Source organism: Lathyrus oleraceus, chromosome 5 (assembly GCF_024323335.1).
Source record: "Lathyrus oleraceus cultivar Zhongwan6 chromosome 5, CAAS_Psat_ZW6_1.0, whole genome shotgun sequence".
In the NCBI taxonomy this organism is placed as follows: Eukaryota; Viridiplantae; Streptophyta; class Magnoliopsida; order Fabales; family Fabaceae; genus Lathyrus; species Lathyrus oleraceus.
In genome coordinates this window covers 448,123,297-448,195,385 of record NC_066583.1, presented here as the reverse complement: position 1 = coordinate 448,195,385, position 72,089 = coordinate 448,123,297, and positions in this window count along the sequence as shown.

Here is a 72,089-nt window from a genome sequence, read left to right as displayed (position 1 = left end):
CAGCATCAGTCAACTTGGGACTTTGAGGGTGCTATTTTCTTTTATTTCTTTCTTTCTTTTTCTTTCTTTTGATTTCTTTGTTTTTTTTTTTGATTGATTTTTTTTGATGCCCCAGTTGGCTGTTCTGCTGATTCTCGAGATGCAGCTGAGTGATCTTCTTTTCTTGCTCAAGAAGTCGGGAAATCTCGTCAGGAATCTCTTCAACATCATCTTCTTCTACTTCGAATACAGGGAATTCAAAATTGGGAGATGACGTCCGATCATTATGTTCAATGGGTTTGAGAAACAACCTGCATAATGATTTCGATATGAAAAACTTTTTGGAAAACAAACAAGACATTCGTTATGCAGATGAAAAGATTGCTTTTATTCCTGTTTTTAGGGTTTTTTGTGACCACCAATTTCATGCAAAAAGCGAAAAGGGAAAACAATTGGAAAAACAAATGTTTAACATGCATTTATTTGAATGAAAATATCATTGCACAAAATGTTGCCAACAATGTCACCACTTCTCCTTTTGGCATGGGAGAAGGGTTTTTAAACAAAGTGATTATTACTCTGACTTATGAACAACTGTAGGAACGCCCACAGTGACCCAATTGTGATAGATCCCACCAGGGATAACAACTGTCAGAATCTCTTGCATTAGTAGCTTCTGCTTTTGATCAACCCTCTTTGTTGAAGACCTCAGGAGAAAAGCCAACGCCAGCCCGCGACTTGTTATCTTCAAGCTTGATTAACACGGGGACCCAAGTCTTCAAAGTTCAGAATACCTGACTGCACGAGGTCTTGAACCTTCATTTTCAACTGAAAGCAACTATCCACATCATGACCAGGAGCACCCGAATGATACACACAATGCTACTCAGGCCTATACCACCACCGAGGGTTGACGGGTATAGCCGGCGGGTCTCTGGGAGTAATCAAGTTCCGCTCTATCAACGAGGGATACAACTCTGAGTATGACATAGGGATCGGGTCAAAAATGATCCTCTTCCTCTCATTACCCGTATTGGCTTGATTATCGTTGGGAGGCTGGTAAGCCTGCTGTTGTGGACGATGTTGCTGATGTTGATACTGCTGAGTTGGTCTTCTCTGTTGCTGTGGGGTTGCTGGAATAGTCACAGCGGCAACTTGACGATATTGTCCTCTGTTCGCACTCCCTCGCCGGTGCACAGCATTTGTTTCACTCTCTCCCCTTTTGGGTGCCCCAGAGAATGGCTTCTTAGAATTCAACGAACTTGAAGAGCCACGATGGCGAACCGGAGTACGGGTTGCTATGACATTAATAGTCTCTGTAGCAAGAGGCTGTCCATTGATTATGATACCCCTCAAATCATCATCCACGTCGTAGTTGTTGACGGGAATAGTGGCAGCAGCAATTTGATCATTAACGGGGACCCCCTCTAGTGAAGCACGACTGGGTGGCAGAATCATGGCTTCCTGTCTCTGGGCTAAAACTCGCAGCTCCTCTTGCCCCTGAACGACCCCTTGCATCATGGTCATGAACTGGGCCATGTTTGCCCTCATCTCAGCCAACTCAGTCTGAACCTGATCCATACTCCTCTGATGATTGAGTCTGGTTGAGTACCGATGCGGTCTTTGATCAGCTATCCTGCCTCAACACAGGAACCCACAATAAGAAGACGGCACAAGAACACCTGTTATGCAAATGATATGAGTATGATGTTAAATGATATGCATGATGCACATGATATGCTCATTTCTCAGGCATTCAAAGAGCCTGACCCATCCTCAAAAGATGGCAACCTGCAGCAACAAGAGAACAATACAGATACAGGGAAAATGAGAACAACAGGGAAATACTGACAACCTCATCTATACATAAGGGTAAAAAGGTCAATACAACCGAGTCAACAAAATATTCGAATAAACAGAGTACAGAGAAATGAATCCCTATCCAACAAGCCTGGAGGTGATTCTCAACAAAAAGATCCAAAGACGGAGTACAAGCAAATGAATCCCATCCAACAAGCCTGGAGGTGATTCTCAACAAATACAAACAAAGATACAATCTAAGACAGACGGTCTTCCGGAATGAGGGTCTTCAGGTAATGGCACTGGTCTATCAACAGTGTGCATTCTGAACATTCTGGTAGAGGGGTGATCTTCTCTTTCAACTGTCTTCTGAGCTCCAAGACTTCTCCTCCAAGGTAGTCCTCTGACTTCTGTCTCAACTCCATCTCTTTCTTCAACTGGACGTCTTTGTCTTTGAGCTGTTTCTCCAAGTCTCTGATCTTCTTCTGATGGTTGACTTCTGCTCTCTGTAGTCTCAAACATTCCCTATGCTCTGTATCTAACATGGACTCCATCTCCTCATATGATCTCTTCCTACTCCTTGCTCTGCTAGCATCCTCTCCATGCACTTCCCTGAGTTGATGGGCCAAGTGCAGCTTATCAACCTTAGCTTTGTACAGCTCCATCTGAGTGTCTTGCTCCTTCTCCCTTAAACGGCGACTCTCCATCAGAGCTTGCTTATAGTGCTCAGCAGGCATACTATCGGCAAGAACCAAGGATGGTTGCTCCTGCAACGGCTCCATCCTATCATAGGGTAGCAGCAAAGTTTCCACTCTCTTCTTTACCCAATCGGTGTAATCGGGCATTGCAATGGCAAACTTCTTCCCTAAGACGGATCCATCCTTCGCTTCAACAAATTTCCAGGCTCTCCCAATCTGCTCCAATCTAACAGGGTCAGTACGCTTCTCAAAATACATACTCTCAACTATCTCAGCTTCAAGTGGCCTTCTACTCATGACAAACCCTAGCTGGCGAAGAGAAAGAACTGGGTTGTAATTGATGCAACCCTTGGTCCCCACGAGTGGCACATTCCGGAATTCACCACAACTCATGATAACATCCTTCACATCCATCCGGTATGACTGCCATCTGATGTCGTAGGAGGTGAGCGACATGACCCTCTGAGTCCACTTAAGAGTGCTCTTGGTATCCACAAATGGTCCACTGACAGGCAGCAGCGACATAAACCATCTGAACAGGAGAGGTAAGCAGCACCTGATGGCTCCACCCTTACCATGCCTACTGTGGATGGCATAGTAAGTATCAGCTAGAAGGGTTGGGACTGGATTCCCTCTGATAAAAATGCTGATGGCAGCATGATCAACAAAATTTGGCATACTGGGAAATAGAATGATTCCATATATCAAGGCGGCAAGCTGTGCGTGAAAAACTTCCCAATTTCCCTTTTCTGCTTCATCTCTGGCTACTCTCAACAGAAACTTCAATGGCAGACCCACTACTTCCCCACAGGGCTTCCAATTCTTACCAACTTCCTTGACACTCATTCGTAGAGCTCTGGCAATCAATCTGAAGTCAACCTCCTTTGGGACGTCCAAGAAGGGAGTCTGATGCTGAACCGGGACGTTCATCAGAATAGAGTACTCCTCGAGAGTAGGTGCTAGCTGATAATCTTGAAATGTGAAGCATCTGAGCTCTGGATCATAGAACTGTAGTAGTGTCTGCAGAGGCACCGGATCCACTACTGTCTTCAGCACTGTCAAGATATCTCCATACTGTCCAACGAAACTCTTCAGACGATCATCTGTCACAAAGCTACCCAACTCAATAAGTGAAGTCAACGGCTCACGATGGAAACTGTAGGAACAGGTCTTCCGCTTCGGCTCTGAGACTGTTGTCATCTCTATCAGTAGACAAGCTCTGGAATGTACCTGAGAAATGATATGCATGCAGAGATTAGTTTTTTTTTTTTTTTTTTTTTTTTGATTGATTTTTTTTTGATTTTTTTTACTGCGTTTCTTTTGAAAAAAATAAATATGCTATGATGCAAATGATGCAGACTGGACTGGCTGGTTGTGCAAATCTCTGATCACTAGGTCGAAGCTTCAGTCAAAAATCAGAACCCAAATCCAACTTAAGGTCAACTGAACACACTGTCTGAACAAAGTCACCAACAGAACCAAGTCACCAACAGTACCTGTAATGATCAACCCTTCCCCACTCACGGGTGTAGTCTAGGCCAGGATAAGCTGAGAGAAACGCAGCATAAATAACCTTTCGCAGAATACCATCATATACACACCCGAAGTATGTAACGACGATACCCCACCAGGGTCTGAACTGCTCGTGATATCAATGTTCCGCTAAGTGGCGCAATACCACCTGCTTCCCATGAATCACTCTATTCCTAATCATCCTAGATTTCACTCATGGTCTGGGTATTGGACCTTTTACCTCAACTGACTCCCACCCCACAAAGAAAAATAGACAACCAGCCAGGCAGATGAATAATGAATGAATGCAAACATTAATGCACACAATCAATGCAATCAATAAATGAAATGAACAAATAATGAATGCAATAAATAAACACAGCACAAAGCAACCAAAACCCTAATCCTAGAGAGCGCTAGGAGAGACTCGCTCAGGGAAGATGGACCAGCACAGGTCAACTTCTGAATATCCCCAGCAGAGTCGCCAGCTGTCGCATTACGCGAAAAACCGGCGGGAAAACAAGAACAACAGAGCTGCCACCGTGCGTTATTTATCCCAAAAGAGGGAAAGGAAACGCTCAGAGTAAACCTGGAAAGAACATGGTCTCGCGACCAAAGAGAATGGGTTCGGGAGTCGGTTATGCGAAGGGAAGGTATTAGCACCCCTACGCATCCGTAGTACTCTACGGGATCCACGCACAAAAGGAAGGAATATTGGTTGCTAAACACTGCTCAAACACACACACACTGGCTGAAAGAGACACAAGAAAACAAACAAGACTGAAACTGACTCGGCAGGACATCATATCCTGGGCCTACTTAGTCTATCAGGCATAGACATCAGAGTCGAAGTAGTTCGGACTGGGGAGACGACACATGCTCGCTAGGATATCGCATCCTATGCATACGTATCTTCTCGGACGAGAGAAGAATCAGAGCATTCGTAGCTCGGCTGACACGCACACAAACAAACAAGACACAGGCAAACGTGGAGCCCGACTGCCAATCACTGGACTTATGTCAGCATCCGAACCTAAACACACCCACACTGGAACCCAAATGCCACTCGATGGACTTACATCGGCTTCCAAGCACACAACAACACAACAGGTTAATAGGGAGTCAGGGACTCGAGCCTATAACTGTCAAATACTCACTCAAAAAAGAAAAGGGCGCCCGGAGAGATCAGCTCAATCTCCTGCCTACATACTTCATCTGGTATGAAGATCAGGGCGATGTAGTTCCCCTACGCAGGGACAAAGGATCTAGCCTAACCAGATAACAGAGGGAGACACAACACTAGGGAGACTACGACTCGAGCCTAGATGTTGTCATGCAAAATCATCCCTAAGTTAAGGTTTCTAGCTAACTGGCACAGGGAGCCAGCCTATCCTAATCACGACTTGCACAGGAAGCAAGGGTCTCGATTGCAACTAGGGCAAGAGAAAGGGGAAGTCTCAATCGCAACGAGGGCGAGAGAAGAGAATTAGTGTTAGTTGTTAGTCAAACTCGACAAGACATCGCATCTCGTGCCTACGTATCTCATCTGGACATGAGAATCAGAGTGGCCGTAGTTCGGCTAAACTATTCTGTTGGTTTGTGTTTTTTAAGTGGACAACGTCACTGCACAATCTACCTGATGCCCGACCTTTGGAGACTTACTCACCTGTGGTAGAAGGAGTTAACGTGTCCTTAAGAGGGGATGATGTTTGTTTGTGTTTTAGGAAAGCGCAAGCAAGAAAAGAAGTCCTATACGAAGGAACCGTGCTACCTTAATTGACATGCAAACGAGACTACGCGGAGTCTAACAAACCTACAACATAAAATAAACACACCAACAAAGGGGGCTCAAACATGGGTTAGGTTTTAGTCGAGGGGTCATATCAACCTCAACAAACAAACCTCTGGAATGGGGTAAGTGTGCTCTTAACCTTGCCATTGAGAGGCTAAGGTGAAGCAGATGAAAGGAGATGAGGGGTGTGCCTCATTGCTCTTATCCCTGATCAGGGAGAGCATTTAAATATCATAAGGTGTGGGAGTTCAGAAAGTAGGAACTCTCTCCACATTATTGACTCGATAGATCTTGGGTTTGGATCTCAATGCTACAACCATGTAATGGGAGCAAGGAGAAGACTCACTGAATAGTGGGAGATAGACTACTTATCTCTTATATCCACCAATTGCCTTACTTGAAGGACTTTTCCTGCTTGGGACAAAAGGTAAACACATACAAGCATTGCCTCTTAAGGAGGACTTCAGACAGTTGCCTGGCCAAGTAACAGGCCAGGTCTTCCAGACTACATGAAGAAAAAGAAATTATACCTCAAGCAAGTTGCTAATTAAAGCAAAGCAAAGCAATTTCAAAGAACTAAGCAACTAAAGGTACCTGAAATGGTCAAACAGATCAGTATACAGTTCACAAGTTAAAACAAAGGAAATAGGAATTAACAGTCAAATCAGATAATCAACTGTGCAAAGCACAAGACTCAAATCATATGAGTCAAGCCACCTACAAAACCAAGAGGTTAGACAATGATATTCAAACAAGCTTAATCAAAAGAAAATGATCTCATTGGTCATCTAGTGTTCAACCTGAAAACATAAGCTCAACAGTGAGTAACAGGACCACTAGGACAAGCCTAGGGTCAAAAGAGAATGAAAAAGTCAAAACAGCAAAGGGCAAACATTCAAAATCATGTTTAATCAATCAAGAAACAATTCCAATTGGTTCCATGTTCATATCATGCATCATCATCAATTCATAAGCAAAAGAAGTCAAAACATGGTAAATGAAAGCTCATAGAAGTCAACAGAATGACTTGCATCAAAAGTCAACTCAAACATTTCCAAAAATGACCAAATAAATCATGATCACTCCTAACACATAGCATGGTAAGCATGTCAAATTTCATTGCATTTGGACAAGTGGAAGGCAGTCAATGAAAGTCAGAAAGTCAAAGCAATTTCAATCATGCTCAAAGAAGTCAAACAAACATGTATCAACTTCAAAAAATCATAACTCAATGACAACAGATGAGAAATGAATGGGATCAACACCAATGCAAAGCTTAAGATGTCTAGTATGCACATGTAAAATTTCATGATCATCCAATAAAGTATGAGAATTTCCCAAATGGAATGGCAAGATGGGTCACACAAAGTCAACATTTGACTAGACAGGGGAGAAAAATCTCAAACAATTAGGAAATGGCATAATTAATTCCAATAAAATTCACAAGTCAACTAGACATATAAGAGAAGGTTCACGCAAAAATTCACATTAATTGGAAGTCAGGAATCATGTCATCAAAAATCATGAAATTGCATATCATTGGTGTGACACACATTGTCACACCCTACTTCAAAAATTCACAACTCTCAAACCACATAAGATAAAATCATGATCTTTACATCAAAATAAACATGGATGAGTGTAGATTAAGCACAAAAAAATTCAGATCAAATGGACAATGCATCACAATTTCACAATTGAATTGGCAAGATGTACAAAATATGCATACATGAGCAAAACCCTAATGCCATTAAAAATCCAGCCATCCAAAAAATCAGCAAAAAATCATGATAAAAAAGTAGACATTCATATGAACATGATGCAAAAATTTTCATGAATTTTGGATTTGAAATAGATAAGTTATGAATTTTACAAAATGTGGTATCAATTTGGAATAAATGAACAAAATAAACATGGTTTACTAGTCAAAGTGTTGACCGGTGGCACAATGGTAATTCTGGGCATCACTAATCAAAACGGTGCGCTTAAGGCCAGGCAAATGAAATGTTCTCATTGGTTGTCACCAATGGAACAGTAATAGCAAGCAAAACACGTTAACATGAAATTCTGGAAAAAAGCTTTTAGGGTTTCTAACAGCAACAGTGTTCATCATCACTTCCAATCAACTCGAAAAAATTTTGGTCACAGAAATGGATAGAAAGCATATCATTAGAATCAGCAAACAATGCATATCAACATGCTACCATTAAAATTCATGAACTCGAGCTAATCATCATGGAATCATGCAAAACAAAAACAACCAACAAAATTTTAAACTCAGATTTCTCCCAGCACAGTTAACCATTTCAAGTGCTACAAAGTTCAATGGAATCAGCATCAAAAGATCTATCCTAAGCACCTCATGATTTTTGAAATAGAGAGGATCGAAAACTTACTTGGATTTGAAGAAAATAGTTGGAATGTGGTTTTCTGGTTGCAAGAGGTCAAAACAGATGCTCCTTATGCTTTGAAATGATGAATGGAGAAAGACTTGTAGCTTAAAGACCCTGGGAATAGCTCAGATTGAAAATCACCATTGATGAACTTGGAAAAAACAGAGCTCGAAATGAGCTTCCAGCTGGGGTTTGATGCTGCAAAAGGCTTCCAAGTGTTGGCCAGATGATGAAGCAAACGAGAATTGCTCGAGTGCTTTGGAGGTTTCGAGCAATAATGCAAAGATGTAAAAAATGGAAAATGAGAGAGAATGAGAATTTCTGTCTGATTGAGGCTGCAGCTAGGGTTCCAATTCACAGAAAAAGTGATTTTATACTTCTGTTTTAACTCTCTTAATGCAATGCTAATCAAGTTTTGTTCAATTGACACCATTTGCTAATTTGCCAAGTTTGGTCCAAATGGAGGTATGATGGTAGTATGAGCTCGAAATGGGCCTTGCACAGGTCATAAATAACATTCTGAACTAATTCCAATTGGCCATTTGGATGGAAATCACTTAATTCAAAAAGTCAAAATTGCACCTCACTTGAAATTAAACATGCTAGGTTCAAAAGTGCCATTTTGATTGGCAATGTTTTGGTACATGAAATTTACATTTTTGGAAAGAGGAGGTTAAATGTGGTTTGTTGGAAAAAACCTCACCAATTTTGGCCAAATGGTTTGAGAGATATGGCCTTTTGAAGTTCAAGATTTTGTGAAAATGATTTGATCATATCTTGCCAACCATACATGGGAATTGAGAGTTCTTGGACTTTTTGGAAATGGGAAAACAAGATCTTCAACTTTCATGTTGGGCAAAAATTCATTTGAAGCTTGTATCATGATGTAAGTTTGGGATCAAGAAATTTCCATTTTTGGTAGTTAAAATTACAGGTCCAGTTTCTATTTTTGGAAATTTTCTGTTTGGCTTCAAATTCTTCAATGATATTGTTTACCATGATATATGAGGCCTATTGGGACATGAATAAGCTCTCTCAAACCAAATCCATCCACCAAAACCATAAAATCAACCACAGTTGACCAAGTTTGACTTTTCTAGGGTTTCTGACTGATTGTGCCTTGACTGATGACTTCTGGACATCCAACCCTTGACTTAAACACTTCAACTGGACCTCCAAGTCATGTGAACATGTTGGACCAACCCTAAGGCCTTGGCTCCTTGAGAAATACCCTTGCTTGCTTGGTTGACTGATCTCCTGATCAATTTGACCTAATTCTCTTGATTGGCTTGCACTTGAGGCAACTGGGACAATGCAATGCTATGCAGTGGACCATGATATGCTATGACCTAATATGAGAATGTATGTACAATGATAGGTGCAAATTTGAGGTGCTACACTTGGCATCCTTCTTATCCCCCATTCATTGGATTTGCATTGGGAGAGATTGTCGCTACGCGAAAAATACAGAGTCGCCATCGGTTTTTATTTATTCCAAAGGAAAGGGAAAATATCGAGAAAAACCTAAAGTATGGTCATCGCAACCACGAACAGGTTCGGAAGTCGGTTATGCAAGGGGAAGGTATTAGCACCCCTTACATCCATCGTACTCCATGTGAACCATCTAGGATGTTTACGCTTAAGTGTGTGTTATTTATCGAATGCTTGCTTGCTAAAGGTTTACGGAGTGGAGGTAGATTTTAAATTAGTGTGCTCGCCAAGGAATGGATCCTCGTGCCTACATATGCCCACTTGTTGAAGTGAGAAATCAGAGCCTTCGTAGTTCGTGGTTTTGAAATTGTTTGTGTTTGTTTTGTTGATTTTATTACCTTGAAGAAGGGTTTTCGAAGGTGTCGCCCTAAGGCTCAAACAAAAGGTTTGAATGCGTTGAGTTGTTTTTATGTTTTGAAGAAGTGTTATTGATTTCGGATTGCACTAAAGACTATGGATAAAGGTGAATACCTCAAACGGTCAAGCCAAACGTCTTGTGTTCGAAGTATTCAAAATGAGTGTAGGAAAGCTCCAGTCTCATCCCTTCTTTATCGCTTAAGGCTCGTGACGTACGATCCTAATCGCCATTTATTGTGTTTTTTGAGTTTGATTTGGAAAAAGAGACCACTTGACGTTGGATCAAGGGTTTGTTCATTGTTTTTTATTTAAGAAAAGGACCACTTGACGTTGGATCAAGGGTTTGATTATTGGTTGCGAAATGGTGCGCGTTCCTAATGCCTAAGGAGTATCTAATCAAGCAATAAAAGAAAGCAAGTAAATGCGTACATCGGAAAGGGAGGGGGGTACATGTAAAGTACAAGGGAGTGCGAAAATAAAAGGTCTCATTGTCAGGTAGCCCAAGAGAAAGCCATGTGTGTGCAATTGTGTACTAAACTAGAAAGCATGCAAAATTATCCTATTTCTAACACGAGGGGTACAATCGTCATTTCACCATTTTGATTACTATTGAATTAAATTTCTATTTACGAAAATCCTAATTAAAATCAATTAAGTCCTAAACTAACCTTAATATTTCCAATTATCTTCTTTCTAATTTCTAAGATTTTTAATTCTAAAACTATTTCTAATTGTTCTAATATTCTAATTCTAATAATCTAATTAGAAATCTAAAATCTAATTATCTAACACAGTAGCCTAAATTTAATATTGCTAATTAATTTCTAAAATCTATTAAATCCTATTTAAGACTTTATTCTAAAATTCTAAATCTAATCATATTCTAATTCTAATTTGACAACTAATTAAAATGATTTCCAAATTCTAAAATTAATTTCTAATAATATCTCTAATTCTAATTTCTAACAGCTAATTAAAATTCTAAAATTAGTTCCTAATAATATTTCTAATCATTCTAAAATTTCTAATTGTTTCTGATATTTCTACAACTAAGTTGATTAACCTAAATTCCAATCGAAACAACTAGCTCACTCCAAGTCATCGGTCTCACCTCCTAAAATCCTCGTCATCTCCTAAATTCCAATGGATAGGGATTCAAAAAAGATGAATTTTTAACATAAAAAGGATGAATGGGCTTTAGCAAGTTAACAATCCAAAATCATCGACATCGAAATATCGACTTTCAAGATGACACAATGAATTAATCAGAAACTCATCGATCAATTAAAAGTCCACAAACAAACTTAACCTCGAAAATCAATCCAAACTCCAAAAATTAACTTGAAATTAGAATCGATATGAAATTAGAATTAATTTGCAATTATCGCCATGATTACGAGATGATGACTGCCTATGCCATGGATTATTGAATCCAACCAACACGACTCGTGAATCGAATTGAACCATGCTTATTCAAATGAAAGGTATGGATGATATGCAAATGTTTAGGGTTAGTGACCTATAAGATCAATGCGAAGGGTGAGGCGAATTTTAGGGTATGACAGAGATCACCAAGCATATTTGATTGTATCATACTTTTTTTTATTTGTTTACTAACCAAAATACCAAAAATATGTCTATGTATAACTTTGTTTCTTTTGTAGGTAATGTGTACGTCCACCAATGCCTAATCAAGCTCATATCTAGGGTTTGAGACCCTCAATGCAAGGAGATCAATCTAGAGATGGTTCACATTGGCTCTAAACGTCATATATGGATCCCCATGATCTTCATTTATCATTTTGACCAATAATTTATCAAGAGTTTAAAGTTTGTTTGCATTAGAAGCCCTAATTCATCTGGGTATCTTGTGTAACTTCCTCAGCAAGTTTCTTCAAAAATTGATCAAATATTTCAAGGGATACTTCATTATACATCATCTTATACATATATGATACTCAATGAGTCCAACAGAATAAGAGGACTTCAAGTTTGCAAGTTGGTTCATGGTGGTTGACCAGAGAAAGTCAACTGGTCAAAGCCATTCTTTGATCCAATTCACGAAAAGCAAAGGAAGTAGATTACATTTTATCGAGTATTGGGAAAAAGTAAATTACTCAAAAATTGAGAAGAATATTACCAGTTACTGAGTAATAGACTCTCAGGGGACCAAAATATCTATCTCGGTAATAGCTAGAAAGAAGCGGTCAAACAAAGACTCAACCCAATAAGGATATAACTCAAGGGGAGTGGTTCCATCCAGATAATTAACCGGGGAGGAAACTAAAATAATAATTCACGAGGAAATAACTCAGTGGGGAATGAGGAAGGTTAAACTCTTTCTGCTTAAGGAGTCGACACTCTATAATTGAAGGAGGACAGACACACCAAATCTGCATAGATATATGATATCACTGAAGTAGGGGATCAGAATCAAGAATCAAATATGATAAGATGCATAATGAAATATTTGATGTTGGGTTTTATGTATGAATAGGCATGTATATGATTTATGATTATGCTGACAAACAACGCCAAGGATACAAATAATAACGATTTGAGTCACTGCTGCAACACTCGTCTAATCTCAACAAGATGGAAACACCAACTAGAGAAAATGCTAGGGATGAAAATAAATGATCCAGCTCTGAACAAATCAAACTCTGGCTGGGAAAATCATGGAGAACATGATTCCAATCAATCACGACAAACTCTACAGGGAGAGAGCACTGCTGAAGGATGATTAACCAAACACGCCAAGGATAGAAAAAAAGGATCTGCAGAGGATCCAAATTGTTAACACTGCGGGGAATTTTAAGTTAACACCATATTAGAATGGGAGACAACCTTGCAGGGGAACAAAAATCAAATACTGCTCAGAATCCACTAGTGCTTGGTGATCTCTCCCAAAACAAACCCAATGAAATAGGGGTAAGGAGGATGCCAAGGTATGATCCCAATGCTAATGCTTAGGATGAAATTGCATGAGGGATCTTAGGGTCAAAATTGGGGTCTTACAGCTGCCCCTATTTAAGGACATTCTAACTGAGGAGGCGAAGGTTAAAATCTTCATGTCGACTCAGTAGAATGGGCTTAAATATAGAAACATATTTTGGTCCCTAAGAGACCTCATGATGCATATGACATAAATGTAAAAGTTAATGCTCTGTGGGGAAATATGGCCACAAAGGAAAAGAAATCAGAGAGACCGAAAGTCCACAGGAGTATAATGCATTCCATAAGAAAAACTCATTGGGGAGACAAAGACTCTGGGGAAAAAGGAGTTATGCGTAGGCCAAGCTACGACTTAAAACTACTGGGGGACTCGAGGAATTCCATACAAACATGGAAAAGACTCAGTCGGGGAAACGACAACATCTGCAGGGGATACGAGTAAGTCAGGATAAAACTGAAGTACTTGAATCATGCAGGAAAAGTGATTTCACTAAGGAAATGTGCACTCAACTCAAATGGGGAAGAAATAAACTTCAACGCAGGAGGAGAAGAAATCTATTATCTACTACTTGTTACTGGGTAAGGAGGTAACAAAAATCTGACAGAGAGGACATCCGTCATCGGTTAGGATGAACATATCAAGGATGGCTCGCTGGGGAATCAACAGAAGGGAGTCTCTTCATTACCGGTTACTGGGTAAGAATAGCCTTGCTGGGGGAAACTGCAGAAAATAGGATTTACAACTACCAGTTACTAGGTAGAAGATCAAGGGTGAGAGTACCCGTCATCGATTAGGATGAACATATCAAGGATAAAATTAACAGGGAAAAAAATCCGTCATCGGTTAGGATGAATATATCAAGGATAAACTTGCTTGGGAAATGTCAAGGAGGATATCCGTCATCGGTTAAGATGAACATATCAAGGATAAACCAACTGAACAAAAAGTAGGAATTACATCTATCGAATGCTGGATAGAATACCGTCAAAGAGAAAATCCGTCACCGATTAAGATGAACATATCAAGGATAGACTCTGAGAGAGGATAAAATAAGGATTACATCTATCAGTTACTGGATAGAATACCAAGAGAGAGAATCCATCACTGGTTAAAGTGAACATATCAAGGATCAAATCTGCGAAGGGGACAAAAGCAGGATTTACAACTACCGGTTACTAGGTAGAAGACCGCAAAGAGAAGGAAACCCGTCATCGGTTAGGATGAACATATCAAGGATTAACTCTCTGGGGAACAAAATAGGGATTACAACTACCCTTTTACTAGGTAGAATACCAAAGGTGAAAATATCCGTCATCGGTTAGGATGAACATATCGAGGATAGACTCAGGCGGGGGAAAGAAAGATATATGTCACTTGTTAGGGTGAACATATCAAGGATACACTATCTGGGGAATCAGATCCGCTGGGGACTCTACTGAGAAGAAAAATAGGGATACTTTTGCCATGCTTTGGGCAAGAAGTAACAAACTGCAAACTAAGAAGAATATTACCAGTTACTAGGCAATAAACTATTAGGAGACTCGAAGCATCTATCTAGGTAGGAGCTAGAAAGAAACAGTCAATCAAGACTTAACCCAATGAGGATATAACTCAAGGGGAGTGGTTCCATCCAAATAAACAACTGGGGAGGAAACTGAAATAATAATCATCCACGAGGAAACAACTCAGTGGGGAAGAGGAGAAAGGTTAAAGTCTTTATGCCTAAGGGGATGACGCTCTACAATTGAGGGAGGACAGACACCGGAATTTATATGAGGATAAAGTACCTCCATACAGGTGTAAGACCCCAATTTTGACCCTAAGATCCCTCAGGTAACTTCATCATAGGCATTAGCATGGGATCATACCTTGGCATCCTCCTTCCCCCTTTTTCATTGGGTTTGTTTTGGGAGAGATCACCAAATACTTAGTGATTGTATCATACTTGTATTTTATCATTTTACTAACCAAAATACCCAAAATATGTCTTTGTATTTGCCTAACTCTTTTGTAGGAAAGGTATGATCCCATTGATTCATCAAGTTCACATCTAGGGTTTGAAACCCTCGTGAACAAAGAGAACAACCAAGAATTGATCCAGTAATGTTTATGAGCATCATATATGAGTCCCAATGTTCTCTACATGTTATTTTGATCAAGTTTTCTTCAAGAGTTTGAGGGTGATTTGCCTTGGAAACCTTAGTTTGACTGGGTATCTTGAGTAACTTCTCCAACAAGCTATCTCACCAATTGATCAAATTTCTCAAGGGAGACTTTAAAATTCATCATATTATGCATATATAATCTACCATGAACCAAGAAAGTCAAGAGAATTGGAGGATAGCAAGTTGGTTGATGGTGGTTGGCCAGATAAATTCATCTGATCAAAACTAGGTCTCCCTAGACCCTATCTCCTACAATATTCACCATATGAAAATGGTTCCAAGAGAAACGTTACTCTAAATGACATTCCAAACAACTTTCATGTTGAGACCTAGAGCTAGTTTTTCTTGTAAAATCATTTTCTATATTGAAACATTATAGGTCATTTTGTCTAAACCCTAATTTGAAAGTCAACTTCCCAAGGCCATAACTTGCTCAATTTTTATGAGATAAAATATTTCCAAGTTGCACAATCACATTCAATGTGTCTACTTCAACTTTTATGTTTGGAGTGGGAGCTAATAAAACTTTTTTGAGCATGTGATATGAGGTTACGTTATAGGTCACTTTTGACCTATACCATTGATCAAGTGATTTTTCCAAACTTCAAAAATGCATAACTCTTTCATTTATAATCCAAATGACATGAAATGGGTGACCATTTTTAAGGTCTTTGAAAGACCTACAACTTTTATGAAGACACGTTTCTCATTTGAAGCTCATATGAAAAGTTAATCAAGGTGGAACATTGAGACATATGGCTTGACACTTAGAAAAAAATTGATATGTCAAAAATTTCCAAACTTCTACCTCAAATTTCAAATTTCTTCATGATATAAACTCCAAATGGAAAAGTGTTGAACATGAAAGTTATTCCTCTCAATCTCACCTTTCTGAAGAGCCCAAATTCATCCATTTTGGACAAGAAATGCATAGGCTGCGCATGGCATGAACATGGTGTCATCACTTGGAAAGGATCAAACTTCAAATCTTGATTACACTTGTCTTGCAATCCAAGTTAAATTCAGACTATCTCACACTCATTTGTGGACTTAGGGCAATGGTTTTATGGGCCTATGCGCGCCCATGCACCCATGCATCATCAATACCAAATTTGGAAAGTGGAATTCAAGTGTGCAAAAAGAAATGGTTTCAGCTATAAATAGAGCCTCATATGCTTAGCATTACAGGACATTCGCGTCAGCTTTGATCCCCTATCTCTAACCCTCACATTGCAAAGGATAATCCTGTGAAATTCACTTAAATTTGAGTTTGAATTTCCACTGTTTTGAAATTCAAATCTCTAGGGATCCACAACCTTTTGAGCATTTAATCCATCTTCTGCAAGTATATGGAGTGAGATCAAGCACGGGCAAGAGCAAGATCAATTGAATCCAGACCTCCATTGAAGGTATTTTTCAGAAATTTTGATCTCTTTGATTTTATCTAATTCTTGCTCAATTATATTGATTCTTTGGTTGTCTGAAGTCCTACCAATGTAGGCAAGAAGATTGAGTTGCTTAGAGGCCAAATCGAAGCAACTCAGTTCATGTACCTCAAATTTCAACTGCACGTGTCTCTCAAAATACTTGGAGTTAGAGTGAATTGAGCCTAGATTCGAACTCGGTGCCATTTTTACTTTGAAATCACGTCCTTGTTTTCAATTTTGGTGATGGTTATGACTGAACCAGTCCGGCTAGATTCGCTGGAGAAGACAACCGGTCCTTGGCCGCCGGTGGTGTGCTGGATGGTTCTGAGCCATAAGATCCTTTTAAAATGATCTAATCATGAGCGTTCCTTTTGAATACCAACTGTGTGGCGGGGTGACTCAAGTGCACGATGGAACGCGTGTTTTGATCCACTTGATCTGCCACCTCAATTAATGAGGGAGATCAAGTGGTCCACATTTTTTCTGATATTTTAATTTTCATTTTATATGCTTTATTTTCAATAATTCATATTAAATTTAATATTGATCCAAAAAATATGGGACTTTCACCAAAAAATTTCAAATATTTTCCTCTTTCATATTTTGAATTAAATTTTTTTTTGGATCATTATTAATATTTTTCATGAATTAATTGATTTTGAATTTGTTTTTAAAAGTTTAAAAATATTTTTAAATGTCCAAAAATTATGAAATTTTTTCTCCAAGGTCCTTTGACCTTGTTTGACCTATGATAAATCTCATGGCCATTTCTTTGGTGTTTTGATGAGATTTTAGGAATTGGACAAACCATATTTAATTTACATGCACTATTTTAGTGTTTTTAATTTGAATAAATGCCAAATAAATTTGTTGACCAATTGTGATGACTTGTTTATGTTTGACTCTTGTTGTTGGGCCTTGGTCAAGGTTGATTTGACTTTGTCAAATTAATATTATTGGATTTAGGGGATTGATAGAATGTACATTCCATCTTCCAAAATGAATGAATGATATTAATTTGGTAAAAGTCCTCCTTTGACCAATTTGTGTTTTGATCCATTCCCCTCCCATTTCATCTTATTCCCTTTCTTCATTCATTCATTCCATTTGGCCTATGATATCTCAAAATCCTAAGGCTAGTTGATTGAAAAATTGACATGAGTATGGATGAGATTAGGCCACCCCTTTTGCATATTCTTTTTGTGTGTGGTATATTTCATGAGCATAGTCTACTATACTATGTCTCTAACATGCATTAACACCAAAGTTTTATTGCCCGACCTCAAATAGTTGTGACTTCTACTTAAGTCCAATTACGATTGCTTAACCTAGCGCTAAATTTGTGACATAAAATGCATAAGCATTCTATTTAGTGAGATTGTAAGTTTCCCCTCTTTCATGGTATTGTGTGGAAACTTGGCATTTTTTCCTTCCTTTGGAAGATGTCTTGGTTCAAGGATCCATGCTTGTGATAAGTGGGTTGAGTATTCTCTAAAGAATGACTTCAATTAAAAAGCAAAAGCAAAGCAATACTAACTTCTAACCTATTAACTAGTAACTTTTAATTTCAAGCCCTTTACTTTAATGCCATTTAATTTTTGCTTTTATTCATTTGCCATTATTCATATCATCCTATTTGTTTATGTTAATGCAATTTTCACTTTGTCCACTTGGAGCATATTGTGTGATATATTTTGTTTGTATACTTTGTTTGTTTGTGTGGTCTTTGACCATTAATGTACATAATAACAACAAAAACCCTAAAAAAATTTGAGTGGACTGTTGGCTTGATCTTGGATAAATGGACTTAGAATCTAGGCAACATTCATATGCTAAAGGACTTGGCCAATGCCAACATATTGAGAAACCAAGTGCTTGCAATTTGAAACTTCATCTGATACATCTTTGAACACATCTCTAAGTTCATCTGCAACATGATCATTGTGAAGCTATTATTTTGAACCTGTGACTTGTGGAATTCATCTGTTATTGGGCTACTTTGAAGAAGATCATGGAATGGATAAGCTTGGATATGGTCATCTTTATTTGATGCCTTGCTCTTCAAGATAATATAATTATGCATTGTGCTGTTGGATTCTAAAAGTCCAAGGGAATTCTGGGTTTCTATTGACAATCTTGTCTATTGGATTGCTACCCATTTGGTCAGATCTTTTCAACTCTAAACTTTTAGTTTTTGTACATAGGATAGTCTCTTCATCTTCTCCCCATTTCTTTAATTTCAAAATCTCTCTCTCTCCATTTTTCAAAATCTTCTTTGTGTGAGCTGCTTTTGTTTTAAACTTTGACCATTTTGCAAAAAGATAGAAACTTTGGCCTTACGCCATTGCATTTTCAATTTTTTTTTCTTAAATCAAACTTGTAAATAAACTTAACTATACTTGACCTAAAATTTCAAAATCCAAAAAGAACTAACTCATTCAAACCATTTTAGGCCTTTGTGCCTTTCAAACTTAAATTTTGTTAAAAGTAATGCATCCACTTTGAAATTTGTATCACGAACTTCGAGGTTTTGATCCCTCATTTTTATGTAGGTACATAGGCACAAGACTGAAGGTATTGTCAAACACAAAAATATAATCAATGAATTCTTTTCTCATCCCCCCATTCTATTTCTTTGTAAACATCACTTTATACCAAGTATATATGCACACAAAAAGGGCTCACTAGGAGTACCTATGACACTTTGGGTGCTAACACCTTCCCTTTGTGTAACCAACCCCCTTATCTGTAATCTCTGACATTTTATTAGTTTTGATTTGAAAACTTCTTACTTTTTGGGTTTTGTTCGTACTTTTTCCCTTTTCCTTTGGAAACAATAAAAGCTTGGTGGCGACTCTTGTTATTTGATCTCTAACTTGTCAATAGCTTGATGATCATGAATTTACCGCTACAACAGGGAATGAGAATCTCAAACCAACAAGTTAATCAGATATACATATATGAAATTATAAAATCATATGAATGTATATGTATATGATGATTATGTTGACAAAACGATCACAAAGGATACAAAGGTGTCACAAAGAAATTGAATCATCGGTACAATCCTCGGCCAATCCACAAAATATGGAGACAACTGCTAGAGAACAGAGAGATCAACAATCCAATAAGGCTCAACCCTAACTAGGGAAGGAGGAGATCTGCCGAGGAAAGAGAAATATCATCGAACCTGTGGGGAATTTTAGGTCAACACCATAAAATTAGGGGACAACCCTACAGGGAAATAAACTGCTCAAAAACCAAGAGGAAACTCTGACTGGGGAGCAAGTCGAATGGCGATTGGCGGGGAAACCAATGCGATATACTGAGGAGATCCACCACTCCTACTGAAGGAACGCAAACTCCACTGGGGAGGGCAGAAATTCTGTCGGGGGAGACAAGCCGCAGGGTACCTGAATCAACCAAATCAGCTAGGGAAAAGGAACAAAGCTCCACTGAGGAATCAAAAACTCCGTCGAGGAACTGAATCAACACAATCGTCTAGGGATACCCGAAGGGTTAACTGCTTGGGGAACCTATGATGTTTCGCACTCAAGGACTTGTTATCCATCGAAATGCTGTTGATATTTCTTTTCAATTGCTTTGGAAAATTCTTGCTTTTATGTGTTTTAAGAAAAAGAGATTTTGATTAAAAATTTTAAATTTTCAAAAATGATCATAATAAAATTTAAAACTATTAACTGAAGCAAATAAGAGTAAAAACAATTGGATAAAAGCTCAACTTTATTTGATAGAATGGTAGTCTGTAAATGACAAGACTCCGTAGATTTTTACAAGTTGAAAATGGTAATTTACACGGAAAAGGGTTACATTGAATACAAATGATCCTTAATCCTTCTACCAACTCTTGATATCCACTGTGCTCTTGACCGCTGCCTGGGGTGATGAATTGATGTCAACCCTTGTGCTCAATCAAGTTTTCAAAACACTGAAGATCAGCAGAATGCAGTTACTTGCCATAATCCCTAATTTTTGCATAAGTTGCCCCAAGGTGGGGTACTCAACTTATCGGGAAATTCTTTCTGTTTTATGTCTCTAATTTTTGCCTGGATCGCCCTTTCGGGTTTTCAATCCACCGAGACGCTCATTTTTGCCTAAGCCGCCCTTTCGGGTTTTCAACTTAGCGAGCTGTTCTTTTCTTTTTAGGCGAAGTATTTCTTGACTACATCTGCGTTCACAGGACGAGTGAACTCTTCACCATCCATAGTTGTAAGTATAAATGCGCCGCCTGAAAAGGCTCTTTTAACAACATACGAGCCTTCATAATTAGGAGTCCACTTCCCTCTAGAATCTGGTTTAAACTAGGGGTGGCAAAATGGATGGATTGGATCGTTAATGGATGGATCAAAACAATCCATTATCCATTAACAATCCACTAAAAGTTTTTTAAAAATATCCAATCCATCCATTATCATATTTTTAGTGGATGGATATCCATCCATCCATTTCTTTTTCCTTTAAAATTTTTCTTTTTTGAAAAAAATCACTTATTTTTTTGAATTTTTTTTTTTATTTTTTTTAATAAAACAATATCAGCTTTTTTCGAGAAAAATTATTTTTTTTCAAAAAAAAATATTTTTGTATTTTCGAAAAAAATAATTTAAAAATTGTTTTTTTTTCGAAAAAAAATATTTTTTTTATATTCGTAAAAAACTAAAATTTTCGAAAATAAAATCAAAATTTGGTATTTTTCAAAATTATTTTTAAATTTTTGGAAAAAAAACGATTTTTTGTATTTTTAAAAAAAATGTTTTTTTTCGAAAAAAATAAAATTATTTTTATTTTTCAAAAAAAAAGATTTTTTTTTGAAAAAAAAAGATTTTTTTTTAAAAAAAAATTATTTTTTATTTTAAAAAAAAAAAAATTAATATTTGAAAAAAATTATTTTTTTAAAATTAGATAAAAAAATCCATTGGATCATTAAAATGTGTTGGATGGATTGGATCAATCCATGCTTATAAATTGATGGATTGGATCAATCCATTAACTTAATTTTTTATGTAGTGGATGGATTTGATGAATTTTTTGATGGATGAATTGGATGGATTTTTTGATGGATGGATTGGATGGATTTTCTCTAAATGGATCCAATTGCCACCCCTAGTTTAAACGTCAAAATCTTCTTGAGCACAAGGTCACCTTCTCTGAACACACGAGGTCTGACCTTCTTATCAAAAGCTCTCTTTATCTTTTGTTGATATAACTGACCATGACACATGGCAGTTAATCTCTTCTCTTTAATTAAATTTAACTGATCAAACCTGGTCTAACACCATTCAGCCTCAGTCAACTTGGCTTCCATAAACACACGCAATGAAGGAATCTCAACCTCTACGGGGAACACTGCTTCCATACCATACACAAGAGAGAAAGGGGTTGCCCCTGTTGAAGTGCGGATGGATGTACGATACCCGTGCAAAGAAAATGGGAGCATCTCATGCCAATCCTTGTATGTGACAACCATCTTCTGAATAATCTTCTTGATGTTCTTGTTTGCAGCTTCAACAACCCCATTCATCTTGGGTCTGTAGGGAGAAGAATTATGATGTGCAATCTTGAAGTCTTTGCAAAGAGCTTCCACCATATTATTATTCAAGTTCGATCCCATTATCACTAATGATCTTGCTTGGCACACCATAACGATATATGATCTGATTCTTGATAAACCTTACACAACTTGCTTGGTTACATTTGCATATGATGCCGCTTCAACCCATTTTGTGAAGTAGTCAATTGCCACTAAAATGAAACGATGTCCATTCGAAGCATTGGGTTCAATCGTCCCAATCATATCAATTCCCCACATGGAGAAGGGCCATGGGTAAGAGATAACATTCAATAGTGTCGGAGGAACATGAATCTTATCAGCATAAATTTGACACTTGTGGCATTTCTTCACAAATTTGCAACAGTCAGATTCCATTGTCAGCCAATAGTAACCTGTTCGCAACATCTTCTTCGCCATTGCATGTCCATTGGAATGAGTACCAAAGGAACCTCCGTGCACTTCGGTCATCAATAAGTCTGCTTCGTGTCTATCCACGCATCTGAGCAAAACCATGTCGAAGTTTCTCTTGTACAGTGTATCACCATTCAAGTAGAAATTGCCGGCTAATCTTCTCAAAGTCTTTTTATCTTTCAAAGATGCCCCAGGCGGGTAAATCTGACTTTGAAGGAAACATTTGATGTCATAATCCCACAACTTCTCATCTTTGATCTCTTCAACAAAAAAAACATGAGCTGGCCTATCAAGACGCATCACATACAAATTGGGAACTTCATTCCAATACTTTACCACAATCTTTGATGCCAATGTTGCAAGAGAATCTGCCATCCGATTTTCATCTCGAGGGATATGATGAAACTCAACCTTTATAAAGAAAGTTGAAATCCTTCTTGCATAATCTCTATATGGTATTAAACCGGGTTGATTTGTCTCCCATTCTCCTTTGATTTGATTCACAACCAAAGCCGAATCACCGGAGACATCCAAATAATTGATTCTGAGATTCATGGCCTCTTCAAGCCCTATAATGCAAGCTTCATATTCTGCCATGTTGTTTGTACACTTGAAAGTCAATCTAGTTTTAAATGGTAGATGCATGCCTTGAGGAGTAATAATCACTTCCCCAATGCCATTTCCATATTGATTAACAGCTCCATCAAATACCATGCCCCAACTGGAACCAGGTTCTAGCCCTTCTTCAAGCAATGGTTCATCACAATCTTTCATTTTCAAGTACAAGATCTCTTCATCAGGAAAATCATACTACACTAACTGATGATCTTCAATTGGTTGGTTAGCCAAATGGCCAGCCAAGATACTACCTTTGATAGCTTTCTGAGATCGGTATTCGATATCATACTCTGATAACAACATCTGCCAACGGGCAATTATCCCAGTTAAAGCATGCTTCTCAAATATATACTTGATTGGATCCATTTTGGATATCAACCAAGTGGTATGATTCAACATATACTGACGCAGACGCTTAGCAACCCAAGCCAATGCGTAACAAGTCTTCTCAAGCATAAAATACCGAGTCTCACAGTCGGTGAACTTCTTACTGAGGTAGTAGATCGCAAATTCTTTCTTTCCAGTCTCATCTTGCTGACCAAGGACACATCCCATACTATCTTCAAGCACAGTCAAATACATAATCAACGGTCTTCCTTCAATAGGCGGAGACAAAATCGGAGGCTCAAGCAAATATTCTTTGATACTGTCAAAAGCTTTCTGGCAGTCTTCGGTCCAATCATAAGACTGATCTTTTCGAAGAAGCTTGAATATAGGCGCACATGTGGCAGTCATGTGGGAAATAAATCTGGAAATATAATTCAAGCGGTCGAGAAAACCTCTGACTTGCTTCTTAGTTTTGGGTGCCGACATCTCTTGTATTGCTTTGACCTTAGCAGGATAAACTTCAATACCTTTCTCGCTAACAATAAAGCCCAACAACTTACCAGAACGAACACCAAAAGTACACTTATTGGGATTCAAGCGAAGTTTAGACTTCCTCTAACACTGGAATAGCTTCAACAAATGCTTAACATGTTCCTCTTTATCAATTGATTTAGCAATCATGTCATCGACATATACTTCAATCTCTCTATGCATCATATCATGAAAAAGAGTAGTCATTGCTCTTTGGTAAGTTGCACCAACATTCTTTAAACCGAAAGGCATCACTCTATAACAGAATATTCCCCAAGGTGTAATGAATGTGGTTTTCTCCATATCTTCGGGTTCCATCTTGATCTGATTTTATCCGGAAAATCAATCCATAAACGAAAAGACTTTGAATTTAGCATTATTGTCTACCAACATATCAATGTGTGGCAGAGGGAAATCATCTTTTGGACTGACTTTATTCAAATCTCTATAGTCAACACACGTGCGGACTTTTCCATCTTTCTTCGACACTGGCATAATATTGGCCACCCATTATGGATACTCAACAATTAGAAGGAAACCGACATCAATCTGCTTTTGCACTTCCTCTTTGATCTTCACAGCCATGTCAGGATGCGTTCTTCTCAACTTTTGCTTGACTGGCGGGCATTATGGCTTCAACGACAATCTATGCTCCACAATCTTAGAATCCAAACCAGGTATGTCTTGATAGGACAAAGCAAACACATCCGAATACCCTCGAAGAAGATCAACCAACCCCTTCTTGACATCTGGACACAGTCGATACCCAATCTTGACTTCCTTCACATCATCCTCGGAACCCAAATTGACTAACTCGACCTGCTCTTCGAACGCCTGAATAGTCTTTTCATCTTGCTCAAGAAGACGAGATAATTCATCACTCACTTCTACACCACTTTCCTCATCGGCCTCAAACATAGGGAATTCAAAATTTGGAGAAGGAGAAAGATCATTATATTCAATGGGGTTCGGAACCAACCTGCATATTGATGTGATATTTTGATTTTAGAGAAGTGAATTTGTGACCAAATATCATGTAGATGGACAATTATATTGTTTATTTATGTTTTTTGTGATTACCATTTTCAGAATAAAGCAAAAAAGTAAAAACAAGACATCATAGATATGGATGAATAAAATTAATTTTATTAATGATCAATTTGAAAATGTCCAAACAATATTCACTTCTCCCTTAGGCATAGGAGAAGGATTTTAAAACATATAAAAGCAATTACTTAGATCGATGCAAAATAACAGGAACATCAACAACAGTCCAATTGTTACAAGCCTTTCCATGCGTCACAAAATTGGTGCAGTCTTCCTCTTCGTCATCCTCTAGCACAACAGCTAAGTGTTATTCATTGCCATGAATGAACCTTCCGCTACATAAGCTAAGTTGCATATCTTCAGTCCTTGCGGTTGATGAACCTTTCTGGAACCCCAAACCGGTTCTGCCTTTGTTGTCGGAGACCTCTACCATACGCCCCCGCTGATCAACGTTACCTTTTTCAACAATCTTCCTTGCATCTTTCAATGAGGACATAGGTGCCCCAACTCTCTTTTTAGCAACAATAGATAAGGACTGGGACGGAGTCAATATCAAAAGCTCAACACAATTTATTTTGCAATTTAACAATTAAAATCATTTAAATAATGCATTAAATTAAATTATGGTTGGTCAAAATCCTAAAACCTCATCAAAACACCAAATAAATGGCCATGAGATTTATCATAGGTCAAACAAGGTCAAAGGACCTTGGAGAAATTTTTTTCAGAATTTTTGAAGACTTAAAAGTATTTTCAAACAATTAAAAACAAATATAAAATCAATTAAATCATGAAAAATATTAATAATGATCCAAAAAAAATTTAATTCAGAATATGAAAGAGGAAATTATTTGAATTTTTTTGGTGAAACTCATATTTTTTGGATCAATATTAAAATTAATATGAATTAATGAAAATAAAGCAATTAAAATAAAATTCAAATAATCAGAAAAAACGTGGACCACTTGATCTCCCTCATTAATTGAGGTGGCAAATCAAGTGGCCACCAGCACGCGTTCCATGGTGGACTTGAGTCAACGCGGCACATGCATGGTAATTAGAAACAACACACGAGATTAAAACAAATTAAAAGAGATCAATGACTCTGAACCGTGCCAACACATCACCAACGTCCAAAGGTCGGTCATCTTCTCCGGTGACCCTGGCCGGACTGGTTCAGTCATCACCATCAAAAAAATGAAAAAAGAGGACATGATCTGAAAGAAAAAATGGCGTAGAGCACGAATCTGACCTTAATTTTAACTAACTCCTCACATATAGAAAGATATGAGGAGTTGAATTTTAAGGTATGTCAACTGAGTTGCTTCGATTTGACCTCTAAGCAGCTCAATCTTCTTACCTACATTGGTAAGACTTCAGACAACCAAAGAATCAAGAGAGTTGAGCAAGATTGAGAGAGAATCGAAGAGATGAACTTTTCTGGAAAATACCTTCAATGCAGGTCTGGATTCAACTGTTCTTGCCTTGGCTCGTGCTTGATCTCACTAAGAATGCTTGCAGAAGTAGAATAAAATGCACAAAAGGTCTTGGATCCCTGGAGTTTTGAATCTCAAAACAGTGAGATTCAAGCTCAATTTCAAGATGAAATTCTCAGGATGACCCTCTCAAATGGAAGGGTTAGGGGTTTAGGATCAAAGTTGGCGCGAATGTCTGTTGAATTCTGAGCACATGGAGCTCTATTTATAGCTGGATCAAGTGATAATTGCACCTTCCAAATGACTTTCCAAAATTGGCAATGGATGATGCATGGGTGCATGGGCGTGTACAGGCCCATGAGATCATTTCTTTAGGTCCACATATGAGTTTGAGAAAGTCTGAAATCAACTTAGATTGCAAGGCAAGTGTGTATGAGGACTTGAAGTTTGATCTTCGCCAAATGATGATGCAATGTTCAAGCCATACGCAGCCTATTCAATTCTTGTCCAAAATGGATGAACTTAGATTTTTTTGGAAAGGTGAGATCAAGAGGAACAACTTTCATGTTCAACACATTTCCATTTTAAGTTTGTATCGTGATGAATGGTAAGGTGGAAGTTTGGAATTTTCAACATATTGAAATTTTTTCTAAGTGTCAAGCCATATATCTCAATATTCCACCTTGATTAACTTTTTATGTGAGCTTCAAATGAGAAACGTGTCTGCATAAAAGTTATAGCTCTTTCAAATACCTTCAAAATGGTCACCAATTTCATGCCATTTAGATTTGAAACGATAGAGTTATGCATTTTTGAAGTTTGGAAAAATCACTTGTTCAATGGTATAGGTCAAAAGGGACCTATAATGTAGCCTCATATCACATGCTCATAAAAGTCAAATTAGCTATCACTCCAAACATAAAAGTTAAAGTAGACATCTTGAACTTGATTGTGAAACTTGGGAATTACTGAAGACACTTGATGATGGTGTTGACGGGATGGTTGACTTCTTCTGAGATGAGGCCTCCTTTGCCTCCCAACTGAAACTGCATTAGCTTCGCTGTCCTTCTTCTTGCTAAAGTTGTTGTCGTACTTCTTGCTGGATGACACCCCCTCTTTAGACAATCGTCCTTCTCGGACACCTTCTTCGAGCCTCATCCCCATATTTACCATCTCGATAAAATCACTGGAGGCACTGGCAATCATTCGCTCATAATAAAATGAGCTCAGGGTCTTCAGAAAAATCTTGGTCATCTCCTTTTCCTCTAAAGGAGGGTTGATCTGAGCAGCGAGTTCTCTTCACCTCTGCGTATACTTGTCGCATTACGCGAAAAACCGGCGGGAAAACAAAACAACAGAGCCGCCACCGTGCGTTATTTATCCCAAAAGAGGGAAAGGAAACGCTCGAAGTAAACCTGGAAAGGAAATGGTCTTACGACCAGAGAGAGATGGGATCAGGAGTCGGTTATGCGAAGGGAAGGTATTAGCACCCCTACGCATCCGTCGTACTCGACGGGATCCACGCACAAAAGAAAGGATAAGGTTGCTAAAAACTGATCACAAACTGCACATATAAGGCTGGAAAGAGACACAGGAAAAACAAAAGAAACTGGACTCGGCAGGATATCGCATCATGGGCCTACGTAGTCTGTCAGGCACAGACATCAGAGTCGACGTAGTTCAGGACGGGGGAAACATGGTCGCTAGGATGTCGCATCCTATGCATATGTATCTTCTCTGACAGAAGAAGAATCAGAGCACTCGTAGCTCGGCTAACGCACACCAAACAAAACCACACAGGAAACCGACTGCCAATCGCTGGACTTACGTCAGACTCCACACAAACCGGCAAACATGGAAACCGAACGCCAATCGCTGGACTTACATCAGACTCCGAACCAACAAACACACACTGGAAACCAACTGCCAATCGCTGGACTTACGTCAGACTCCAACAAGCAAACAAGACACAGGAAACCAACTGCCAATCGCTGGACTTATGTCAGACTCCAACACACACAAAGGGTTGAAAAAGAAAAAGGGTGCTCGGAGAGATCAGCTCATCTCCTGCCTACGTACCTCATCTGGTATGAGGATCAGGGCGACGTAGTTCCCCTACACAGGGAAAAAAGGACTAGCCTAACCAGATACAAAGGGAGACACAAACTACTAGGGAGACTACGACTCGAGCCTAGAAGTTATCATGCACACGATCCCTATGTTGAGGTTTCTATCTAACTTGCACCGGAAGCAAGCTATCCTAACAGCACAGTTAAACAAAAGCACAAAAGCAAGCACACACACTATATGCAAACAGATGGGCTCATACAAGGTTAGGCTTTAGTCAAGGGGTCATGTCAACCTCAACAAACAAGCCACTGGAATGGGGTATGATTAGCTCTTAACCCTAACATTGAGAGTTAGGGTGAAGCAGATGAAATGGGAAGTGAGGGTAAGACCTCACAGCTCTTATCCCTGGCCTGGGAGAGCTTCAGACAAATGAAAGTGTGGGAGTTCAGAAAGTTGGAACTCTTCTCCACATATGACTGACACAACAGAGATCTTGGGCTATTATCCATAATGCATCAACACAAGGTGTGAGCAAAATGGATGACACATTGAATAGCAGGAGATGGATTGCACATCTCTTTTATCTGCCAATTGCCTCATAAGAGGTCTTTTCCTGCTTGGCACAAAAGTAAACAAACACAAGCATTGCCTCTTAAGGAGGGCTTCAGACAGGTGCCTGCCCACATAACAGGACAGGTCTTCCAGACTACATGAAGTCAGAGAGTTATACCTCAATGGTTAAGCAACCAAGCAAAGCAAAAGCAAGTTCAATAGAACCCAAAGCAACTTAGGTACCTGAAAAAATCTAACCTAATCAGTACACAAGTCAAATAATCAAACAGACAACAGTCAATCACACAATCAGACAGATAAGCAAGCAATGCAACAGTGTGCAAGCCACAAGTTATTAAGTCACTTGGTCTTAAAGCCTACAAAAAAACTCAAGGTTAGCCAACATCTAGAGCAAACATCAATGCTCAAGTGAGGAAGCATCATCAACTATGGACTTGGATGTGTAAACCTGAAATCAAAGCTCAACTATGAGTTACAAACCTCTAGGTCAAGGCCTAGGGTCAAAGATGGAGAAAAAATTCAAAACAGAACATGAAATTCAACATGAATCAACTTCATTCAATCAAGAACACAATACAAAAGGTCTCATGTCAATATCATTAACCAAAAGCATTTCATGAACCAAACATGGCAAGATATGCACATTGTGACCACATTGTGACATCAGAAGCAACAAATGCACATTAAATCAAAAATGATTCAAATAATCTTGGAAAAATTCATGAGTAAACATAACATACAACATGATCATCACACAAAAAATTAGAGGCATTGGACATCATTAGGCATGGTAATCACATAGCATAAGTCAAGGCAATCACAACAAGCACATGTGTGACACAAATTGTCACACCAACTTAGCATAGGCATAAAACAGAGATGGATCATGTTAAAAACCTCAAACCAAAGGCAGAACAACATTCAACATGTCTAGAAATAGTGTGCAAAATTTCACATTCATTGGATAAGAATCAAGCATTTCACAATCAAATGAAGTTCAAAGCAATTCAAAAGCTCAAATGTGACCATCCAGAATGAAAAATCTCAATTAAATCAGAAATGATCTCAAAAATTCCAACAAAAATCATGAGCGATCACAACATCTATAGCACGCATCATACAAAATATCAAGGCAATTGGAGATCATTTGGCATGGCACACTCATCAATCAAGTTGAACATCACAAGGTGTGACACAAATTGTCACACCTAACTTATCATGATCATTAAACAGCAACGGTAACTGATAAAAATACCAAATCAACACCAAAATGTCAAGCAAGATGTCTAGTTATAGCATGTAAAATTTCATGAGCATTGGATCAACAACCAGCATTTCACAAATGATATGGCAAGGCAATGTTAAGAATGGACATGTATTCAATCTCCTTAGGCAAAATAATTTCCAGGCCAGGCACAATTTATGGAAAAATGATCAAAAAATAGTAGACAAAAAGTGCAACACAATGCAATAAATCTCATCATTTTTGGATGATTTTTCAATTATATATGGATTTTTAAAGTTGAAGAAAAAATAAAAAAACATGAAGCATAACATATGAATATGAATGGAGGGAAAAGGAAAATCATGAAAAGCATTTGAATAAAATTGCACTGGCCGGAATCGAACTGAGTAGCATTTTAAATGGTTGGCGCGCGCTGAATGAAACTCAGCGTTTCATTAATGATGTGTAAGTCAAGGCGCATGGTCAAACAAGCGGACCAATCAGAAGCAAGTATAGCAATGTGCATGGACCAATCAGAAGCGAGTTTTACACAAACACATGCAAGGCATAAAAATTCGTAGGAAATCATGATGAACATCACAACAAAATCCGCAGGAAACTGGAAATCAGCATGAACATATGAAGAACACGATGAAGATCCTGAAGATCTTCATCCATCTTTTTTCCAGATTTTTCAAAAGTTCCAGAAATGAACATTGAGCATACCAATCGAATCCTTATGCAATGCACATTCACAATCCATAATCATTTTAACATAAAACCACGAAACAAGCATGGATCGAAGACATTAAGAATCATGCATCAAACTTCAAACTAACCTATCTCACTCAATTTGGCATGGAATTTCATGATTTAAAGCTCAGATTAACCAGCATCACAATATCTACAACAATAGCATAATGAATTTGAGAAATAAGAGGATCAATTTGGAACCTCTTAAAGAGCAACTTTAGAATTCGTGTTGATTCAAGCCTTGCAATGCTCCAAACTTCTTCTATAACACTTGTATGGATGATTGGAGGAAGAATTGAGGTTCAATTGCTCTTGATTTCACCAGAATTTGAATCCACCATTAATGCTTCCAAGCTTCGAGCATGCTTCAAAACTGCACCAAATCTCTTGATTCCACGTGCAAATCCACTCAATGATACTTCAGGAACCAGGATCAAGCAATGGAAATGGTTTGTGTTTGAAGAAATTTCCATAAAAATTGAGAGAAAAAGTTTGAGAAAATTTCTAGATCTGAAAATTGTGATTGTTCTTAGTGAAAAACAGTTAGGGTTTCTGTTATATATGCTGTGCTAATCACCCTTCTAATCATGTTTAGCCAAATGGTAATTGGAATTAGCAAAAAGAGGTGTATGTACCAAAATGTGATTTTCACCTTATGCATGAAAAATGCATGTGAATAGTGCACGAATTTCCACTTAATTTCACTTAAAAGTCTGTTTTGGAGCTATTGGCAATGATAGAATGTTCAAATAATGCACCAATTTTAAACTTTAATTTTTCCCTCCAAAAATCAAGTGAAATGCAAATGATTATGTGATGAAAATTGGTGTAATGCAATGTATGTTTTGGAAACTAGAGGTCAAAAGGAGAATTTAGCAAAAAGAACCACTTGAATTGGAGTTTTGGTTGAGAAGTTATGCCCATTTGAAGTTCAATGCATCCTTGGCCAAGTTTTGATCACATCTCCTTAACCACACATGAGAAATCCATGATCTTGGACTTTTTGGAAATGGGAGAGAAAGATCTTCAACTTACATGTTGGAAAAAATTTCATTTGAAGCCTTCTTGATGATGTAATCTTGAGTTGAAAACCTTTCCATTTTTGGCAAATTCAAATTACAGGTCACCTGCTATTTTTGGAAAGTCTTGATCTGACTTCAAATCCTTCAATGTTGATGTTTGAAATGTCAAATGAGACTTGTATGAACATGAATGAGGCATCTCTAACCATCTCCCACCTCCAAATCCACAGTTGAACTGACAGTTGACTTCTGTTGACTTTTTAGGGTTTCAGATGATTTGTACATTGACTGATGATCTCTGAACCTCCAATTCTTGGCCAAATCACTTCAAAATGATCCTTGGGTCACATGAACTCATTGTACCAACCCTAGGGCTTTGATCTCATAGAAAATGTACTTGTTGCCTTGCACAGTTGAATCTCCTGACCAGTCTTGCCTGAGGACATGATGGACTATGCAATGAACAATGCAGTGTTAATGACCTAAAATGAAAATGTATTTACAAAATGGGAGGTGCAAATTTGAGGTGCTACAGCTGCCCCTATTCAATCAGCTGGGGACCCGAACGGATGAGAGCAACGGATGTCAGACCTTCAGGGTAAACAGGGATTGAATACCAAAGAACCGTAGAAATTTGCACTCTGCGGGGTATGATATAGGATTTTTGCAACAGTAACCAGACAGGACGTTTACCGACGACTCTACTGGGGATTTGATTTTTATCAAAGGAAAAGTACAACCAAACGTCAACGGACGAAAGGGAAAAACTCAACGTTTATCGACACCAACAGAGAGGTGACCCGACATTAACGAATGACTGGGAAGACTCGACCAGATGTCAACGGACGAAAGGGAGAAGCTCGACGTTTTTCGACACCAACGGAGAGGTGACCAGACATCAACGGATGACTGGGAAGACTCGACTAGACGTCAACGGACGAAAGGGAGAAGCTCGACGTTTATCGACACCAACGGAGAGGTGAACACTTCATTAGGGAAGGAAAACAAATACTTGCAATCGGAAACCAGATAGGACGTTTACCGACGACTCTACTGGGTACCTCTGGCTGGGGAATTACCAGACATTTACCGATGACTGGGATGAGACTCGACGTTTACCGACATCGAAAGATGATGTTTACCGACATCAAACAAAAGACGACCAGACATTTACCGATGATTGGGATGAGACTCGACGTTTATCGATACCAACAGAGAGGTGAACTTACTGGGGAAAAGCTAATCACAACCAAACGTCAACGGACGATTGGGAAAAACTCATCGTTTATCGACACCAACGGAGAGGTGACACAGACATCAACGGATGACCTGTGGGGAGGATACAACTAGACATCAACGGACGAATAGGAAAAACTCAACGTTTATCGACACCAACGGAGAAGTGACCACTGGGGAAAGAATATATGTTACGAACATCGGACGATGATGTTTACCGACATCAACAAAGAAAACCAGACATTTACCGATGACTGGGGTGGGACCCGATGTTTACCGACACCGAAAGAATGGTGTTTACCGACACCAAAGAAAGAACACACACGGGTGTTGACATGACACTTACCGGTATCACAAGAGGACGACATCTACATATGTCAGGGTAAGGCTAAACACTTGCTGAGGGTCTCACTGGGGAGAATCAAGCTTTCCGTTCACGGACGGGTAAGGAAATAAACCTCTCTGGGGAATATCAATCCTGAATGCTGTCAGGAGCAACTGTAGCAAACGTGCCGTACAAATGTTGAACAAAGATCCGCCTCTGCCGGGGATATGGTCCAATTAGGTTTGACATATGAATGCATATGTTTGAATTTTTCTATGGCGTAATGCTCCAAATTGAATGGAAATGCTACGCGATTTGAGGATGCAATGGTTACTACATGCAAAATGCAAATGATGAACTCCTGCTGGGGAGCCAACTGATCAAATACTCCAACCCTGCGGGGAGACTCTGTCTGAGGAATCCTCTGCGGGGAGTAGCACTGACTTCTCACTCATGCTGGAGAATAGCACTGCTGCTGGGGAAAGGATCCCAATCCACTCGGGGACTCTGCTAGGGAAACAACCAAAGCGACCTCGCTGGGGAGAGCTGCCTATCCACTCCACAAGTAGGATAAACTCTGCTGAAGATAATTTTCACCGGACCTGACCCACTCGGGGAACCTGCTGGGGAAAACCTTCACAACTCTGGTGGGGAAGGGCATAACTCTGTTGGGGAAATAATATACCAGACCCTGCTGGGGATAGACATCCACAAACCTGCCGGGCAAAACAATCACGACCATGCTGGGGATAGGCATCCACAACCCTGCTGGGAACAAATGTCCACGACCACGCTGGGGATAGCAGTATCTCAAACCAGACTGCTGGGGAATAAAACTCTACTGACACCTTTGCTGGGGATAACAACACCCTTCCAACTCAGTGGGGATTAACAATCTTCAGACTCAGCTGGGAATTCGATAGCTTTCCGCCTAGCTGGGGATAAACCCACTTCCAGGTCTGCTGGGGATAAAAGGCCCTATCCACGGACGTCTCTGCAGGGGATAAGAATAATTCTGATAACTTTCAGACTTGCTTGGGGAAACATCCTCAATCCGCTGGGGAATTCCTGATCTTGACATAAGTTGGGGAGACAAATCCCGAACTTGCTTCATCTGCTGGGGAACATCCCCATCCTCTCACACTGCTGAGGAAACAACCGTGGCTTAACTGCTTCAGCCAGGAATCAAAAGGTAACGACCTGCAAAATAGCACGACAAACATGCCCCAGGGGTTGCATGGATGAGATACGCTCAAGTGTCCTCAACATTCAAAATGATTTTCAAATGTTTTATCTTTCTGCACGTTATTGTCTAGCCTTCATGTTTTTATATGCAATGTTTATCAAAAATTCGGACGTTTTTGCAAACAAAACAGTAAAATAAAAACAAGAGAGCAATTTATCTGAATAACGACTTTTATTGATTGAAAATGGGCCTGAAAAGGCGAATACATCAGGAAGCAATTCCTAGAAAGAGGTAATTGCGCACAAAAGGAAAAATCTATCCTAATGGCAATGTGAACACGGCATCCACTATTTCGCAATTCTGTTATAACTCACAGATCATCAGTTTTCCTCCCAACTTCCTCGCTTTCTGAGAAAAATGATTGGACCGATCACATCTTTCAAGATCGTAGACGCTGAAGCGCGATGAAGTACAGATAACTCAGACTGTAGTCTTTGCTTTAATCCCTCTTTTGCCTGGATCGCCCTTTCGGGTTTTCAATCCACCGGGATACCCATTTTTGCCTAAGCCGCCCTTGTGGGTTTTCGACTTACCGGGTGTACATATTCTTTTCATTCTTTATCCCTAACTTTTGCCCGAACCTTTTCTTCTTTTTTTTTTGGTTCGCCGGGATGCCCCTTTTTTGCCTGGACTCTTTTATTCTTTTTGTCCAGCGGGTCAATTTACGCGTAGTATTTTTTGACTACATCTGAGTTAACAGGGGACGGGAAATCTTCACCATCCATAGTTGTAAGCATCAAGGCTCCACCAGAGAAAACCTTCTTCACAACATATGGACCTTCGTAATTAGGAGTCCACTTGCCCCTGTTATCTGCACCGGGAGGAAGAATCCTCTTCAAAACTAGATCACCAATCTGATAGCTTCGAGGACGCACTTTCTGATCAAAGGCCTTCTTCATCCTTCTCTGATACAACTGCCCATGGCACACAACTGCTAGCCGTCTCTCTTCGATAAGGCTAAACTCATTAAACCTTGTTCGGATCCACTCGGCTTCGTCAAGCTTAAACTCCAGCAAGACTCTCAGAGAAGGGAACTCCACTTCAACTGGTAGAACTGCTTCTATACCATACACAAGGGAGTAAGGGGTTGCCCCGGTCGACGTGCGTACTGAGGTACGGTACCCATGCAAAGCGAAAGGCAGCATCTCATGCCAATCCTTGTACGTCACGACCATCTTCTGCACAATCTTCTTAATATTCTTGTTTGCCGCCTCTACAGCACCATTCATCTTCGGTCTGTAAGGAGAAGAATTGTGATGTTCAATCTTGAAATCTTTACAAAGCTCTTTCATCATCTTGTTATTGATATTTGAACCATTATCAGTGATGATTCGTTCAGGAACTCCATAACGACAGATGATTTCCTTCTTGATGAACCGGGCAACCACTTGTTTGGTAACATTAGCATGGGAAGCTGCTTCTACCCACTTGGTGAAGTAATCAATCGCAACCAAGATGAAGCGATGTCCATTAGAAGCAGTAGGCTCGATCTTCCCAATCATATCAATCCCCCACATGGCGAACGGCCAAGGTGAATTCATGACATTCAGAGGGCTTGGTGGTACATGCACCTTATCAGCATAGATTTGACATTTATGGCACTTCCGAGCGTACTTGAAACAATCGGATTCCATAGTCATCCAGTAATAACCGGCTCTCAACAATTTCTTAGACATTGCATGACCACCAGCATGGGTACCGAAAGATCCTTCATGCACTTCTTGCATCAACATGTCTGCTTCGTGTCTATCCACGCATCTGAGCAAGACCATGTCAAAGTTCCTCTTGTACAGCACATCATCCTGATTCAAATAAAAGCTTCCAGCTAGCCTTCTCAGGGTTTTCTTATCATTCTTCGACGCACCTTCAGGATATTCCTGGCTCTTGAGGAAATTCTTGATGTCAAAGTACCACAACTTCTCATCAACAATAGACTCGGCTGCAAACACATACGCAGGTGTCATACGGTGAACTGACTTGGGGTGTTTTGCTTTTTATCGCAATGTCGCGGATAGCAAGAGTCACCACCGACTTTTCTTTTATCCAATAAGGAAAGGTGGAAAAGAACAGGAAAGATCTCAATAGATTTTGGGTTCGGGAGGTACATTATACAAAGGGAAGGTGTTAGCACCCTTTGTATCCATGGTTATCCATGGGCTCTTAATTGCTGGATCACTTATATTTTTGTCTGAAAAGTGTTCGTGAATTGTTTAAAAAATGTTTCGAAAAGAGAGTTTAACTTTGTAATGATTCTCGTCTGAATGTATACAAAGTATTTATCTCGTTTGATTTTGAAAACGGTTTAGAAAAATGTAACTTGGTAATGATTCTAGTATGAATGTATACCAAGTGGTGATTTTCTAGGATTTGCAAAGTGTGAGGGGTGGGAAATGTTTTAGGTTATGATCCAGCAATTGAGAGTTATACCTTCCTAAGGTCGTTATGAACGTTTCCTATCCTTATGAGGGTAAAACTGTCCTTACTATTGAGAAGTAAGTAATTTTACCCTTTGGATGTTTAAGGGTCATCGTAGGGTCATCGATAGGTCATTGAAGGCAACAGTTGTAAGGATACCTTAGCATTCGAAGGGACGATCATCGTTTAACCGTAGGCTACACCGAAGGGTCATCGAGGGACGAAATCATATATTCGAAGGCAACATCCGAGGGACTATGATTTATTTTATGATGATTTAATCGAAGGGCCATTGCTAAGTGTATCCCCACATTCGCGGGACATGACCGTGGTACCGTAATATCGTAAGGCAAAAGAGAGGTCCAAGATCACATATTTAGAGGCCGTATTTTACAATCGATTAGGTAATTAGGATGAATCTCCACATTAAAATTAATACATTAAAATTAATACATTAAAATTAATACATTAAAATTAATTAGGTAATTTAGGGTGAAACTCCACAAGGGTATCCCACAAATAAAGTGGAAGACCTAGACAGCAATCTTTTCCTGGGAAAGGTGAACCTTTACAAAATTCAGCAAACGGGTTAGAGTACCAAGTCAGGATGCAATCAAGGATTGCACCGCAAAAGAAACTAGAACAGCAGTAGGGTCAGATAAACAATGCATGGCTATGATAAAAACATGACAGGTTAGCAAAGGAAAGAACAGAAAAATCAGCGACTGTCCCGGTCGCCGCTGCCTCGCCTAGCGAAGGCTTAGCGAATACTCGCTGCATGCTCGCTTAGCGATGTGCTAGCGAGCGGCTGCGGATTCTGGTTTTGATAACAGCATAATGTCAGCAAGCTTCACACCTTATAGCATCCATTACAGAGATTATGTGGTTAGACATTCAGATGTTCATGCATACTTAAATTCATAGGTAAAACTTAAGATAGTTTCATAAATTCAATCATGATACCATATGCAAATTAAGAACATAAGGTAGTAATAGCAATGCCAACCTGTTTGTAATCGAATTGTAACCTTGAATTGGCCGATCGGATCGAATTGAGCGGAAGTGACCTTGCTGCCGCCGGCTTTCCTTCAGGGTTTCCTTTAGGGTTACTCGGAATTCTCAGGGTTAGCCTCCAGGATTTGCCGTCTGTGAGCGCTAGGGTTTGCTTGCTAGGGTTCTCCTTTCGTCCTTTTTCGTCCTCTTTTTCATTACTGAAGTGATGGTATTTATAATGCTCTTTTTTGTGACCTAATGGACTCAGAGTGAAGCCCAGAATTTTCTGTTATCTGCCAGCTTCGCTAGGCGAGCGTGTAGCGAACGTTCGCTAGGCGAAGGATTTGCTCGCCTAGCGAGCAGGCCAGTTTGGGCCATTTTCTGGATTGGGCCATTCGTGAGCTGGGCCTTTGTTCTTTTAAGATCAGTGTCATAAAAATGAGTCGGAGTGCCCTGAAAAATGTCTTAAAATATTAATGGGCAAATTTTGGGGTATGACAGCTGCCCCTGTTCAATATTTTTGAACCGAGAGAGTCAGAATGGTATGTACGCCATTCGTGGTCTGGAGGTGGAAGATTATTGAACACTTAGAACGCCCCAAAAATTTGCACTTGTCAATTAGTTAGTCTTGATGGAGATGGGCTTAAAGATGCCATCTAGGAAGGTTGATGATGAGAGCTTCAGAGTGTATCGTACGTTAGAAGATATCTGAAGTCATGGGTGTCACTGGGTCATACGCCAGACCGTATAGTGAGTCATTCATTAGGCCGTCGACTTCACTGGGGAGTTAGAATGGGTCATACGCCGCTGGGGATAACAGATCAGAATGGATCATACGCTAGATCGTATCTGAGTTGTAGAATGGGCCGTCTGTTAGGCTGTATCTGACGAAAAGTAGTCGTACGCTAGACTACACCTCGGGATGTACCGTACGCTAGGTAGTATCTGAGGAATGAAGATCCGAATGGGTCGTACGCTAGACCGTATCGGACTTGTTGGGGGAGTAATATGTTGTGCCGAATCAAAATGAGATAAGAATCCGAATGAGTCATACACTGCTGGGGATAAAGGATCAGAATGGATCGTATGCTAGATCGTATCTGAGTTGCAGAACGAGCCGCCCGTTAGGCTGTATCGTTACTGGGGGTGAAGGATCAGAATGGATCGTATGCTAGATCGTATTTGAGTTGTAGACTGAGCCGTCCGTTAGGCTGTACCTGGTGATGAAGGGGGTAGTCATACGCCAGACTACACTTCAGAATGTACCGTACGCTAGGTAGCATTTGAGGCCTTGAAGGTCCAAATGGGTCGTATGCTGGACCGTATTGGAGTTGTTGAAGGTCGGAATGGATCGTACGTTAGATCGCATCTGAGTTGAAAGAGTCATATGTTGAGCTGAATCAGAATGAACCGTACGCTAGGCTATATCTGATAGTATTTGTATATGTTGTATTTGCAATAAATGTCTGGGATGGGCTTATAGATGCCATCACTAGGAGGACGTCAGGATGAATGTTGACATGGAGTGTATCTGAAAGATGTATTTGAATCTGAACGTAATCGATGAAGATGTCCGTCTGAATGGCTCTCTATTTTGACTGTATCAGGAAGATAATTAACCTGAAAAATAAAGTTAGCTTCATGCCATGTCATGATGCATGAGATGTTTTATGCTTTCGAAAATAACTGCGAACGATGTATGCATGCGTATGCTGTGAAATGATGTAATGAATGAATTATGCATCTGAAAAGTTCTTCCTGAGGACTCTACTGGGGAAAATAAATCTCAATCTTCTGGTTGGGAGATACTGGTATCGATGACCCTTTCTTAGCCGGGGATGCTTGATTTCTGTCTGATGGTAGAAATGTTCAACAGAAGCCCGACTGGGGGTGGAAGAGATGACCCATTTGTCTAGTAATGCCACTCTCTTCTGGGAATGACTGGCTTTGCTGGGGAATAGGATTAGCAACGGATTCATTGGAAAGCATGATTAGACCTTCTCCTCGATCCTGAAGCCTAGTAGTAATCACTATTTCTATTTTATGCATGCATTTTTGGTAAACATCGATCATATCCAAATGCATATATTAATTCGAATTAAATCAATGGACGTTTATGCAAACAAACAGAGAAAGTAAAACAAGAGCATTTTTTTTGAAACTAAAATTATATTGATTTCGAAAGAGGGCCTATAAACAGGAAATTTGTGTACAAGGAGACAAAAATCCTAGTAAGAGGAAATTGTCAAGAAAACAAAGAGAAAGCTATGCCGAAAACGTCCTATTGACTTTAATTCCACTACTGCCATTATGTCTTCAAGCCTCTCATCTCCTGCTGTCGGATAGAAGTGATTAGCTTGTTCAGTCCTTTGAACTTGGATGAAGCTGTCTGAGAACGGGACATAGTCATACGCTTTAATCCCTAATTTTTGCCTGGACCGCCTTTTCAGGTTTTCAATCCACCAGGATACCCCTTTTTGCCCAAGCCGCCTTTTCAGGTTTTCGACTTGCCGGGTGCACATTTTTTATGTTTATCCCTAATTTTTGCCCGAACCTTTTTGGTTCGCCGGGATGCCCTTACTTTTGCCTAGGTATGTCGACCTAGCAGGTCTCTTTTATGCGTAGTATTTTTTGACTATGTCTGCATTCACGGGATGCGGGAAGTCTTCGCCGTCCATTGTAGCTAGTATCATGGCTCCACCAGAGAATACCTTCTTAACTACAAACGGCCCTTCGTACGTGGGAATCCATTTGCCTCTGGGATCACCTTGTGGTAGAGTGATGCACTTTACCACCAAGTCGCCAATTTGATACACCTGTCTCTTGACTCTTTTGTTAAATGCCTGGGTCATGCGCTTCTGATATATCTGTCCATGACAAACAGCCGCAAGTCTCTTCTCATCAATCAAGTTTATCTGATCGAGTCGAGTCTGAATCCATTCCTCTTCATCTAAGCTCGCCTCTTTCATGATTCTTAGAGAGGGAATCTGAACTTCCACTGGTAAAACGACTTCCATTCCGTAGACTAAAGAGAAAGGAGTTGCTCCTGTCGAAGTGCGTACTGAAGTGCGATAACCGTGAAGAGCAAACGGTAACATCTCATGCCAGTCTTTGTACGTCACCGTCATCTTTTGTATGATCTTCTTGATATTCTTATTAGCAGCTTCTACAGCGCCATTCATCTTTGGTCGGTACGGAGAAGAGTTATGGTGCTTTACGTTGAACTGCGTGCAGAGTTCAGTAATCATCTTGTTGTTCAAATTAGTACCATTGTCGGTGATAATCCTTTCAGGGATACCATACCGACAAATAAGACTATTCTTGATGAACCGTGCCACCACATTCTTGGTGACAAAAGCAAATGAGGCGGCCTCTACCCACTTTGTAAAGTAATCAATAGCGACAAGGATGAAGCGATGTCCATTAGAAGCAGTAGGTTTAATCTCCCCAATCATATCAATGCCCCACATTGCAAAGGGCCAAGGTGCGGTCAACACGTTCAATGGAGCAGGGGGTGCCTGTACTTTATCCGCATATATCTGGCACTTGTGACAGGTTCTGGAGTGATGGTGGCAATCAGCTTCCATGGTAGACCAATAATACCCTGATCTCAGAATCTTCTTGGCCATCGTATGTCCACTAGAATGAGTCCCAAAAATACCGTCGTGCATATCTCCCATAATCTTTTCTGCTTCCTTTTTATCCACACAGCGAAGCAAAGTCGAATCGTGGTTACGTATGTATAATACTCCATTACTCAAAAAGAATTTAGCAGAGAACTTCCTCAGGAATTTTCTGTCATTGATAGATGCCCCCTCAGGGTACTCCTGAGTTTCTAAATATCTTTTTACTTCGTGGAACCAAGGTTTCTCTTCCACTTCATCAGTATTAAGCTCATAACAATGTGCTGGTTCATCCAATCGCTCAATGGTGATCATGGGAGCTTCATTGTCCCATCTGACTCTGAACATAGATGACATGGTAGCCAATGCGTCTGCCAACTGATTCTCTTCTCGTGGGATATGTTCGAATGTAATCTCTCCAAAGTATGGGATTAGTGACAACACCTTCTCTCGATAAGGGATGAGATTCAGATGTTTAGTGTCCCATTCTCCTTTGATCTGACTGATTACTAATGCTGAGTCTCCGTACACACTCAAAAACTTGATCCTTAGGTCTATGGCAGCTCTGAGTCCCAAAATACATGCTTCATACTCAGCCATATTATTGGTACAATCAAAACATAGTCTAGCAGTGAAAGGCGTATGGCAACCCCTGGGAGAAATAATTACGACACCAACACCGTTGCCCAACGCATTAGAAGATCCATCAAAAACCATAGTCCATCGGGATCCCGGTGCGGGTCCTTCATCCGGTCCATGTTCTTCATGATTGGTAACAAACATGACATCTTCATCTGGAAACTCAAAATTCATAGATTGGTAATCATCCACCGCTTGATGAGCCAAATGATCAGCTAGCACGCTTCCTTTGATTGCTTTCTGAGTAGTATACTGGATGTCATACTCTGTTAAGATCATCTGCCATCTTGCTATTCTTCCGGAGAGAGCGGGTTTCTCAAATATGTATTTGATAGGATCCATCTTAGAAATCAATAAAGTGGTGTGATTCAACATATACTGTCTCAGTCGGCGAGCAGCCCATGCCAAAGCACAACAAGTTTTCTCGAGCAGTGAGTATCTTGTTTCACAGCCGGTAAACTTTTTGCTAAGGTAGTATATGGCATGCTCTTTTCGACCAGACTCGTCATGTTGTCCTAACACGCACCCCATTGAATTTTCTAACACGGTTAAATACATGATTAGAGGTCTTCCTTCAACTGGTGGCATCAGAATTGGAGGTTCTTGAAGATACTTCTTGATTTTGTCAAAAGCTTCTTGACATTCCTCATTCCATATCATCTCTTGATTTTTCCTCAGTAGCTTGAAGAGGGGTTTGCAGGTGGCGGTCAAATGGGAGATAAATCGGGCAATGTAATTCAAGCGTCCCAAGAAACCTCTGACTTCTTTATCTATACTGGGAACTGGCATTTCTTGAATAGCTCTCACCTTGGCCGGGTCAACCTCAATCCCTTTACCACTGACAATAAAGCCCAGGAGTTTGCCGGACCTTACCCCAAAGGTGCATTTGTTCGGGTTCAACCTCAACTTGTATTTCTTCAACCTCTCGAACAGTTTGTATAAATGATCGAGATGTTCCTCCTCAGTATGAGATCTGGCTATCATGTCATCCACATATACTTCTATTTCATGATGGATCATATCATGGAACAAAACCACCATAGCACGCTGGTACGTTGCCCCTGCATTCTTTAAACCAAATGGCATTACTTTATAACGGAACGTGCCCCATTGCGTCACAAACGTAGTTTTCTCCATGTCCTCAGGCGCCATCTTAATCTGGTTGTAACCTGAGAATCCATCCATGAATGAGAACACCTTGTGTTGAGCGGTGTTATCTACCAGAACATCAATGTGCGGGAGTGGAAAGTCATCCTTGGGACTCGCTTTATTCAGGTCTCGGTAATCTACACACATTCGCACCTTACCATCCTTCTTTGGCACTGGTACCACATTAGCAACCCATTGAGGATAAGAAGTAACAGCCAGAAAACCTGCATCAAATTGTTTCATCACCTCGGCTTTGATTTTCTCAGACATTTCAGGACGCATGCGACGAACCTTTTGCTTAACAGGACGACATTCTTCCCTCGTTGGCAGTCGATGCACTACTATATCGGTATCCAGTCCTGGCATGTCTTCATAAGACCAAGAAAAAATCTCTACATAGTCCTGCAACATCTGAATCAACCTTCTCTTGACACTGTTTTCCAAGCCTGCTCCTATTTTGACTTCTTTCTTGTTTACTTCAGTACCCAGATTTACAGTCTCAACTGACTCCTCGTGTGGCTGTATAGTCCTTTCTTCCTGCAGTAACAGTCTGGCAAGTTCTCCAGGTACTTCACAATCTTCCTCACTTCCATCCTCGGCTTGGTAGATCGGATTTTCAAAGTCATAATGAACAGTAGTAGAACTATTGTCAACAGGATCCAGAGTGGGTATGGATCTGCAATTCGTTACGTGAGTGTGTGTAAGAAAACATAGCTCGTTTGGAAGATGACAGAAAAGATAAAGAGCGCAATATTTGAATGCAAAAAGTCCATTGATTTATTGAATATGAATATGCTTATGAAGATGACAGAACCCTTAACAAATTAGCTATTGTGCCCCGGGCATAGACACAACGCTTGGAGAAGTTCAATTGTAAAAAAAACAAAAATTTGCAACACTAAAATAGACAATAACAATTACTCCTGACTAAAGGAAATCGGGATAGTGTCTTCAGCCTTCCAATTATTGAGTCCGTCACCAATTGTTGGGAAAATCCAGCTATCCAGGTCGCAATCGCTGTCAGCATCTTCTACAGCATTAATTTGACTCTTGTCAGAGCTGAACCCCAGGCCAAATTTGTCAGACTTGTACGGTACGTCGATCAATTGACCCCAGCCAGTACGACCACCATCTTCAAGCACGGCTTGAGCGTCCTTCAGAGAAATCATAGTAGGAGGAGCACGAATAACCTTGGGTACACAGGAAGTTGGCTTAAGGACAGGATTGGTCGGAGGAACTACTTCAAATGACTGACAAGGAGTCTCAATGAATTCACCATCCATCTCGACGAATCTGAAGGTATGCACACTACTGACAATGTACTCTTCTTCTCCACACACGGTGACAATTTTGCCCTTTGTGGGATACCTCAACTTTTGATGGAGAGACGAGGCTACAACGCCTGCCCCATGAATCCAAGGGCGTCCCAGTAAGCAGGAATAGGCAGGACGAATGTTCATTACATGGAAGGTAGTGTTGGGATTTGTAGGAGGATCTCTAAGGGTGATCAAATTTGCCTTTAGCATTCCTTGCAGTGCCTGTGCCAAGGTCATATTGATCCTGGTGAACTGCCTTCTTGGCCTGTCTTGTTTGGGCTGGAAGTTTTGAGATGGTGGTGCTGCAATCGTAACTGCTCCAATGTCGTGGTCACGGTTTTTCTTGTTACGACCCTTTTGACCGTACACAACATTTGATTCATTCCTCCCCTGATAGGACCTTTTGGTGCTTGCAGAGGTAGCCGCCTGTATCTTTCCACTTCGGATGCCGCTTTCAACACGTTCACCTGTTAATATAAGTTCAGTGAAACCTGATGAAGAACTTCCCAGTAGATGGCTGTAGAATGGGCCGGTCAGTGTGCCCATGAACATGTCCACCAATTCTCTGTCAGTCATAGGGGGTTTGACTCTGCCAGCCAAATCTCTCCACTTTTGAGCATATTCTTTAAAGCTTTCTTTAGATCCCATAGTCATATTCTGCAACTGTAGCCGGGTAGGTGCTAGTTCAGAGTTATACTGGTACTGTTTATAGAAAGCTGTTGCTAAATCAGTCCAGGTGCGGATGTCAGAGCTCTCGAGCTGATAATACCATTCCAACTGTGTGCCAGATAGGCTCTCTTGGAAGAAATGGATCCATAGCTTCCTGTCAGTGGTATGCGGCTGAATCTTTCTCACATAAGCTCTCAGATGCATCTGAGGACAAGACGCACCATCGTACTTAGTGAAAGTGGGGATTTTGAATTTGCGAGGAATGGTCACATCGGAGACCAGACCCAAACTTTCGAAATCCAGACCGGGCGCCTTCTGACCCTCCATAGCTAGCATACGTTCTTCCAGCAACTTGTACTTATCATCTCTTGGAGAGTACTGTTCATTTTCATAATCTTCATCGTCATCCTCAGGGTTGGAGAAATCAGCATTCTCTTCCTCTGAATCATTCTCCGCCCCCTCTCCTGGACCATTCGGGATTCCAAACTTGACTCCTGCGGCCTGTCCTTTACGCCTTCTTCCCGAGTTAATGAAACTCACAGCTTTCTTGTCTTTCTTCTTTTCGAGCAAAAGAGCCTTCAGTTCCTCCTGCCCCTTAGATAAGCTTAGCATCATCTCCTTGAATTGAGCATTCTGAGTCTGGAGATCTTTGACAGTTTGTTCGAGATCCATTTTTCTGTTTGCAATGAAGACCGTGAGAACATTGAACTTGTAGAATACCTGTTATGCAGTGTTATGTTATGTTATGCAATGCATGAAATGTTTTCAAGGACTTTTGGAATTTAACTTTGCGTAAATCACCAACAAGAGAGAAATGTTTATTGCTAATTTCTTTGACCAATGTTCATTACAAAAGGAATAATAATAAAAATACAATGAAAGCTCAAGTCTCCCAGGGGCGGCTTCTTTTTGGGCGAAGATACGCATTGAGTCTTCGTTCCTCATTAAGCTGACTGGTAAGTGCTAACACTTTCTTCCTTTCTGCGACGAACTGAGTCTCGAAAGTATCCCTTTCTTCTCTCAACTGGATCCAGGATCTCTTTAGTTCCTCAACATTGGTAGGCATATCTGGATAAGGAATGATCTGAGGAGCACCTCCTTCAGCTTCAGGTTCGACAATCTGAGGTCCGATTGCAAGATATGGCATGAAAAGTTCACGAGCTCTGGCGCGTACCCATCTGAGATAAGGTTCCATAGGAATAGAATTTTTCTGTCCTAACGTACCTCTCTTCACCATGCCCCAAGCTCGTACAAATCTTTGACGGAGGCCTTGGGAATCGTTGTCATAGTCGAACACAATGCCTTCGATGATCATTTCATGTGGACCATCTCTTCGAGCACAACCAAACTGTCGCAGAGCTAAAGCAGGATTATAAGTAATACCTCCTCTTATTCCTAGGAGTGGTACATTAGGGAACTCGCCACAACGATCAATGATGGTAACATTTTCCTTGAACTGAGGACACCAACAGATGTCTGGGTGGGAGAGCGACATTATCCTTTGAGACCATTTCAAATTCTGCTCGTTCTTCAAGATCGATTGAGGAAGGTGCGAAATAAACCACCTAGACAACAAAGATATGCAGCACATGAGAGTCCCTTGCTTCTTCATGGTACGAGTGTGGAGGGAATGCAAAATGTCTCCCAGCAAGGTAGGTACAGGGTTATGAGTGAGAAATATCTTAATAGCATTCATGTCTATGAATTGGTCTGGATTAGGGAATAACACCAAGCCATAGATTAGCAATGCCAGGATGTCTTCGAAAGCACGGACATTCATAACTTTTAAGAATTCTCGGGCCTTATTTGTCAGGAATTTGGCAAGTAAACCCTTAACTCCACTCCTTGTTACCCAATTAGCTTCAATGTCGGACTTCGTCATGTGTAAAGCTGCGGCAACTTCTTCAGATTTCGGAATCTTTTCTAAACCACTGAAAGGTGTTTGATCAAGGATAGGTATCCCAAGCATCCTGGAGAATTCTTCTAATGTGGGTACCAACTGATAATCTGGGAATGTGAAGCAATGATGTTTAGGATCGAAGAACTGGAATAGGACCCTCATCATATCCTCTTTGAAACCAGTGGTAACCAAATTGAGGAAAGAACCATGTTTCTGGATAAACTGAGCCTGATCAGGAAGTTCTGACACTAAATCCTTGAGTTGAGGTGAGATTGCTACAAGATTAATCCGGATAGTCTTCCTGGGAGCCATAGCTTTACAAAGCAGAGCAAAGTTAAATCCCTAAGTCCTTGAAATGGTTATAATGTCATGATATTATGATGTTATGATGTTATTATGTTATGATGTTATGTAAACAAACACAAGCAAGTCACACAACAATCACTCCTAAGTTTTAAGGCTTGCATGAGTTCCATAGGTAAGTACCCTCCCTACTGAAGTTTGGTTGGTTCAACCTGTCCTAGAATAGTAACCGGGTTCTAAAAGGATCTCCAATCATTGACCTTCCTTCAAGTCCACTTCAGTGCAACACCAAGTGGTTGACCGAAGCTTCCCTAAAGTCCAATCTCAAGGAGTGTAGTATCGAGTCTCAACCAACCCCAGTCGGAACCGAAGTCAGTTATCTCACTACTTTCTAATGGCCAGGATGAGTCAATTAGGGTTCTAAAGGTCTGGTTAATGCTTTAATGACACCACGCAGATGCCAAATTTTTCCTCAAGTAAACATGAGGAACATCAGGACATCCAAAGTGTCACATTAACCGTAGCCATCATTTTAACCATTCCAGTATACGCCGAATAGTCGCGATGATCTATTGCTACTTACCTAAGGTACACTAGATCCGGGTGTAGGATCTTTCACTCAAGAATACCCAAGCAATCCCTTAAAAGTAAATCAGACAATTTTAAATAAGTGATCTTGTTTTTTAAGGTAACCTCTCTTTTTAAGGGTCCCCAGCAGAGTCGCCAGTTCTGTCATACGGTGAACTGACTTGGGGTGTTTTGCTTTTTATCGCAATGTCGCGGATAGCAAGAGTCGCCACCGACTTTTCTTTTATCCAATAAGGAAAGGTGGAAAAGAACAGGAAAGACCTCAATAGATTTTGGGTTCGGGAGGTACATTATACAAAGGGAAGGTGTTAGCACCCTTTGTATCCATGGTTATCCATGGGCTCTTAATTGCTGGATCACTTATATTTTTGTCTGAAAAGTGTTTGTGAATTGTTTAAAAAATGTTTCGAAAAGAGAGTTTAACTTTGTAATGATTCTCGTCTGAATGTATACAAAGTATTTATCTCGTTTGATTTTGAAAACGGTTTAGAAAAATGTAACTTGGTAATGATTCTAGTATGAATGTATACCAAGTGGTGATTTTCTAGGATTTGCAAAGTGTGAGGGGTGGGAAATGTTTTAGGTTATGATCCAGCAATTGAGAGTTATACCTTCCTAAGGTCGTTATGAACGTTTCCTATCCTTATGAGGGTAAAACTGTCCTTACTATTGAGAAGTAAGTAATTTTACCCTTTGGATGTTTAAGGGTCATCGTAGGGTCATCGATAGGTCATTGAAGGCAACAGTTGTAAGGATACCTTAGCATTCGAAGGGACGATCATCATTTAACCGTAGGCTACACCGAAGGGTCATCGAGGGACGAAATCATATATTCAAAGGCAACATCCGAGGGACTATGATTTATTTTATGATGATTTAATCGAAGGGCCATTGCTAAGTGTATCCCCACATTCGCGGGACATGACCGTGGTACCGTAATATCGTAAGGCAAAAGAGAGGTCCAAGATCACATATTTAGAGGCCGTATTTTACAATCGATTAGGTAATTAGGATGAATCTCCACATTAAAATTAATACATTAAAATTAATACATTAAAATTAATACATTAAAATTAATTAGGTAATTTAGGGTGAAACTCCACAAGGGTATCCCACAAATAAAGTGGAAGACCTAGACAACAATCTTTTCCTGGGAAAGGTGAACCTTTACAAAATTCAGCAAACGGGTTAGAGTACCAAGTCAGGATGCAATCAAGGATTGCACCGCAAAAGAAACCAGAACAGCAGTAGGGTCAGATAAACAATGCATGGCTATGATAAAAACATGACAGGTTAGCAAAGGACAGAACAGAAAAATCAGCGACTGTCCCGGTAACTGCTGCCTCGGCTAGCGAAGGCTTAGCGAATACTCGCTGCAGGCTCGCTTAGCGATGTGCTAGCGAGCGGCTGCGGATTCTGGTTTTGATAATAGCATAATGTCAGCAAGCTTCACACCTTATAGCATCCATTACAGAGATTATGTGGTTAGACATTCAGATGTTCATGCATACTTAAATTCATAGGTAAAACTTAAGATAGTTTCATAAATTCAATCATGATACCATATGCAAATTAAGAACATAAGGTAGTAATAGCAATGCCAACCTGTTTGTAATCGAATTGTAACCTTGAATTGGCCGATCGGATCGAATTGAGTGGAAGTGACCTTGCTGCCGCCGGCTTTCCTTCAGGGTTACTCGGAATTCTCAGGGTTAGCCTCCAGGGTTTGCCGTCTGTGAGCGCTAGGGTTTGCTTGCTAGGGTTCTCCTTTCGTCCTTTTTCGTCCTCTTTTTCATTACTGAAGTGCTGGTATTTATAATGCTCTTTTTTGTGACCTAATGGGCTCAGAGTGAAGCCCAGAATTTTCTGTTATCTGCCAGCTTCGCTAGGCGAGCGTGTAGCGAACGTTCGCTAGGCGAGCGTGTAGCGAACGTTCGCTAGGCGAAGGATTTGCTCGCCTAGCGAGGAGGCCAGTTTGGGCCATTTTCTGGATTGGGCCATTCGTGAGCTGGGCCTTTGTTCTTTTAAGATCAGTGTCATAAAAATGAGTCGGAGTGCCCTGAAAAATGTCTTAAAATATTAATGGGCAAATTTTGGGGTATGACAGCAGGCCTCTCAAGTCGATTCACCGCAACATGTGGCACATGATTCCACCAATGAACTTTGATCATAGAAGACAAAGTAGCCAAGGCATCAGCCATCTGATTCTCATCCCGGGGGACATGATACAACTTCACCTTCTTGAAGAACGTCAGTATTCTTCTGGTGTAATCTCTGTAAGGAATCAAATGCGGCTGATTAGTATTCCAATCTCCATCGACTTGGTTAATCACTAGAGCGGAATCTCCATATATATCCAGAGTTTTGATCCTCAAATCAATGGCTTCCTCTATCCCCATGATAGAAGCTTCATACTCAGCTTCATTGTTGGTGACGTCAAAAGTCAGCCTGGCAGAAAAAGGTATATGAGCACCTTTTGGATTAATGAGCAGTGCCCCAACACCGTTGCCATTCATATTCACAGCCCCATCAAACATCAATATCCACTTGTCATCAGGATCCGGTCCTTCCTCGACAAGAGGCTCTTCACAATCTTTCATCTTCAGATACATGATGTCTTCATCAGGGAACTCAAACATCATCGGCTGATAATCATCAATCGGCTGCTCGGCAAGGTAGTCTGACAGAATACTACCTTTGATGGCCTTCTGCGACGTGTACTGGATATCATATTCTGTTAAGATCATTTGCCAACGGGCAACACGTCCGATGAGAGCCGGCTTCTCAAAGATGTATTTCACTGGATCCATCTTAGAAATCAACAAGGTAGTATGGTTCAACATATACTGCCTCAGTCGGCGAGCAGCCCAGGCCAAAGCACAGCAAGTTTTCTCAAGCTGTGAATATTTGATTTCACAGTCGGTAAACGTTTTGCTAAGGTAGTATATGGCATGCTCTTTTCGACCAGACTCGTCATGCTGTCCCAATACACACCCCATCGAGTTCTCAGTCACTAACAAATACATTATCAGAGGTCTCCCAGGAACTGGAGGTATAAGGATTGGAGGTTTCTGTAGATACTCTTTTATCTTGTCAAAAGCTTTCTGACAGTCATCATTCCACCTGATTGCTTGATTCTTTCTTAGCAATTTGAATATCGGTTCACACGTGGCAGTTAGGTGAGATACAAACCTTGCAATGTAGTTCAATCTCCCTAAAAACCCACGAACCTGCTTTTCTGTTTTCGGTTCAGGCATTTCTTGTATAGCTTTGACTTTTGCTGGATCAACCTCAACCCCTTTCTCACTGACAATGAAGCCTAACAGCTTCCCAGATCGCACACCAAACGTACACTTATTCGGATTCAGCCTCAGTTTGAACTTTCTCAACCTATCAAACAGCTTCTGTAAATTAACCAGGTGCTCCTCTTCTGTCTGCGACTTCGCAATCATATCATCCACGTACACTTCTATCTCTTTGTGCATCATGTCATGAAAGAGAGTCGTCATAGCCCTCTGATAGGTAGCACCGACATTCTTCAGCCCAAATGGCATCACCTTATAGCAGAACGTGCCCCAAGGTGTAATGAATGTCGTCTTTTCCATGTCTTCTGGCGCCATCTTGATCTGATTATAGCCAGAAAAACCATCCATGAAAGAGAAAACCGAGGATTGAGCCGTATTATCAACCAATACATCAATGTGAGGTAATGGGAAATCATCTTTCGGAATCGCTCTGTTCAGATCCCGGTAATCGACACACATTCTGACTTTGCCATCCTTCTTCGGCACGGGAACAATGTTGGCCACCCACGGGGGATAAGTAGTCACTGACAAGAAACCCGCATCAAACTGCTTCTGAACCTCTTCCTTGATCTTAACAGCCATATCAGGACTAGTTCTGCGAAGCTTCTGCTTGACTGAAGGACACTCTTCCCTGAGAGGTAGTCTATGCACCACAATATCGGTATCCAACCCAGGCATATCTTGATACGACCAGGCGAATATCTCCACGTATTCTCTCAGCATCTCAATCAACCTTCTCTTGACATCTTCCTTCAAAGCAGCCCCGATCTTAATATCTTTTCTGGCGTCCTCAGTACCAAGATTGACAATCTCCAACTCCTCCTGATGAGGTTGGATGACCCTTTCCTCCTGCTTCAACAATCTGACCAATTCTTTAGGGAGTTCACAGTCTTCCTCACTCTCCTCTTCAGCTTGGTAGATGGGATTATTGAAATCATACTGAGCCATAACAGAATTGTTCATAGTGGAGTCCGATAGGTCACTTCTGCATGTTTAATGCTTTGTTTTAGAAAAAAGAATTCAAGAAAGTCACAAAAACAAAAACATTGCCATTTTTATTTTTTTTGAAAAGTGAACACAAAAATAGAAAGACAGGGATCACAAAATTGTTTGCAAAACGTCCTTTATTAATGATATCATTGAAAAAACATGATGATGCCCTACAATGAACCACTATGCCTTGGGCTAGACGTAGGGTTTTGTGCAAAATGAAAAAACAAAAGAAAATTACTCTATTTGAAGAGTAACTTGGACCACATCTTCAGCCGTCCAGTTGTTGATCGACTCCCCTAGTGCACACGGGCGAACCCAGTTGTCCAGATCACAATCACTATCACCATCTTCACTACTGGCTGCAAAGACGTCGCCGTGATTCATCAGCCCAACGCTGGTAAAGGTACTCGGACCTGTCTACACACCCTGCTCCGCCTGCAGAGGTTGATAACCAATTCCGAACTTATCTTCTTTGATAGGCAAATCCACCATCTTGCCCCAGCCTTCTGCTTTACCAGAGTTGACAACCTCCATAGCTTGCTTATACGATGCAATTGAGGCACTTGGCTTCTTCTGCTCAGCAAAAGCCACCCTCTCAAGAGCAACAGTCTCGAATGCCTGGCATAAGGTTTCATGGATCTCGCCATCCACCTCTACATATTTGAAAGAGGATAGATGACTCACCAAAATATCTTCTTCACCGCACACGGTCACAATCTGACCGTTCCAGACATACTTCAACTTCTGATGGAGAGTCGACGAAACTGCCCCAGCTGCGTGAATCCAAGGACGCCCCAATAAACAACTATACGCTGGCTGGATGTCCATCACATAGAAGACGATATCAAACACCTCCGGGCCAATCTTCACCGGAAACGTGACTTCACCAAAAACAGACCATTTGGATCCATCAAATGCACGCACAATCAGATCACTCGGAGTGAGCACAACCCCTTCAACATCAATCTTACCCAGGGTCTTCTTGGGCAACACGTTCAAAGATGAGCCAGTGTCTACCAACACATGAGACAACAATGCACCCTTGCACTCCATGGTGATATGCAGGGCCTTGTTATGATTGCGACCTTCAGGCGTCAAGTCCAGATCTGTGAACCCCACACCATGCCTGGTACTGACATTAGCAATCACACCCTCCAACTGGTTGACAGAGATCTCTTGAGGCACGTAAGCCAAATTCAGCATCTTCAACAGGGCATTGCGGTGCGCCTCAGAGCATAGCAACAATGAGAGTATAAAAATCTTGGACGGAGTCTGATTCAATTGATCTACAATCTTGTAGTCGCTCTTATTGATTATTTTCATGAACTCCTCCATGTCTTTCTCGAACGAACCCTCACGTGCCTCCTTCTGAGCAGGTTCTTCATCAACCACAGCCTGTTTACCTTTAGCCTTGGCGAGAGCCTCGACATTGTTATCTCTCAAAGGCTGTGGAGCAAACAAGCGACCACTTCTGGTGAAACCTCCGGGTCCTCCAACATTGTCCACAACTGGACTCGCAACCACAGGGGCTCTAGCTGGCACACCAATCGTCACTGGAGCTTGGTTCACTGACCTGACCTGACTTTCAGCCCTTCGGTTACTACGATAAGCATTGTCATACTTCCACGGCACAACCCTACTATCAACAGCCCTTCTACCGGTCACAACAATAGTAGTTGGAGCGCTGATGGTTACAGGAGCAGAAATGGTAACAGGAGTACCACTAGTTGTAGGCGCATTAACAATCCTCTGGCCACGTCCCTCGGACGGCTTGAAATAGATAGTGACGGTTGACACCACCCCACGATTTTTAACAGCCCGAGCAAACTGTAAACAGCCCTCATTAATCAGATTCTGAATACCAGCCCTCAACTGTATGCACCCATTCTCTGACTCTGCACAGTCTGCACAAACTTGATCACATCCCGGGAATACGCCCCCCTTCAACAAACGGTCTTTCACAACAAACAGCGATGTCTGAACATCCTCAACACTGACCACCAAATCTTCAGCTTCTCCCCCTTCAACATTGTTCACTCTGTGTGCACCATGTTGAGGCATAAGATTGTTTACAACATTCGGCCCAGGAGCAAAATTGATAGTTTTAGCGTCAATTAGGTCCTGGACCTTATGATGAAAAGCCCGACAGTTCTCAATGTGGTGCCCCGGTGCACCAGAGTGGAAATCACAACGCACGTTGGCATCATACCCAGGTGGTATCTTCGTCAACGGAGCCATTGTACGCAACTCCACGAATCCCAATCTGAGCAATTCAGGTAGCAACTCAGCATAGGTCATCGGTAATGGGTCAAAACGTCGATCAGGCATCCTCTGCCTGGGCTGATACGGACGTTGTTGTTGTTGTTGTTGTGGCGGTTGTTGAACTCTCTGTTGTTGTTGTTGACGAGGCTGAGGTGCCGGAATGGTTACAGCAGCAACCTGGCGGTATTGATTTCTGTTTGTATTTCTTCGGTGTTGCACCGCATTGGTTTCCCCCTCTCTCCTGCGAGGTGCCCCAGCAAATGGTTTCTTGGAAGATGAGGAACCAACATCCTGAATCTTCCCCGCTTTAATCAAGCTCTCTGTCCTTTCCCCACAAATAACAACATCTGAAAAACTACCGAATGGGCAACTCCCCATCCGGTCCATGAATACACCTTGTAAAGTACCAATAAACATATCAGTCAACTCCCTCTCCAGCATAGGGGGTTGTACTCTTGCAGCCAACTCACGCCACCTCTGGGCGTACTCCTTGAAGCTTTCACCAGATTTCTGACAAAGACTCTGCAACTGAGTCTGGCTCGGCGCCATGTCCATATTATGCTTATACTGCCTCAAGAAGGCCTCACCCAAATCCCTCCAATTACGAATAGAATCTCTCTTCAGTTCCATGTACCAATCCAAGGAAGCCCCAGACAAGCTATCCTGGAAAAAATACATCCACATTTTTTCGTCATCTGTATAAGCAGAGATCTTTCTGTAGTAGGCCTGCACATAGGTGCGAGGACAAGAAGTACCGTTGTATTTATCGAATGAGGGTGCTTTGATTTTGTAGGGAATTCTCAACCCTTCCACCAGACCCATGTTCGTTACATCAAAACCAAGAGAGTTCTGACATTCCATAGCTCGGATCTTCTCAGCAAGGGCATCCACCTTCCGATCCCTCTCTTCAACTCTCACTACATCATCGTCTTCACTGAGCAGAGTGAACATGTCCTCCTGTCTGTCAACCAACGGAGCAGGATGGCGAATCGGAGCCCGGGTAGCTTTGGCATTAACAGTCTCTGCAGCAAGAGGCTGTCCGTTGATTCTGATACCTCTCAATTCATCCCCTACAGCATAGTCATTGGCGGGAGCAGCAGTAGCAGCATTCTCATGAACGGGTACGCCCACTGGCGAAGCCCGGTTGGACGGCGGAATCACGGCTTCCTGTCTCTGGGCTAAGGCACGCAGCTCCTCTTGCCCTTGAACAACCCCTTGCATCATTGTCATAAATTGGGCCATGTTAGCCCTCATCTCAGCCAATTCTGCTTGAACCTGGTCCATATTCCTCTGATGATTTAGTCTGGTTGAATATCGGTGCGGTCGCTGATCAGCTATCCTGCCTGACACAGGAACCAGAGTGAGAAGTCACGAGCAAGAACACCTGTTATGCAAAATGATATGTGTATGATGCTAATGATGCGTATGATGCACATGATATGTTCATTTCTCAGGCATTCAAGAGCCTGATTCATCTTCAAGAAATGACAACCTACAACACAAACAAAGAAGCAACACAAGATAACTGAGCACCAGGTGAAACATCAACAACCAACTCATCTATAGATATGAGCAACAAGGATCATACAATGTCAACAAAGATCCAAATAATCGGGGTACAACAAGTGAATCCCATCCAACAAGCCTGGAGGTAATTCTCAACATAAACAACAGAGATACAAGCTAAGACAAATGGCTTCCAGGAATGAGCGTCTTCAAGTACTGACACTGGTCTATCAACAGGTCACACTCTGAACATTCTGGCAAGGGAGTGAGCTTCTCCTTCAGTTGTCTTCTGAGCTTTACAACTTCTCCTCCAAGTTGGCTCTCTGATGCATGTCTCAAGTCAACTTCCTTCTTCAACCGGATGTCTTTGTCTCTGAGTTACTTCTCCAAGTCTCTTATCTTCTTCTGATAATTGGCATCAACTCTCTGCAACCTCAAGCACTCCCGGTGTTCTGCATTCAGCAAGTTCTCCATCTCTTCATAAGATCTCTTCTTGCTCTTCATTCTACTAGCATCTTCACCCAGCATGCCTTTGAGTTGATGAGCCAAGTTCAACTTATCTGCTTTGGCTTTATAGAGCTCCATCTGGGTATCTTGCTCCTTCTCTTTCAACCGGCGATTCTCCATCAGGGCTTGCTTGTAGTTCTCAGCAGGTACACTCTCAGCAAGGATCAAAGGTGGTTGTTCTTGCAATGGCTTCATCCTATCATAGGGCAACAACAAAGTTTCCACTCTCTTCTTAACCCATTCAATGTAATCAGGCATAGCAATGGCAAACTTCTTCCCTAGGACAACTCCATCTTTGACACCAATGGTCTTCCAAGCTCTTCCCACTCGCTCCAAACTAACAGGATCACTCCGCTTCTCAAAATACACACTTTCAGCTATCTCTACATCAAGTGGTCTTCCAATCATCACGAATCCCAACTGGCGAAGAGAAAGGACTGGATTGTAATTGATGCAACCCTTAGTCCCTACAAGTGGCACATTCCGGAACTCTCCACAACTCATAATGACATTACGCACATCCATCCGGTAAGATTGCCACCTGATATCATATGAGGTAAGAGACATAACCCTCTGAGTCCACTTATGAGTGCCCTGAGCATCCACAAAAGGTCCACTGACTGGCGGGAGAGACAAGAACCATCTGAGCAACAACGGAAGGCAACATCTGATAGCTCCACCCTTACCATGCCTGCTGTGAATAGCATAGTAAGTCTCAGCTAACAAAGTAGGAACTGGGTTTCCTCCAAGAAAGATAATGACTGCAGCATAGTCCACAAAGTTGGGCATACTCGGGAACAGGACAATCCAATAAATCATGATGGCCAACTGAGCATGAAAAGCTTCCCAATTTCCCTTCTTTGCTTCTTCTCTGGCTATCCTCAACAAGAACTTCAAAGGCAAACCCACAACATCCCCACTGGACTTCCAATTATCACTGACTTCTTTGATACCCAAATGGAGAGCTCTGGCAACGACTCTGAAATCAACCTCTTTAGGCACATCCAAAAAAGGAACCTGATACCGGATCGGGACATTCAGCAGAATGGAGTACTCCTCAAGAGTAGGCGCCAACTAATAATCCTGAAAGGTGAAGCAACGAAGCTCTAGGTCGTAGAACTGTAGAAGAGTCTGCAACGACACTGGATCTACTACCATCTTCAACAGTGTCAACAAATCCCCATACTGATCAACAAACCCCTTCTGGTTACCACTGGTCACAAGGTTGCTCAACTCTATCAGAGACGTCAAAGGCTAACGGCGAACACTGTAAGAACAAGTCTTCCGCTTTAACTCTGGGACTGTTGCCATCTCTCACAATGAATAGACTCCTGAATGAACCTGAGAAATGATATGCATGCAGAGATTAGCTTTTTTCTTTTCTTTTCTTTTTTCATTTCTTTTCTCAATTTTTTTATTGCATTTTTTTGTTGTTGAAAATAAACATGCTATGATGCAAATGATGCAGACAAGACTGGTTGGCTGTGTATCTCGGAGCACAGGATCAAAGCTTCGGCTTGAACTCGGAACCACAAATTCATCTGAAACCCAAAGTCATCTGAGACCCCAAAATGCTGAACCAATAGTCACCAACAGGATCACAAGTCACCAACAAGTCACTGACAAGTCACCAACTGTACCTGTAATAATGATCATTCCCTCCCCACTCACGGGTGTCATCTAGGCCAGGGTAAGGTCGAGAGAAACGCAACATAAATAACCCTTTCATAGAATATCATCATATACACACCCGAAGTATGTAACGATAATACCCCATCAGAGTCTAAACTGCTCGTGATATCAATGTTCCGCTAAGTGGCGCAATACCACCCGCTTCCCATGAATCACTCTATTCCTAGGTATCCTAGATTTCACTCATAGCCTGGGTATTGGGCCTTTTACCTCATGTAACTCCCACCCCAACAGAGAGACAAACACAGCACAGCCAGATGAACAGATGAAAATGATGAATGCAAACATAAATGCAAACATAAATGCAAATATAAACAAATAAATGCAATAAATGAAACAACAAAAGCAACCAAACCCTATCCTAGAGAGCGCTAGGAGATACCCGCTTAGGGAAGATGGACCAGCAAGAGGTCAACTTCTCTATATGTCGCCAGCAGAGTCGCCAGCTGTCGCATTACGCGAAAAACCGGCGGGAAAACAAAACAACAGAGCCGCCACCGTGCGTTATTTATCCCAAAAGAGGGAAAGGAAACGCTCGAAGTAAACCTGGAAAGGAAATGGTCTTACGACCAGAGAGAGATGGGATCGGGAGTCGGTTATGCGAAGGGAAGGTATTAGCACCCCTACGCATCCGTCGTACTCGACGGGATCCACGCACAAAAGAAAGGATAAGGTTGCTAAAAACTGATCACAAACTGCACATACAAGGCTGGAAAGAGACACAGGAAAAACAAAAGAAACTGGACTCAGCAGGATATCGCATCCTGGGCCTACGTAGTCTGTCAGGCACAGACGTCAGAGTCGACGTAGTTCGGGACGGGAGAAACGTGGTCGCTAGGATGTCACATCCTATGCATACGTATCTTCTCTGACAGAAGAAGAATCAGAGCACTCGTAGCTCGGCTAACGCACACCAAACAAAACCACACAGGAAACCGACTGCCAATCGCTGGACTTACGTCAGACTCCACACAAACCGGCAAACATGGAAACCGAACGCCAATCGCTAGACTTACATCAGACTCCGAACCAACAAACACACACTGGAAACCAACTGCCAATCGCTGGACTTACGTCAGACTCCAACAAGCAAACAAGACACATGAAACCAACTACCAATCGCTGGACTTATGTCAGACTCCAACACACACAAAGGGTTGAAAAAGAAAAAGGGTGCCCGGAGAGATCAGCTCATCTCCTGCCTACGTACCTCATCTGGTATGAGGATCAGGGCGACGTAGTTCCCCTACACAGGGAAAAAAGGACTAGCCTAACAAAATACAAAGGGAGACACAAACTACTAGGGAGACTACGACTCGAGCCTAGAAGTTATCATGCATACGATCCCTATGTTGAGGTTTCTATCTAACTTGCACCGGAAGCAAGCTATCCTAACAGCACAGTCAAACAAAAGCACAAAAGCAAGCACACACACTATATGCAAACAAATGGGCTCATACAAGGTTAGGCTTTAGTCAAGGGGTCATGTCAACCTCAACAAACAAGCCACTGGAATGGGGTATGATTAGCTCTTAACCCTAACATTGAGAGTTAGGGTGAAGCAGATGAAATGGGAAGTGAGGGTAAGACCTCACAGCTCTTATCCCTGGCCTGGGAGAGCTTCAGACAAATGAAAGTGTGGGAGTTCAGAAAGTTGGAACTCTTCTCCACATATGACTGACACAACAGAGATCTTGGGCTATTATCCACAATGCATCAACACAAGGTGTGAGCAAAATGGATGACACACTGAATAGCAGGAGATGGATTGCACATCTCTTTTATCTGCCAATTGCCTCATAAGAGGTCTTTTCCTGCTTGGCACAAAAGTAAACAAACACAAGAAATGCCTCTTAAGGAGGGCTTCAGATAGGTGCCTGCCCACATAACAGGACAGGTCTTCCAGACTACATGAAGTCAGAGAGTTATACCTCAATGGTTAAGCAACCAAGCAAAGCAAAAGCAATTTCAATAGAACCCAAAGCAACTTAGGTACCTGAAAAAATCTAACCCAATCAGTACACAAGTCAAATAATCAAACAGACAACAGTCAATCACACAATCAGACAGATAAGCAAGCAATGCAACAGTGTGCAAGCCACAAGCTATTAAGTCACTTGGTCTCAAAGCCTACAAAACAACTCAAGGTTAGCCAACATCTAGAGCAAACATCAATGCTCAAGTGAGGAAGCATCATCAACTATGGACTTGGATGTGTAAACCTGAAATCAAAGCTCAACTGTGAGTTACAAACCTCTAGGTCAAGGCCTAGGGTCAAAGATGGAGAAAAAATTCAAAACAGAACATGAAATTCAACATGAATCAACTTCATTCAATCAAGAACACAATCCAAAAGGTCTCATGTCAATATCATTAACCAAAAGCATTTCATGAACCAAACATGGCAAGGTATGCACATTATGACCACATTGTGACATCAGAAGCAACAAATGCACATTAAATAAAAAATGATTCAAATAATCTTGGCAAAATTCATGAGTAAACAGAACATACAACATGATCATCACACAAAAAATTAGAGGCATTGGACATCATTAGGCATGGTAATCACATAGCATAAGTCAAGGAAATCACAACAAGCACATGTGTGACACAAATTGTCACACCAGCTTAGCATAGGCATAAAACAGAGATGGATCATGGTAAAAACCTCAAACTAAAGCCAAAACAACATTCAATATGTCTAGAAATAGTGTGCAAAATTTCACATTCATTGGATAAGAATCAAGCATTTCACAATCAAATGAAGTTCAAAGCAATTCAAAAGCTCAAATGTGACCATCCAGAATGAAAAATCTCAATTAAATCAGAAATGATCTCAAAATTTCCAACAAAAATCATGAGCAATCACAACACCTATAGCATGCATCATACAAAAAATCAAGGCAATTGGAGATCATTTGGCATGGCACACTCATCAATCAAGTTGAACATCACAAGGTGTGACACAAATTGTCACACCTAACTTATCATGATCATAAAACAGCAATGGTAATTGATAAAAATACCAAATCAACACCAAAATGTCAAGCAAGATGTCTAGTTATAGCATGTAAAATTTCATGAGCATTGAATCAACAACCAGCATTTCACAAATGATATGGCAAGGCAATGTTAAGAATGGACATGTATTCAATCTCCTTAGACAAAATAATTTCCAGGCCAGGCACAATTTATGGAAAAATGATCAAAAAATAGTAGACAAAAGATGCAACACAATGCAAAAAATCTCATCATTTTTGGATGATTTTTCAATTATATATGGATTTTTAAAGTTGAAGAAAAAATAAAAAAACATGAACCATAGCATATGAATATGAATGGAGGGAAAAGGAAAATCATGAAAAGCATTTGAATAAAATTGCACTGGCCGGAATCGAACTGAGTAGCATTTTAAATGGTTGGCGCGCGCTGAATGAAACTCAGCGTTTCATTAATGACGTGTAAGTCAAGGCGCATGGTCAAACAAGCGGACCAATCAGAAGCAAGTATAGCAATGTGCATGGACCAATCAGAAGCGAGTTTTACACAAACACATGCAAGGCATAAAAATTCGTAGGAAATCATGATGAACATCACAACAAAATCCGCAGGAAACTGGAAATCAGCATGAACATATAAAGAACACGATGAAGATCCTGAAGATCTTCATCCATCTTTTTTCCAGATTTTTCAAAAGTTCTAGAAATGAACATTGAGCATACCAATCGAATCCTTATGCAATGCACATTCACAATCCATAATCATTTTAACATAAAACCACGAAACAAGCATGGATCGAAGACATTAAGAATCATGCATCAAACTTCAAACTAACATATCTCACTCAATTTGGCATGGAATTTCATGATTTAAAGCTCAGATTAACCAGCATCACAAGATCTACAACAATAGCATAATGAATTTGAGAAATAAGAGGATCGATTTGGAACCTCTTGAAGAGCAGCTTTGGAATTCGTGTTGATTCAAGCCTTGCAATGCTCCAAACTTCTTCTATAACACTTGTATGGATGATTGGAGGAAGAATTGAGGTTCAATTGCTCTTGATTTCACCAGAATTTGAATCCACCATTAATGCTTCCAAGCTTCGAGCATGCTTCAAAACTGCACCAAATCTCTTGATTCCACGTGCAAATCCACTCAATGATACTTCAGGAACCAGGATCAAGCAATGGAAATGGTTTGTGTTTGAAGAAATTTCCAGAAAAATTGAGAGAAAAAGTTTGAGAAAATTTCTAGATCTGAAAATTGTGATTGTTCTTAGTGAAAAACAGTTAGGGTTTCTGTTATATATGCTGTGCTAATCACCCTTCTAATCATGTTTAGCCAAATGGTAATTGGAATTAGCAAAAAGAGGTGTATGTACCAAAATGTGATTTTCACCTTATGCATGAAAAATGCATGTGAATAGTGCACGAATTTCCACTTAATCTCACTCAAAAGTCTGTTTTGGAGCTATTGGCAATGATAGAATGTTCAAATAATGCACCAATTTTAAACTTTAATTTTTCCCTCCAAAAATCAAGTGAAATGCAAATGATTATGTGATGAAAATTGGTGTAATGCAATGTATGTTTTGGAAACTAGAGGTCAAAAGGAGAATTTAGCAAAAAGAACCACTTGAATTGGAGTTTTGGTTGAGAAGTTATGCCCATTTGAAGTTCAATGCATCCTTGGCCAAGTTTTGATCACATCTCCTTAACCACACATGAGAAATCCATGATCTTGGTCTTTTTGGAAATGGGAGAGAAATATCTTCAACTTTCATGTTGGACAAAATTTCATTTGAAGCCTTCTTGATGATGTAATCTTGAGTTGAAAACCTTTCCATTTTTGGCAAATTCAAATTACAGGTCACCTGCTATTTTTGGAAAGTCTTGATCTGACTTCAAATCCTTCAATGTTGATGTTTGAAATGTCAAATGAGACTTGTATGAACATGAATGAGGCATCTCTAACCATCTCCCACCTCCAAATCCACAGTTGAACTGACAGTTGACTTCTGTTGACTTTTTAGGGTTTCAGATGATTTGTACATTGACTGATGATCTCTGAACCTCCAATTCTTGGCCAAATCACTTCAAAATGATCCTTGGGTCACATGAACAAATTGTACCAACCCTAGGGCTTTGATCTCATAGAAAATGTACTTGTTGCTTTGCATAGTTGAATCTCCTGACCAGTCTTGCCTAAGGACATGATGGACTATGCAATGAACAATGCAATGTTAATGACCTAAAATGAAAATGTATATACAAAATGGGAGGTGCAAATTTGAGGTGCTACAATACTCCTTAAATGTTTCCTTATCCTTCTGAGACAGTGATCTCAACTGATCTCGGTCCCGAGCCATATCAACGTTGTACTTGTACTGCTTAATAAATGCTTCACCCAAATCATTGAAAGTGTGAATACCCGCACTATCCAACCCCATATACCATCTTAGCGCGGTGCTGGTCAATTTGTCTTGAAAGTAGTGGATTAACAGCTGATCATTATCTGTTTGGGCAGACATTTTGCGAGAATACCTCACCAAATGACTGAGCGGACATGTGTTCCCTTTGTATTTTTCAAAGTCAGGCCCTTTGAACTTCACCAAAATCTTCACATTCGGCACCAGACATAATTCGGCAGCACTCTTCCCAAAAAGGTCCTTACCTCTTAAAGTCTTCAACTCCTTGCGCAGCTCAAGAAATTGATCTTTCATCTCATCCATTTTCTCATAAATGTCCAGGCCCTCAGCTGGCTCGGAATGATAAATGGTGTCTTCTAAACGAGGTAAGGTATGCACTACAAGTGGCGGCACAGACATGACCGGGCTAGATGTCGGCATGGAAGCAAATATGGGCGCAAATCCCTCAGGCATGAAGTTTGGCGGCATTCCCCATGGGAATCTGACAGGCATAACAGGCGCGAAATGAGTGGTAGCAGCAGGCATGGTAGAGGTAGCCACCTCTGAAATAACAGTCCTCTGAGGAGGAGGAGTTGCGGGTGTTGGAGAAGACTGGCTCTACGCGGCTAGAAATGACTCCATCATGGCAGTCAAGCGGGCAATCTCCTCTTTCAGATCTCTATTCTCTTGCTCAAGATATTCCACGATTCTGGAGTGATTGGCGGGAGTATTGTATCGATGAGTCAGCTTGGCTGAAACATAGAAGAAATACCAATGAGACATCTGGCGAAAGAGAAACCTGCTTATGCAAATGATGCACGAAATGCAATGCTTGTTTATTTTAATTTTCAAGGAACTTACTATATTATTTGCAAATATATATATATATATATATATATATATATATATATATATATATATATATATATATATATATATATATATGTATATGTATCTATATATGTATATATACATATATGTATACATATATATATATATATATATATATATATATATGTATCTATATATGTATATATACATATATGTATACATATATATATATATATATATATATATATATATATATATATATATATACATATATATATATATATATATATATATATATATATATATATATATATATATATATATATATATATATATAACAACAATTGAAATAATTTGATATGACCATAAAAATCTCTTTCTATTTATATAATTTGGAAGGATTACACTGAGTACAATTTCAAAAACCAAATGAAAAAATACAAGATAAAAGGAGACTAGTCATCCTAAGGATCCCTAACAACAACGTCAGAAGATCCGACTGCAGGTGCGTACTTCCTTCGAATGCGTCGAATCTTGGTCTCAAAAGAAGCCTTCATTTGAGTCTTCTCGAGGACAAGCTGATCAACAATCATCTTCCAAGCAACGGAAGGCTGGGGCATGCTAGAAGGTGAAACCTCCGGCTCACTGTCTCTTTGTCACTCGGTCTTCAAGTAGCTCAATGAGTGCATCTTTGTCCTTAGACTCCAACTGCAACTCCTTATGCTTTTTGCTCAAAGCATTGAAACGCTCTTCCCACATATCCTTCTCTCGCTTCATCTTGGCGAGCGCGTCTTCCAACTCTTCTACATCTTGTTTAGGGAGAGTTAATGGCTCTACCATAATCATAGACATAGGTCTCTCACAAGGATAAGTCATTTTCAACTCTAAAGCTCCCTATGCACATTATGCCAAGCATGCACAATCTTCTGCTTCAGATGTTGGGGATCTTTACCCTCTTGATAGAAAAGACCTTCTAACAAAGTGTTATTAGGTTTGTCTCTCAAGGGGAACCCAAGTTGACGACGAGTCAAAGCAGGGTTGTAGTTAATTCCTCCTTGTGTACCAATGAAAGGCACATTAGAGAATTCACCACAACAATCAATAATCTCCAAACTGCTCAAAGAAGGATCATACCAAACTATATCATCATTAGTGAGAGACATAAGTCTCTGAGACCACCGTAGACATTGTTTGTTCTCCACAAAAGCAGGTGTCTGAGGCAAGTGCGAAATAAACCATTTGTACAAAAGAGGAATGCAACAGACAATCGTTCCACCATCTTTAGAATTCCTTGGATGCAAAGAGAAGTACATATCACCCAAAAAAGTAGGCACAAGATTCCCAATCAAGAAGAGTCTAATGGCATTAACATCAACAAAGTCGTCAATGTTAGGTAACAAAGCTAATCCATAGATGAGCAACACAAAGATAGCTTCAAAAGCGTCCACACTATCGTCTTGAGCAAAGGCAGTAGCTTCCTTGATGAGGAAATCAGATGGACACCCAAACAATCCTCCTTTCTTCACCCAATGAGCCTCTATCTCAGACTTCTTTAAGTGAAGAGCTTCAGCAATAAGATGAGATCTGGGAATCTCTTCTAATCCACTAAATGGAAACTTGTTAGAAACAGGTATTCCCAAGAAATGGGCATACTCCTCCAACGTAGGCACAAGTTGATAATCCGGAAAAGTGAAGCAACGGTAGAGAGGATCATAGAACTCCACTGATACACTCAAAAGTCCTTCAACCACATCAGCAGACAAGATAGATAAAAGCTTCCCATGACGTTGTTTGAAGTCCAAGGGATCTAATACCAAAGATGCTAGCTTCCTTAACTCTTTCAAGTCGGGACATCTGAAACTGTACTTCTTAGTGTTCCTTCGCCCACAATCCATGGTCTCAAAATATTTGCAAATAACACCTCAATTCCTTGAAATTTTCGTGTGATGAATTTCATGATGCGCATGAATGCATGAATGCAACAATCACAGATAAGGGATAACAGCCAAGGCAAATAAACAAAGGTCAAGGGATGAATCAAGTCATTGTCAAGATCAATCATCCATTTTGGTGGATTATGGTTTACACCTTATCAACACCCAAGTTCCATTGATATTGACAAGACTTGATTGGATCAACCAAGAATCAAGGGTTTGTTGTAAGTCACGAGCATGGAGTCTGGGAAAGAACCATCCCAAAGGAGTGAACTAAGGATAACAACCTGTATATCATGTTCTAAAAAACTTCCCAGAGTCTTAGTTCCATCTATCGGATATTACAGGTTAAGATGACCGACTCATCGACCCATACTATTCTCAAGAGAAACTCGTCTGAGTGTAGTATTGTGTGACAACTGTTTTCAAGTCTACACTTGAACAACCTCCGCACTACGTCCTAAATAGGCCAAGTGGGGTTAAAGGTTCTACGGTCCTCAGCTTCTCGGACCCCAAATTAGAGATAGTAATGCCTAACCACAAATACTTGTGTGACATTTCCAAATCCAAAAGGGTCTCCACTGAGCAGATGGATCTCAAGCCAACTTGTTAAGGACTACTCCACACAAGTCGAACATGACTATACCATCCTCCTATCTTAATTGCACTCAAGTTAGGGTTATAACTTATCTCACCACTCAAAGATCACCAAGCACAACAAGCATATTATATCATACAAACAAATATACATACATCAATTATACAATTATATACACACAAAAAAGTAGGCTAAACCCATTGGAGACTACTCCCCAGCAGAGTCACCACTTAATTTCTATAGCGGTAAATTCATGATCATCAAGCTATAGATAAGCAAGACCTCAAATAACAAGAGTCGCCACCGCGCTTTTATTGTTTCCAAGGGAAAAGGGAAAAGGACAAACAAAACCTAAAAATATAAGAAGTTTTCAAATCAAAACTAATAAAATGTCAGAGATTACAGGTAATGGGGTTCGTTACACAGAGGGAAGGTGTTAGCACCAAAAGTGTCTTAGGTACTCCTAGGGAGCCCTTTCTTGTGTGCATATGTATTTTGTACAAAATGATGTTTACAAACAAATATAATGGGGGGATGAGAAAAGAATTCATTAATTATATTTTTGTGTTTGACAAGACCTTCGGACTTGTGCCTACGTACCAACATAAAAATGAGGGATTAAAACCTCGTAGTTCGTGATACAAATTTCAAAGTGGATGCTTTGCTTTTAACAAAAAATAGGTTTTAAAGGCACAAAGCCCTAGAAAATGGTTTGAATGAGTTAGTTCGTTTTGGATTTTGAAAATCTTAAGTCAAGTATAATTAAGTTTATTTACAAGTTTGATTTAAGAAAAGAAGTTTGAAAATGCAATGGCATAAGGCCAAAGTTTCTAATTTGCGAAGGGTCTAAGTTGAGAAAAAACAAGTACAAACAAATAAGTTTTTAAAATGAGGGACAAATTTTGAAATTAAAGTGATGGGGAGGAGATGAAAAGGCTAATTCTAAGCACAAAATTAAAAGTTAAGAGTTGAAAATATCTTACCAATGGGTTGCAATCCAATAGACAAGAATGTCATATAGAAACCCAAATTCTCTTGGACATTAGAATCAAGCAACAAATAAAGGACACAATATTAACTTGAAGAGCAAGGCATCAAATAAAGGTAGCCACATCCAAGCTTAACCCTTCCATGATCTTCTTCAAATTTGCCCATGTAGTAGATGAATTCCATAATGCTACAAGTCACAGGTTCAAAATAACAGCTTCACAATAATCATGTTGCAGATGAACTCAAATGGCTCTTTAATGATGTATCAGATGAAGTTTCAAATTACAATCACTTGGTCACATGAAAGTTGGCATTGGCCAAGTTCTTTGCATAGGGAGTGTTAACTAAATTCTAAGTCCAATTGTCTCAGATCAAACCTGTAACACCCCAATAAAATAAAATAATTATTCAAATTGAATTAATAGTATATTATTAATTTAATTAAATAATTAGATTATTATTATTGGATTATTTTAATTATTTTGGAATAATAATTATTATTGGAAAATATATAAGTGTGAAATGAGGAAAGAGAATCCCATTTGGTAAAGAAGTGTTTTCACGTGAAAACAGAGAAACTGCAGAGAAGAGGAAAAGGGAAGAGGCAGAGCAAGAGGAAGAAAGTTGGAGAAGAGGAAGAGCTTGAACTCAAAGAATAGCCGGATTATCTCAGGTAAGGGGGGTTTATCGTCGATTAATGGGTATTATGGGATAATATGTAATGGGTAGTGATAAGCCGTTGATTTAACCCTAATTGGGACTGTATATGCTGAAATTGATGTGGAATAAACTGTGTTAAAACTGTAAATTGAATCGATAGTTGTGTGAGTCGTAAATGTTAGACTATGGCACGGATCCCAATTAAAAACTTGAATCGGCACTACCAATTTAGAGACAAATTGGGTTTTAGATGCGGGAGCAGCCGGAAAACCGGATAGGCGTTAAGCTAACGGAACTTTGGAATAACTCAGAAAATCTGAGTCTGCGCGCGAACGGTCGACCATAGAGTCGACGTGCGCTGACCCGTGGGGCATGCGCCGACTGCATGCGTCGACGCAAGGCATTTTTCGCCGACCCGTGACTTAAGCGTCGACCCTATGCGTCGACGCAAGGAGGTTTGCGCTGACTCCCTCCAGTTGAGCAGAGCCTTTGCGCCGACCAGCGAGCTTTGAGCTGACCCCTATGGTCGACGAAAAGCCTTCATTCTTTGTTCATGGACGTGCATAATGGTTTTGTCATCATCGAAACTGGATATCGTATGTTGCAGAGTGGAAAAATGGATATGTTAATGTTGTGTATATAATTGAGAGCTGGCCTATGTTGGCACGTGATGTAATAGGGATTATATCCCGCTGTTGTGAGCCGTATAGGTATTAGTAGAGAGTGCTAATACGGTGTTTAATTGACTTACATGATAATGATGTGTTGATTGATGTATGATGGCCTGCCTAATGATGTGAATGTATATATATTGCCTGTGTTGTGAATGGACTGTTGTATGGCTTAGAGTGTGAGCTTATGTCCGTTGTGAATTGTTGTTGATGCTGCATTGCTAGATGATTAGCGTGTATAGCATAGCCTTTGGGGCTGTAGCTAATTCCCATGGTGAGGAATTAGTGAGTGAATCATTGTGGATTTGTTGTTGATGTTTGCATGCTAGATGATTAGTGTGCATAGTCTAGCCTTTGGGGCTGTAGCTAATTCCCATGGTGAGGAATTAGTGAGTGAGTCATTAGATCTCAAATGAGTGGGACTAGTGAGCTTAGTAGCCGTATCTGGGTTTGATCGGTGAGCTTGAGCTATATGTTCAAGAATAGTCGGTACCGCATGTGTGGAGTCTCATTGCATAAATATCCGTATGGCGTATAATATGAATGGATGTATTCCAATATTATACGTGTGTTCGTGTTGTTGTTAAGTATGATTTGAGATTATACTTGTGTTTATGTTGGTGTTGAGCATGATGTTAAGTTGATGTGCTGATACTGAATGTATGTTGCAGTTAGGGTGATTGGTGTGTTGAATTACTTAACATGACATAATATTTTATAATGCCTATTTATCGATTGAGGAACTCACCCTTACAACTATTTTTCAGGTAACGAGAAATGAGTTGAGTTGAAGCGAATACTTGGAGTCTAGTGTAGTCTCCTTAGTGGGTCGTGCTCTGATAGATGTAACATCGGGATGGGACGTTTTATGTTGTTGAATAAATTACATGTGAATGTTACATGTTTTACATAATTGATGGATTGGAATTTTATCCGCTGCGATTTATGCAATTGTTTGATTGATTAAATAAAGAGCATGACAGTTATTTTGAGATATGGTGTGAATGTTTTGTGTGACACCCTTTGGTGCATAATTACTCTGATTGTTATATGTTAATAATTTAATTAAATATTTGGGGTATTTAGAAGGGTGTTACAAAACCAACCGTCCACATAAGATGGTTTTTAGGGTTTTTGTTCTTATTATGTACATTAATGGCCAAAGACCAAACAACACAATATACACAAGCAAAATATATCACAAAATATGGTCCAAATGGACAAAGTGAAAATGACATTAACATAAAAAATTAGAATGGTATGAATAATGGCAAATGAATAGGGCTTAAAAGTAAAGTCCATTAAAGTAAATAACTTGAAAGTAAATGTTAGTTGTTAATGAGTTAGAGGTTAGTATTGCTTTTGCTTTTTTTTCTTCTTTTAAGTCATTCTTTGGAGAACACTCAACCCACTTATCACAAGCATGTATCCTTGAACCAAGACATCTTCCAAAAGAAGGAAAAAAGACCAAGTTTCCACACAATACCATGAAAGAGGGGAGACATACAATCTCACTAACTATAATGCTATTCCTTTTGTGTCAAAAATTTAGCGTTATGTTAAGAAATCGTAATTGGACTTATGTAGAAGTCACAACTATTTGATGCCGGGTAATAGAATTTTGTTGCTAATGCATGTTAGAGACATAGTATAATGGACTATGCTCATGAAACATACCACACACAAAAAGAATATGCAAAAGAGGTGGCCTAATCTCATCCATACTTATGTTGATTTCAATCAATTAGCCTTAGGACATTGACATATCATAGCACCATGACATGAATGCATAAAGAAGGGGAATAAGATGAAGAGGGAGAGCAATAAATCAAAACTCAAATTGGATAAAGTAGGACTTTTACCAAATTAAGATCATTCATTCATTTTGGGAGATGGAATGTACATTCCATCAATCCCCTAAATCCAATGATCTTAACCTAGCAAAGTCAAATCAACCTTGACCAAGGCCCAACAACACAAGTCAAACTCATACAAACAATCAAAATGGCTCAACACAATTATTTCGCATTTATTCAATTTAAAAATACTAAAAATATTGCATTAAATTAATTATGATTTGTCAAATTCCTAAAATCACATCAAAACACCAAAGAAATGACCATGAGATTTATCATAGGGCAAACAAGGTCAAAGGACCTTAGAGAAAAAATTT